This window comes from Humulus lupulus, chromosome 3 (genome assembly GCF_963169125.1).
Source record: "Humulus lupulus chromosome 3, drHumLupu1.1, whole genome shotgun sequence".
Lineage (NCBI taxonomy): Eukaryota > Viridiplantae > Streptophyta > Magnoliopsida > Rosales > Cannabaceae > Humulus > Humulus lupulus.
Window position 1 is genome coordinate 9,769,447 of NC_084795.1, and position 59,114 is coordinate 9,828,560.

The 59,114-nt window shown below is 39.1% G+C and overlaps 5 protein-coding genes across 10 annotated transcripts; all 5 read left to right on the forward strand.

The window, feature by feature from the left end:
• The first annotated feature begins 311 nt into the window (after nt 1–311).
• LOC133822038 (microtubule-associated protein 70-1) lies at nt 312–5,207 on the forward strand. The gene is made up of 11 exons (XM_062254237.1): nt 312–949; nt 1,067–1,152; nt 2,187–2,252; nt 2,362–2,532; nt 2,641–2,811; nt 2,909–3,064; nt 3,180–3,326; nt 3,439–3,510; nt 3,595–4,122; nt 4,206–4,390; nt 4,591–5,207. Exons 1-11 carry the CDS (start codon nt 691–693, stop codon nt 4,628–4,630), a joined length of 1,881 nt encoding a protein of 626 aa, XP_062110221.1. The 5' UTR covers nt 312–690; the 3' UTR covers nt 4,631–5,207.
• A 2,130-nt stretch (nt 5,208–7,337) lies between these two features.
• Nucleotides 7,338–10,174, forward strand: LOC133822039 (pentatricopeptide repeat-containing protein At2g01740). Of its 5 annotated transcripts, XM_062254242.1 has the most exons (5): nt 7,338–7,541; nt 7,641–9,212; nt 9,355–9,477; nt 9,583–9,738; nt 9,842–10,164. In XM_062254242.1, exons 1-2 carry the CDS (start codon nt 7,390–7,392, stop codon nt 8,998–9,000), a joined length of 1,512 nt encoding a protein of 503 aa, XP_062110226.1. In that variant the 5' UTR covers nt 7,338–7,389; the 3' UTR covers nt 9,001–9,212; nt 9,355–9,477; nt 9,583–9,738; nt 9,842–10,164. The 5 variants fall into 5 exon arrangements, with proteins under 5 accessions (XP_062110226.1, XP_062110224.1, XP_062110223.1 ...); XM_062254240.1 differs by having other exon boundaries at nt 7,338–9,212; nt 9,342–9,477; nt 9,842–10,174; XM_062254239.1 differs by having other exon boundaries at nt 7,338–9,226; nt 9,842–10,165.
• A 4,180-nt stretch (nt 10,175–14,354) lies between these two features.
• Nucleotides 14,355–17,399, forward strand: LOC133820923 (uncharacterized). 2 transcript variants are annotated; one of them, XM_062253487.1, is made up of 7 exons: nt 14,355–14,490; nt 14,590–15,627; nt 15,742–15,826; nt 15,962–16,066; nt 16,339–16,479; nt 16,565–16,753; nt 16,862–17,399. In XM_062253487.1, the coding sequence occupies exons 2-7, from the start codon at nt 15,485–15,487 to the stop codon at nt 16,928–16,930; spliced, it is 732 nt and encodes a 243-aa protein (XP_062109471.1). In that variant the 5' UTR covers nt 14,355–14,490; nt 14,590–15,484; the 3' UTR covers nt 16,931–17,399. The 2 variants fall into 2 exon arrangements, with proteins under 2 accessions (XP_062109471.1, XP_062109470.1); XM_062253486.1 differs by lacking the exons at nt 15,742–15,826; nt 15,962–16,066; nt 16,339–16,479; nt 16,565–16,753; nt 16,862–17,399 and having other exon boundaries at nt 14,361–14,490; nt 14,590–15,486.
• A 5,379-nt stretch (nt 17,400–22,778) lies between these two features.
• On the forward strand, nt 22,779–23,705 carry LOC133823617 (protein FAR1-RELATED SEQUENCE 5-like). Its single transcript, XM_062256479.1, has one exon. The coding sequence runs from the start codon at nt 22,779–22,781 to the stop codon at nt 23,703–23,705; it is 927 nt and encodes a 308-aa protein (XP_062112463.1).
• A 44-nt stretch (nt 23,706–23,749) lies between these two features.
• On the forward strand, nt 23,750–25,123 carry LOC133823618 (protein FAR1-RELATED SEQUENCE 5-like). Its single transcript, XM_062256480.1, has one exon. It carries the CDS (start codon nt 23,750–23,752, stop codon nt 25,121–25,123), a length of 1,374 nt encoding a protein of 457 aa, XP_062112464.1.
• Nucleotides 25,124–59,114: the final 33,991 nt, after the last annotated feature.

Consider the following 59,114-nt stretch of genomic DNA (forward strand, 5'->3'; position numbering starts at 1 on the left):
CCCATTCCCTGCTCTGCTCTATTCTTCTCTTTGCGTGAGTGTGCGCATTACGCTTATCTTTTCTTTATGAATTAATTTTTTTTTTAAAAAATCTTTAAAAAGTAAATTATTATTATTAAAAATAAAATAAAAAATAAAACAGTAGCAGTATGACTTGATTAGTTAAGTAAGTTTGTAGTATTAATATTATGAGGACTTCACAACTTTCTCTCTCTATAAATACATATTTTTAGAGAGAGAAAGAACAGAGTAAGAAGCTCACCACCAGTGTCTGCTTAACAGCAAAGCTCTACTTAAATAAATAAATAAATATTTATATATATATATAGTTCAGATAGTTAAATAATTCAAGTCATTACTATAAACTATTTTCAAACTCTATTTCTCTCTCTATAACCAGAGGCCTATACAGCCAGATTTAAATCACAATCTAGAGAGAGAAACAAACAACCAAAAGGGAACCGAACCCAAACCATTCTCTTTCTCTCTCTAAAGCTTCACCATTTCTTTTTCTCTTTAAGCTCTCATTAGAGCACACACTGTTTTTTGCTTTGTGTTTTGTGGTATTTGCTGTGGAAGGTTTTGTTTTGGATTGGATTTTTTTGGAGTTGGAAGGTCTTGGAACCCTAAGCATTTTTGGATCCCGAGGTGCATTTGGATGTGAGAGAGTGTGAATCGTTTAGATCGGAGATGGCGGAGCTTTCCGGCGAAGTGGGAGGAGGAGGTGGAGGGGAGTTTAGCGGCATTGGTGCAGCGCCGGCGACCAGTACTCCGACTCCTCCACCGTCGCTTGCGGTGTCGGGCTCGTTTAAGGAAGGGAAGAGCTCGTCGTCGCGGAGGAGAGGCGCAATGATGAGGCCGAGTCTCGACTCGGACGAGTTCATGAACCTGTTGCACGGCTCGGATCCGGTGAAGGTTGAGCTCAATCGGCTGGAGAATGAAGTCAGAGGTACGAATGCGGTTCGATCTAATGATTTCTGCGGAGATTCGGAGCTGGTTTTGCTTGATTTTCCGGTGTGATTTTTGATTTTTTTTCTGGTTTTTTTTTTTTAATTTTTTTTTTCAGATAAGGATCGTGAGTTGGAAAAAGCTCATGCGGAGATCAAGGGTCTCAGGTTTTCTGAAAGACTCAAGGAAAAGGCTGTTGAAGAGGTAATCTTTGACTATTATTCTTCTTCTCAGTAATGCATTACTAAATAGCTATTTTTGGGTATTGACATGTTGATTTGATTATTATTATTATTAATGTTGAAAAATTCTGGGTATACTTCTTATTTTATCTTCCCTTTCTTTCTTGGGCAATGTCAGTGATGTATGAGCTATATTGAACATAGATAAAAGCCTTTTGTGTTTCCTGGCGAGGACCTAAAATATATGATAAGATTACTTGGTTCCGTTTCCAGCTCTATCTTAAATAGTAGATCATGGCCAAGTAAAAGTTCTTGACGGCCAGTGACATCATTTTTTAATTTTGGGATCTTCTTCTCTTCCTCGTGTTGTTTAGAGCATCAAAAATGTTTCTTAGAAAAATTTCGAAGTCGATTATGAATTATCTTTATCTTTTCATGGAACACTGTTTTAATTCGGAAATGAATATTTTCACATGGGTTGTCCTTAGTCAGTCTTGGATTGGCTGGAGCATGTTATTCAGTAGCCCAAATGAATTTGAAAGTTATTAAGAGCCTGTCTATTTTGATGGTATTTGTCAGTTATATTTTATTGCACAACTGATTAGGGAACTGCTAGTAATTCAATTAATGAAGTTCTAATATTAAGGATTTACTTGCACATGTATTTTATATTTCCATAAATTGTGTTCTTGTATCATGTTTGTTGCATTTTATAGAAATTTTCAGCATCTTTCAATGATGTTCTTGGGGATTGTGCTCACAGTTTTTACATGTTTTTCAGTTACTTCATTGTTCTTCCTTTTATGTTGATACGTTTAGTGCTCTACAGTTTAATAAGGAAAAGGATCTTTAGCTATTGCATTGCCTTGCACCAACTTAGAAGTGATTATTGCATTTAGTAATGGGTCATTGTTTAGAATGTTGGATATTCTAATTTTGATTTAGTATATGCGATGAGGATTGTTCTACTACTCTTGTCCCATATATTATTCTAGATTTATTTTTTCTCGTCAAGATTGTTGCTGACTTTCAATTTCTATCTTTTGACTAATGCAGCTCACGGACGAACTGTCCAAGGTGGATGAGAAGCTGAAGCTAACAGAGTCACTTCTAGAAAGCAAAGTAATATTAAAGACCTCTATCAACTACTAAAAATTTGGTGCTTTATGTTTTTTAATATTTCACTCTGGAATAATTTGATTTGATTGAACTAATTAAAGACGATTTGCAGAATCTAGAGATAAAGAAAATCAATGATGAGAAGAAAGCTTCCATGGCAGCACAGTTTGCTGCTGAAGCTACTCTTCGAAGGGTTCATGCTGCTCAAAAGGATGATGATATGCCTCCAATTGAAGCCATTCTTGCACCTCTGGAAGCTGAACTCAAGCTGGCTCGACAGGAGGTACTTTATATATTCTTAAACAATAATGGTGACACAATATTGAAGGAGGAAATAGAGAAAAAAAAGCAACTAGTGGACTGAACTGTGGCCGTCCTTTGTTGCTTGCAGATTGCAAAGCTTCAAGATGATAATAAAGCTTTGGATCGTCTTACAAAATCAAAGGAAGCAGCTTTACTTGAAGCTGAGAGGACTGTTCAGGTTGCCTTGGCTAAGGCCTCTATGGTGGATGATCTCCAAAATAAAAACCAAGAGTTAATGAAACAAATAGAAATTTGTCAGGTGAGCCAAATCAAGATCACAATTCGATTTCTGCATTATTAATTAAGACAGTGTGCAAGTTGGACAGAGTTTGATGTTTTTTGCTTGTGTTTATTAGGAAGAAAATAAAATTTTAGATAAAATGCATAGACAAAAGGTGGCAGAAGTTGAAAAGCTTACACAGACTGTAAGGGAGTTGGAAGAGGCTGTTCTTGCTGGTGGTGCAGCTGCAAACGCTGTGAGGGATTATCAGCGGAAAGTGCAAGAGATGAATGTAATGCTTAAACATATTTCTAGCCCAATCTTTTATTTTAAATGATGTATTTTCTGCCTACATTTTATGCCAATAGTGATGGCTTCAATTTACAAGTTTATCTATATTTCCTCAGGAGGAACGGAAAACTCTTGACCGAGAGCTGGCTCGTGCCAGGGTAACAGCAAATAGAGTGGCTGTAGTGGTAGCAAATGAATGGAAGGATGCCAATGACAAAGTGATGCCCGTAAAACAATGGCTTGAAGAACGAAGATTCTTGCAGGTAAATATCGCTTCTAATTCATTTTCTTTCAGTGGCAGTACTTAATATTCCCTCAGCAACCATATTTTGGCTTCTGCTTCAATTCTGAAATTGCCAAACTCGATTATTGCAGGGGGAAATGCAACAACTTAGGGACAAGCTTGCTATAGCTGAGCGAGCTGCCAAGTCTGAAGCTCAATTGAAAGTAATGTTCTGGTTCATTTCTATTCGTGGTAAATTTATCTTGATTATTAAATTGACTAAAACATTGTTCTCGTTATCTTTCCAGGAAAAGTTCCATATGCGACTGAAGGTGCTTGAGGAAAGTTTGCGAGGAACTTCTAACAGTAGCAAAATTGGTTCAGCTGATGGAAGGAGTGCAAGTAATGGCTCTTCTCGCCGTCAGTCCCTTGGTGGGGCTGATAATATTTCAAAATTAACTTCTAATGGATTTTTATCCAAGAGAACGCCAAGTTTGAGATCCTTATCGTCTAGCACTTGCTCTGTGCTGAAGCATGCTAAAGGGACGTCAAAATCATTTGATGGCGGTACAAGATCATTGGACAGGGGTAAGGTCCTTTTAAATGGTGGCCCCAATTTCTCATTCAACCAGTCATGTGATGCTACCAAGGATGGTGAATCACCTAATACCTGGAAGGGAACTTCAGATGATAAGCCAACAGAGTTCTCATCAGTAGATTCTGAGGATAGTGTCCCAGGCATTTTATATGATTTGCTGCAGAAAGAGGTTGTAGCATTGAGAAAATCTGGTCACGAAAAAGATCAAAGCCTGAAAGATAAAGATGATGCTATTGAGGTTGGTATCTTGTATCTGTTAATTTTTTTGTGTCCTGTGATTCTAAGCGTCCACTTGGGTTAAATTTATTTTCTGTCATTTAGATGTTAGCTAAGAAGGTAGATACATTAACCAAAGCTATGGAGGTTGAGGCAAAGAAGATGAGACGTGAAGTCGCTGCCATGGAGAAGGAGGTAGCTGCCATGCGTGTCGAGAAAGATCATGAACATAGAGCCAAGAGATTTGGTAATCCTAAACCCTCTGTCAACAGCACGTTGCTTGCTGGAAGGTACTTAATCTCTTCCATCTTTCCTTAAACTTTATCTTATATCAATTTGTGAGTTTTCATTCTTTTGAAATAACTACAAAACTTCCATGTATACCATGTTAAGTAAGTGAAGCTTCAATGGTCATTTCATTGAACATGCTACTTGTTGCTTAGTTTTGATAATGTTCTTCCACAAGCTGACATTCTTCGTACCCATGCAGAAGTATGGGAAGAGGAGGATTAACACGCAGCACCCAATGACAACAAGTCCTACAGGCAGAGGCAGATAAGAAGTAAATCCGGATAGGCCTTGTTTCTCACTCCATTTCTGTTTCTTTACCTCTTCTTTTTGTTTCTTATGATTGATGATAAGATTGTAGCCCCGGCGTGCCGATGATCCTGCTGCATTCACCAAACTTGGGCAAAAGACCAACCAAAAAAAAAAAAACAAAAAACAAAAAAAAATGAAAAACCCAAAGGAGAGCAACATCTGAGCAAGAAAGTCGGTATGCTTCTGACTTAGAATGTTATGTTATTTTTACTCCACTTGGCTGCTGCTTTAGGGAGATCAGCAAAGAAAAGTGGTGTAAAAGAGAGAGAGAGAGAGGGAAGGAAGGTGATTGATGACTACTATTACTACTATTACTACTACTACTACGAACTTACTAACCTTTTGTCAGGTTTCTTGAGTGAAAGTGTGATTGTTGTATAGGTAGTTTTATTGGCTTTTGGTCTCCTCTTTTTTATATTTTGTAATTGCAGTTAGTGTGATTTGTTGGTGGTTCAGGGTTTGTTAATATTCTTGTAATCAGATGCAGATAAGATCTTTTTTTTTTAATGGTTGTGTTGTTAATTGATATGTATTCTTCTTATCTTTGATTATAAATTGGTACTAGAGTTATACACGCTGTAGTTTCATTATATTCTTTATGGTGATTCTCAATGTCAAGACAATAGAGAGATTTCTGAAAATAACAATGCCTTTTTATTGTCTTCTCTTTTCTGAAAATTATAAAGATTTTTATTTCTTCTGTGTTTAGATTTCAAACACTCGTAATAGACCAACCATCAATGTTTATAAATTGTTTTGATTTGGAATGTGACATATGATATGAAACAGTTGGACAAGGAAACAACTATAAGATCAAGATTGACACCCGGACATGGGTTGTAATGAGGTGAGAGGTCTACCCCACGCGAAAGCTTCAACACAAGCTATAAAAGCCTTAAAAAATAGAGCCAAATATCCAGCATTTTAGTAAAAAAAAATATTTGTAGGAAAAAGACATACTACCATATTTTGACCACAATTTTATCTATCTTGTTGACTTGATTATTATGCAAGTTTTATTTTATATTACTTTAAAATTAATTAATTTTAAAGCTAGGATATCTTTGAAATTTTTATTTTGGCATAGGGGTGAATATTTGATCCGAAAAATTTGAAAAACCCGTAACCCGAAAACCTGACCTTTTGCAAAACCCCGTTGAATTCGGGTGAAATTTGGTCCGAACTCGACATGGTTCGGGTCAAGTTCGGGTTTTGAAATTAAGGACACTCGAGTTACACCCGAACATAATTAAAAAAAAATCGAAAAAATTAATGTTTTTTTAAAAAAAAAATACCAAGACCCAATTTGTAAAAAATCAACATTACTAAACTAATAACAAAATTTTAAAAAATATGTGAAAAGTAAAGGACCCGTTTGGTAAAAATTTTGTTTTTGAATTTTTTAAACACAAAAATGGAAATATTATTTTATTTTTGTTTCTTTATTTTTAAAAAATAAAAATATATTTGGTAACTATTTTTGTTTTTTGTTTTTAAAAACAAAAAATAATAAATGTGTTTGATAACTTTTATTTTTATTTTTTGTTTAACAATATGAGGTGTTGATTTGAATAAAAGAAGAAAAAAAAGAAAAAGTGAAAAAATTCTATTTTCAAAATTTAATAAATTTTAATTAAAATTTTAAAAAATAATAAATAAAAATAGAGTTACCAAACATATTTTATATTTAATTATCAAATTTTAATTAATTAAATAAAAAATTATTTTTTTAAGTGTTACCAAACAACACCAAAATAAAATTAAAAAAGTGTAAAAAAAAGTATTTTTAATTTTTTTTTTACAAGGCCCATTTTTGGCCTAAAGCTCATTTTTAGACAAATCCCACCCGAAACCCGAAATCGGAAATCACCATAAAACCTAAAAATTTCTGACCAGATTCGGTACCACTTTCCTCCACCCGAAACCCGCAAAACCCGAACCCGAAAACTAAAAACCCTACCCGTATGCACTCATATTTCGGCATGCGCTCATGTAGATGGTAAACTTGTATCAATGGAAGACTTTCCATCATTTTTATTGAATGTATTGCACTTTATTTATTTTCAATGAAATATTCATTGTTAAAAAAAATTATATAGTGGACGTAAACTATGTGTTTTTAATATAAAAAAATGGGTAAAACTATGTGTTTTAATAAAAAAAAAAATTTATATTTTTTTGGACCTGTATTTTGTCTCATTACCTGTTTGGACTATGTATTTTGACAAATTATTTTTTGGACCCTATGTTTTGTAAAATTGTTCAAATGGAATCCTAAACCCGATTCTGGTCAAAGTTTTCTCAATTGAAATTACAAATAATCCACCAAACTAACAATTCAGAACACAAATAAAATTATTCTGCTTAAAAATTGTGTTGTTATATTCAATTTTTTCTCTATTAAAATTGAGTTTACAAGTCTATTTCAACTATTTTATAAAATATAGAGTCAAAAAATAAATTTTATAAAACACAAAGTCTAAAAAAGTAATAAAAAAAACCACGAAAAAAAGGTATACACCCTACAAAAGAAAAAGAGAAGTGGTGAAAGTTGTCCTATTTTTTTAGACCCAAATAATAGTAACACGTTAAAATCTTGAAATTAATGTCCAAATCCAAATGGGTTTTGCGGTGTAAAGGGGTTAGGAGGCTTAAACCCTTAAAACTACAGCGAATCCCTTGTAAATGCATGGTGAGAGAAACCCTCCACTCCTTCGCTCACCTGCGAAGGGCCTCAAAGTTTCCAACTCCTTTTACCTGCAACAAGCTTCTCCACCGCCTCACCAGCTCCAACTGTGGTGAACTTTCACTTAAAATCCTCTCCCACTTGCTTTCCAAAGGGTATGTTCCTCACCCATCTTCCTTCAATTCCGTTCTCTCTTTTCTCTGCAAGTTGGGTCACTTTAGTTTCGCTGAAAATGTCGTAAATTCAATGCCCAGATTCGGGTCTGTGCCGGATGTTGTCACTTACAATACATTGATTGATGGGTACTGTAAGAATTCTGATATCGAACAAGCTTGCTTCAGTGTGAATAGGATGTGTTTAGGCCAGTGTAGACCTGATTTGGTTACTTTCAATATAATGTTTAATACATTTTCTAAGCTGAAAATGGAGAAAGAATTTTTTGTGTACATGGGTTTGATGTGGAAATGTTGTTTGCCTAATGTGGTTACTTACAGTACTTGGGTTGATATGTTCTGTAAAAAAGGGGATTTTGGTATGGGTTCTAAAGTGTTTGATGAAATGGTGAGTGTTGGGGTGTCCCCTAATTTTGTTGCTTTTACTTCTTTGATTGATGGCTATTGTAAGGGTGGAAAGGTGGATGTTGCTCTTAAGCTGTTTGTGGAAATGAAAGGATTCTCAGTTCTGCCTAATGTTGTTACTTACACTGCACTAATTGATGGCCTTTGCAAACAAGGAAAGTTGGAAAAAGCAGAGTCATTGTTTTCTAAGATGTTGGAAGATGGGGTTAAGCCTAACTCAGCTGTTTACACTTCAATAATAGACGGGTATTTCACAGAAGGGAACACGGATGTTGCCATGAAGTATATAAATAAAATGCGGGGTCAATGTATTAGGCTTGATATCACCACCTATGAGGTAATAATATGGGGATTTTGTAAGAACGGTATGTTAGATAAAGTATCCGAGGTTCTGAGAACTATGGTTGAGAGTGGACTGTCTCCAGATAAGATCATGTTAACGACCATTATGGACGCACATTTCAAAGCTGGCAATTTAAAGGCTGCTTTGGAGGTGTACCAAGACTTATTGGTCAGGGGTTTTGAACCGGACACTGTAACTCTTTCAACGTTAATGGATGGGTTATGCAAGCACGGGCATCTTCAGGACGCTAGAGGGTATTTTTTCCCGGAAAAAGCCAATGAAATCTCATATACAGTGCTTATTGATGGGATGTGCAAAGAAGGGCAGCTGGGGGAAGTTGAGACAGTTGCCAGGGAGATGTTAGAGGCAGGGTTTGTTCCAGACAAGTATGTGTACACTTCTTGGATTGCTGGGCTTTGCAAACAGGGAAAATTAGTAGAGGCTTTTATGCTTAAGAATAAAATGGTCCAGGAAGGTGTTGAACCTGATTTGTTCACTTATAGCTCCTTAATTTTTGGTTTAGCGAACAAGGGGCTAATGATTGAGGCAAAACAGGTTTTTGATGATATGTTAAAACGGAAAGTCTCTCCTGACAAGGCTGTCTACGATATTCTGATTAGAGGTTATCGTAGGGAGGAAAATGAAGCTGCTGTTTTGGGTTTGTACGATGAAATGAGAAAGAAAGGACTTTGATTTCAAATAATGTGCCTTTTACCAAGAGCCGTGTGTGGATTCCATCACATACTGGTACCAAGCGGTTCTGACAAAGAATGAGTAGGCTGTGATCTGAGATAACTCTCAGACTATTGGGCTGGCAATGAATTTCAGGATGGAAATATTTTGCTTGATCAGAGATGGAATTTTTCTGCTCAAAGGACTCAACAAGTCATGGATTCCCAACAATGGTCTGTCTCTGCAGGTTCTTAACCATTGAAAGTTTTTCTTTTTTCACTCTTAGTTAAATTGATTTCATCAAAGCAATACAAAATATTTAGCAAAATCTAGACATAAAGGAAATCAATGACATGAAGAAGGCTTCTATTGCAGCTCAGCTTCCCACCGAAGCTATTACTGGAAGGGTTCATGCTGCTCAGGAGAATGATCATATGCCTCCAATTGAAGCTGTTCTTGCCCTTATGCAGGCCGTGCTTTTAGCTTGCCCGACAAGAGGTACTTTATGTGTCTATAAACAAGTAATGGTGGCTTCATATTGAAGGAGGAAGAAGAGTGAACAAGCAACTATTGGGGCTGAAACTTTGTTGTGCTTTGTTGCAGGCAGATTGCAAAGCCTTGGATTGTCTTACAAAACCAAAGGGAAGCAGCTTTACTTGAAAGCTGAGAGGTCTGTTTTGGTTGGCTTTGCAAAACCTCCATGATCAATGATCTTCAAAATAGAAACCAAGAGTGGATGAGCAAATAGAAACTTATCAGGTGAGCCAAATCAAGATCATATTTTGTTGTTGTAAAATTGAGTTGGCTTGAGTTTGATACATGGTTTGCTTCATTTCTAATATGCTGAACTTTGTTCTTGCAGTGGGGAAAATGCTGTAACTTAGGGACAAGCTAGCAATAACTGAGAGAAAACTGCCAATGAGCTCGGTTAAAAGTAATATATTGGCTTAAAAATATCATTTCTTTTTGTGATATTTGTTTTGAATGTTAGATTTGAGTAAAGCATTGATTTTCTACTCAATGAAGACTGTGTAAATTAAGTAATCACGTATGGACTATATATAATCATTTGTTTACATAAATCCAAGAAAATGTATTGTTTCGACAGGTTTACCTAAAAAGCAAACACCATCTACATGAAAATTTGAAATCTTAGCATGAATCAGCCCCTACATTGATTAAAACAATCTCTAATTCTATTTTTAGTTCAAAACTTTCCTTTTTTTTTAAGGGGACTTCTTTAATCCCTCCGTTCACATTTTCAGGACTTAGTCTAACATTGATTATTAGCCATAGGATATGTTAGTTTTTAGAGTGAATGGTTGGATTTGAATGTGTTGATTTAATGATACAAAAATACACATATACCCTTAGGAACCCCTCTTTAACTGGGTATCGATTGCCATTTACCCTTAAGCAAACAAGAAAAAAAAAAAAAAAAAACTTCTTCCTCTTCAACCGAGTATTACTGAGTAACGTCCTGGTTCTTTCTGCCATTGCTATATCGTTGGAGTGGGTTGTGGGTGGAGCGTGGTTACCGACTGTTTAAAGTGTTCGGCTACGTGAGTTTCGGCTTTTGCAGTGTCGGAGTTGGAGAAAAGAGGTGTTCTGTTACTGGTAAGTTGTTATCTCTCTCAGTGTTGTTTTGTTTTTTTGGCAAAAATCCTCTTTTTGTAATTACTAGTTAAGATATTTGCATGAAAGTTGAGTTTGGGTATTTATGAAACTTCTGATGTTTGGAATTTATTCGGGCAATTTTTTTTCTTGAAATGTAGAAATTAGTGAAATTTGCAGTGGGCATTGGTTCAATTTATGAAATTTTTTGAGTTGTAAAGTTTGAGATGCATTTTCGGAGTTCGGTAATGCTAAGATTGTAGGGCTCAATTAAGAACTTCACCACAGAAAACCAACCTCCAAGAATCACAACTAAACAACCAAGTTAAAAGTCACAATAACTCACAAACCAATCAGTAAAACAGAGGTGGAAAAACACAATGCAAAACACAATCTTTTACGTGGTTGGAATTAGAGGCAAGACAACTGTAACCTACATCCAGGGGCAGTCACTTTTATTAGAACTTGATCTTCAACTTTATTTGAGTACAGATGTCACTACTCTCTCTTCTAGTATAGAATGTCTCAAATTACAAGTTTTTTCTCTGTTGCTGGACTATACAATAAAAGCTATATATATAGTAATAGCAACTGACTATAAACTGTCAAAAAAGATTTACAAATGATAGAAGGGTGTTATAACAGAATGTTGAGTGAGCCAAATAAGTACAAATCTCCACCTTGGATCAGTAACACTTCCAGATTTAGTGACTGCACTTCAAGCCCCCTAAAGGGCTTAATCTCCTTTCAGCTGAATCAGATCCAAGTAGTGAAAGAACTTACTGCTTGGAAGAAGTTTGGTGATCATATCTGAAGGGTTATGATCAATAGAATTCTTCTGAACTATAATTGATCCACGAGCTATAACTTCCCTGACAAAGTGTAGTTTAATGTGTACCTGGTTTGTCCTTTCATGATAGACTTGGTTGTTGGACAGGTGAATGGCACTTTGGTTATCACAATAAACTGTGATGACTTGGTTTTGCAGCTTCAATTCTCTAGCAATGCCTCCTAACCATAGAGCTTCCTTAACAACTTTGGTGAGTGCCATGTGTTATGCCTCAGTGGTAGATAAGGCTACAACCTTTTGCAAGTTTGCTTTCCAGCTGATAGCAGTGCCAAAAGTAGTAAAAACATAGCTAGTGAGTGACTTCCTTGTATCAAGACAGGCAGCATAGTCCGAGTCGACAAACCCTTCAATAACAGTTGTTCTGTTCTTCTCTGTAGCTCCACCATAAAGTAAAACTCTTCCAAGTGATCCTTTGATATACCTAAGAATCCACTTTAGAGCTTGCCAATGAGAGTTTCCAGGATTTGACATAAATCTACTGACAATACTCACTGCATAAGCTATGTCTGGACGAGTACAAACCATAGCATACATTAGAGATCCCACAATATTTGCATATGGTATACTATCCATATATCCCTTATCTTCATTGGTCTTTGGTGCTTGATACACACTCAGTTTATACTGCTGAGATATTGGAGTTATTACAGGTTTGGAATTAAACATACCAAACTACTTAAGGATCTTCTTGAGATATATTTCCTGAGACAAATACAGTAGTTTCCTTTCCCTATCTCGGCTAATCTCAATTCCAGGATCTTCTTTGCAGCTCCAAGATCCTTCATCTCAAATTCCCTTCTTAGATTTTCTTTTACCTTTTCTATCTCATACTTACTATTACTTGTTATTAGAATATCATCAACATATAACAGTAATATAATAAAATCATTGTTAGAAAGTAACTTGAAATATACACAATTATCATACCTGCTTCTTTGAAACCTGATTTTGGTGATGAAGTCATCAAATCTCCTATTCCACTATCTAAGGGATTGGTTTAATCCATATAAGGACTTATTTAACTTGCATACATGATCTTCTTTTCCCCTGACCTTAAATCCTTCAGGTTGAGCCATTAAAATGTTTTCATCAAGCTCACCAAATAAGAATGCAGTTTTTACTTCCATCTGTTCCAATTGTAGATTAAATTCTGCTACCATTGCCAAAATAATTCATATTGATCTATGATTAACCACAGGTGAAAAAACATCATTAAAATCGATACCCTCTTTTTTTAGTGAAGCCACAAGCAATAAGTCTTGGTTTAAACTGAGCTGGTTCAACTCCAGGAATCCATTCCTTCCTTTTGAAAATCCACTTGCAGCTTTCTATTCTAAAGTTCGTAGGGTTTACAATCAAGTCCCAATTATGGTTGTCATGAAGGGACTTTATTTCTTCATTCATAGCCTTAAGCCATTGATGCCCCTCCTTACTAGCTAAAGCTACCTTCAAACTTCTTGATTATTCTTCTAGCACTTCACTTACAGCAATCAAAGAGAATGCAATTAAATATGCATATCCATATCTTTCAGGAGGCTTAATCTCTCTTCTGCTTCTATCACGTGCTAACCAATAGCTATCAGTTCTTTGCTGCTCTTTATCTGGTTCCTCCTCTCCAAGTAACCAACTTCTAGTTTGTTCTTCTTCAAGTTTTCCATTACGCTCCACCTCAAACTGTACACTTTCAGTACTATGAACTTTTGTATGATTTAAACTGGACTGAGTCTTACTTGTAGGATTTAAAAACATCTAGTCGTTCTTACTTGTGGGATTTCATGGAATGAAGCATTGATATAGTTGAATGACTGTATTTGTCTATATTAATCTATTACTTTTATTTTCAACCTTGTTATCTAGCGAAGTGGACTGGTTACTTGTACACTAGTCATTGTTACTTGAGAAGGACTGTGTTTGTCTGTAAGAATCTATTAGTTGATTACTTGTATATTAGTAAGTATTACGTGAGATTGAAATTAAATATTTGATTGCCATAGTTGTTATATTTTTCAATGTTTGAAATATATATACACAAGTTAATGATAACCAATTGCAGTACCTGAGTTTGAATTAATTTCCACTGTAGATCATTGGTACTTTGTGTATTTATTTTTTTTCCCCATTAATTGAAAAGAATATTGTTGCCATATATCATTGTGTTCTCTTTTATTATTTTAATGGCAGGTGAACATTTTCTTCTAAAGTGGATTTCAAAATGGCTGAACCTGATAAATTAGACTATAGATGCTCTCCTCATAGGATCTTCAGCCTTATTTCCCATATGAATGGGGGTCAAAAAGAGATGCTGAAAGAGTTGGGATTCGGGGCACTATTAGGGTTGAAAGATTGTAATTTGAGAAGAAATCTTATATTTTGGTTGTTGAGTAGGTTCAACGTAGATGATGGATGTTTGGATGTTCATGGGAAGCACTTCAAACTGGACAGTAAAGTTTTTAGTGCTACCATGGGTGTTAATGATGGTGTCGAAGATTTACAAAGACATGGTAAGCCTGTTGAACAACCTTTTTACAATAAAGGTGAGAAGAATACTGTTAGTTTGTTGGAGGAGAAATTGAGGCGTCGTGAATTGGCCGACATGTCCTTTGTTCGGCAATTTTTGTTATTTTTGGTTAGTGTTTTTTTGCTGCCTAATACGTCTCTCCATGTTGCTCGAGAGGTTGAGGGTCCTATAATGTCCTTAACTGACGTTGCCGCTATTTGTCGTGTTAATTGGGCATCAATGGCATATACGCATCTATGGAAAAGCATAAGCCGGTATCATGGCAAAGCATCCAAGTTCATTGGAGGATGCGTGTATTTTTTACAGGTACTTTTTTCTTTTTAGTTTTTTGCAATAATGTTGGCATTGGTGAATGGTGCATAATAATTTTGTATGTCTTTGCATTTTGTAGGTATTTTACTGTCACCATATTATTTGGAAGGAAGGGTACGTAGATAGGTCCCTATGCCCTATTGGTGTTTGGTGTGACGATAATACCAAGGCTTTGCTTGAGTGGGTTGAAGAGGAAGGGGGGTTTGAGTCGAATACAGTAAGCATGGGTTAAAATTTAGTCATTTTTTTCTTTGTTGTTATGATGGCGAAGTCTATAATATGTCGGAGTTAATAATATTATGTAATTTTTTTTCAGATCCCCATGTTAGAATTGCAAGAAGGGGTCGATCAATTGAAGTTACCCGCCACGATATCGTCTTTGTGTGTAATTGTTGAATCTTTGGAGAAGAAATTGTTTGCTAAGGAGAATGAAATGGATAAATTTAAAGAGGAGATGAAGATTGAACTGGAAATGGGATTGCAACGCTTACAACAAAGTTTGAGTACTCCAAATCATCACGTCATTCAAATTGACAATTTTAAAGAGGAGATGAAATTGTATTTTGACAAAGGATTTGAACGATTACATCAAAGTTTCAATATTGCGATAGGTTCAATGGTTCCCGGGAATGCTTCCCCCCATATTAGCAAGGAAAAGGCTGCTAAGTGTGTGCAGTTTGGGAAGTTGACTAAAGACCTAATCGAGCCAACCATTTACTTGCATGAGAAAACAAAGTTGAGCCAGCATAAGATGACAATTGACCCAATGCTTTTGGAGTGTGGCATAGGTCGTCGAAATGAGTTTGAAGATTCTTATAGAAAGGGTTCAATTTCTAATATCGAGAGGGAAAAAGGGGCAATAGAAAATGATTTCAATGATTATGAACAAACTGTTTTACCCTCAGACAAGTACAATGTTGATGTTGGGCCTTACAATGCTATCCAGAACGTTGATGGTGTACTATCATGTTCAGGGAATGAGAAGATAGATGTTGAGAATGAGATTGGTTTGGAAGATGATGCTTCTAAATTTCGCGTGGAAGGGAAGGAGAAGGAGAAGGAGGACTTGGGTATTTTGAGTTTTGAAGTTATACCAGAACGAAGCCAGTGTGTATGGTACCACAGACACTCCTGTTATTCACGAAATAGAGGATGATGACAACGTGAAGATCGATCCTACTATTTTAAGGAGAGACAAAGAGCTTTGCAAAATGGACAAATCATTTCAGGATATGATTCTTAAGTATAACAAAAGCAAAGGCAGGCAGATTGGTGCATTCAATTTGAAAGTAGTCCTACCACAGTCCAAGTTCGAACTTGGACTTTTCCTATTTGACTTTAGTTTGTCGTTGCGGTAGGTGATAAATTCTTATGTGAATAATTTTTTTGGCTACTGACATCACCATTTTTCCTTTGTTTCAATCATGTTAGGACACTTTTGTTCATTAATGAAGTCAATAATTTTCAGAGACGTGTTGGTCGATAATGTAATGGGACAGTTGGAGCGGTGGTACTTCAGAAGCCTTAGACCTGAAGCTGAGGTGGACATGAAGGTAAATATTGTTCTATTTAAAGTTCACCTTTGTTGAAGTAACAAAATTATGATCTTGTAGCACATTGCCCAAATCTTTTTTTCTTCAATATGAAGAAGTTGAGAAAAATATTTGACACTTCATACTGCTTTGCAGATTATTGATGCTTTTGGGTGTGTATTAAGATATAGAGACAACCCTGATGGTGTAATAGATGACGATGCTCAAACTTTGATTTTCCCAACCTATTGGCCCGGCCTGGTATGTTGTAATACAAATTTGAATTTCCTGGGTTCAATATTCCATTTTTTTGTTTTGAATTTAAAAAATTATTTCAATAAAATAACTTGAAATAGCGATGTCATAATGGTGCATATTTTTGGGACACCGGCAACATTGCCTTTCTTGGTACCAATGTGAATCTTGATATGCTACTCAAGAAAGTGCAGAAGGTAGTTATATTAGATTTATTTTACCACTTAGTGCCTTCTCAAAGTGAATTGGCTAATTGAGTTGTATTGTCTTCTTGTTAGATCCTAGTGCCAATGAAGGATGTCGAAAACAATCATTGGATACTAGCCGTTATACATTGCCAAAAAGGTTGTGCAAGCGTGTGGGACTCAGTGTCTGGTCGATATAGGACACGGGTCAGGACACATATACTAAGCGAACTGGTATGGGTGTCTCCTGAGTATACTAATAGTGTTGTGACATGTCGTTTTTCATTATATTAAATCTATTTATACTTCTTTGATATAGTTAAAGAAGCTTGACGTGTTGCTTCATACGACCATGGGTAGTGCTCGTGTTGGTGGTCCCATTTTTTCCCTTTTTAGTGTAGTGCCCTCTGGTCAAGTACCTCAGCAAGAAAATGGTCATGACTGTGGTGTTTTTGTCATGAAGTTTATGGAGTGGATTGTGGATGGGGAATCACCCCCGAAGTCCTATGTAAGTTTTTACTAGTTAATTAATATTTTTTATAAACGCTTTATTAAATAAGTCCTAAAATAGCGGTTTTAGATTTTAGTTTTTCAGCGCCTTGTTTTGATTTTGCAGAAAGTTGAGGATGCTGCTAGACTCGACATTGCAATCGATATCTTGACCTGTGAGTCCAATAGGCTTTGATTGGGAGTGAAAGATAACGCATCGACTTATTATAAAGCTTGTTTAAGTAGCGTTGAGAAATCCCCTGACTTAAAAGAACGATCTTGTTATCCTCCAAAAGCTTCAGCTGTACCTCCCATGCTATCAACAAAAAAGGCTAGAGACAAACACTGGTCCAAGTTGGGTAAGAGAAAGAGGAAGAACTGATTGAACTTAACCACCATCCGCTTGCCTAGTACAATTTTGGCACTACTTTCATTTACCATTAAATTAACTATATTTCGTAGGTGCAACCATCAAATTTAAAACTTTATTACTTTAGTATTTGTTTACAAACAATTTACTCTTTCATGCACATATTTTTCCTTCACAAATCTGGGAGGGATAATGAGCATAAAGCAGAATGTCACAATATTTGAATTGAGGTCATCAACAAAAACTAACAATATAGGTGACCTCCTTTGACTCCTACAATGCCTATAGTTGAAGAAATGGCCTAGATTGGGGTTATGTGATGATAATATGGAACTTCTTGGAAATTATAATGCCAAGGCATTCGTCTCTTTAACTTTTAATAATGGTAATGTTTGCATTTTAATTTTTGAAGTCAAAACAAACCACTTCTTTAGTTAAGGTTATATGAATGAACAATAATGAAATTTAATAAAAAACAGTTATTATTGGTTCCATCCGAAACACAAGAGTTTGTAAGATTTTATACCAAATAATATAACCAAATTGAGGGTTCAATCTCTGACTCAAAATTGATATCTTAAAATTTCTTATTTTTTAATTTTTTTGACATGGTAAACGTGTAGTATGAAGGATTTGTCCTTCAATTGTACTTCACTTTGGTGGCCCCCACAGAAGAATATGAAAATGTTAGATTTGCACCCAAATCCATTGATTTGCCAATGTATCCCACAAAATCAGGTACACCATGAAGAGTAAATATATTCCTGACATTGAGTAAAAACCCTTGTTATTTTGTGTTAGGTCCACCCACTACTACAATAGCCTCCTAATGTATTGATATGTGCTACGAATTGGAACAGTACAAGGTAAGGTGGCAAATGAACTACTCAAAAAAAAAAATTTAATTTCTAAAAAAAAATCTCATCTTCAATAAGTTATGACCTAGCCAAAATCTAATTTTTGTCTTCCTAATAAAAAATATAGCTCATTATCGTACTCTGACCACTTCAAGACCGACCTATAGTAGTCATAAAACTCCATGTTGTAGACTAATTTATAATTTACAATAACTTAGTTAGAACATCTAACTTAAAGCAAGGAGTTAACAAACAACAATAAGATTACCAAGTATTTCTAATTACCTCAATTTTAAAAAAGTAATCGTCCCGAGGTAGATAATATTTGTGGTTATCCCCTTCCATTATCCATGGACACCTCATGGCCGACAAAGTTATTTACTCTTTGCTCTAGGTATTCTTGGTATCGATTTATAGGCTCCTCCATCAGGTGGTGGATCACTTGCGAAAGTCGTTCATATACGATATTCCACTCCTCATATGAGTACACTGCATCATGGATCAATTCTTGTAGCTTGTTTGTCTTCTCACCAAGCTTTGCCTCCAACTACAATATCTTCTCTTTGACTGACTTGTTGTGTTCCTCCAATAGGTGCTTGTCCTGGTTGATTGAGAAAATCTCGTGCTCCTTCTCGTGTAATGTCTTCTTTAGATTATTAATGTATCCGATTGGGTCAGGTGGGAGGGTTGTGAGTCTGTACTCACTTGAATGTTCCAAATCCGGGAGATATGCTTCTCCCCATCGTAAGTCGGCTACCACCTTCACATTGCAGGAATTGACAGTAGAGTAAGAATCCATAAGCAATTCCTGCAACCAAAACAAAAAAATAATATTGATATTTGGTTTCGAAATTAAATTATTTTTATCAAGTGAGAAATGTTCAATAAAGGGTTTACTCCAACTACCTGCTCTATATCTTGTAATGATGAATCTGATGACACATCTCAATTATATCCATTATGTGGGCCTTTGTTTACTATTGAACTTCTTCTTATAGCACACGTAACTTGTAAAGGGGGAGAAAGATACAACACATAGAACCATATTAGTTTATTGGCTGGGTGGACCCAACTATGTCTGCCTCCATGTGGTGTTATTGAGAATTTAGTTTAATGATGGAAGAGAAGAGATTTAACCACCATTTTTATATATATTGGGTCCATAAGGGCAGCCTTTTATATAAGAAAAAAAAACTTAACAGTGTGCTAATTACTTTAACTGTACATATTAAAAGTTAAATGGCAATCAACGTTTGACTCACTCCCATAACGGGTTACGTGTTTCAGAATTTTTTTGTCAAGTAATGTCATACCTTATGGAAGTAAGTAAGACATACGAACAAGTCAATATGTTAAAATTCAAGTAACTGACTTATTACCTGTGTGTTATCACCTAATTCATATCATATGCAATCTGTAGTGCCTCGTTTACTGATAAATCAAATATCACTACCAAGTATAACTTGTACACACGTTACCATATACTAGCATGCACTACATCAACTCCGTAAGCCACAAGTTATATATATATACGTGTAGCCCTTGTGTTATGCTCACCTTTTATCTGAATCATATTACCCTCTCCTCTTTTCAATTTTAGTTTTCTATCTACCATGGATCATACACCCCGTGGAGATGGTAATGTATTTGGGTGCCCATACTTTGATGAATTACGACTTGAGCAATTGGAATACATCAACTACATATTGTTGGAGAACTTGAGGTTGGCAACCGAGCGGAGTGAGTTGGAGAATATGTACAACGCCACAAACATGCAGTACTCTACGCTAAATTCAGAGATACATGGGCTAGAAATGGCTTTAGGGATGATGCAGAAGAAGTCCATGGAAATGGCAAGTGAATGGAGAAAAGACCTCCAAGCCATGGTTGCCATGATCGAGGAGCTCCGTACCGGGTACATGGCAAAGAACACAACTATCGTCCCAAGTCAGAAGCCACCCATGCAGTAGTTACATATTTATAATTTTATACTACGTACGTTGTAGTGGTGTGTATGTGTTATATTTGATTTTGGGTCAATGGCTCGAACAACCACACTAGTAGAATGTTCTTTTTGGGTTCGCAACTCCTAGTGTTGCTGGTCTGTTTTAATGAGTTCCGAAGACTCTTTTCCTTGATGTGTAATACCATTGCAACCCTTGTCCATGGTCAATGTTTACTTCTTCCTAATATATGATGTCATGTAACTACTGTAAGTATTTAATGTGACTGTTTGTTATGAAGAATCAAGTTTTTTTTTTCATGTTTACTTACTCAAAATAGCATCTTACACAATTTATATAAATTACTTAGAATACATTTTTCAACTTATTTACTTAAATAAATGCACCCAATACATCAGCATGTCCAATTCAATGAATTATTAATGCCACATAACAGGTCACAACAAACAACAACCATCTCATTAAATGACGAAGATAAATTGTATATATAGGTGTCACATGCGTGAACTCAATCTCAAAAAACACTAGCTTAACCCATTGCTCTGATTTTGTTGATGCAGTGTGATAGGAAGCCCCATTGTTTTTTATTCTTTAGTTTTACTTGTAAGTTGTTGAAGATAAATTAAGAGGTATATGTCACCAACTTTCATCAAAAAGCATTGCTGCATAAAACACTTACTTATGTTGGCTTTGCTTTTTTTTTTCAAACCTTACACTTTCGCTAGCTCTTATACTTTTCCATTTTTTAGTTATCATATTTTTAATTTTAGCTAACTAAATGTATGATGAAAATGGCATTTTCATTGCAGTTTTTCTAAGTAAACCTATGGTTTGATCTTGAGCATATGCAAAAATGTTAAGGTACGAGGATGACGTATTCATGACACAAGTGCATTGAACTACTCTCTTAGTTTTTTATACATAAAATCACCTCCTCTCTTGTTGCAGGATGTTCTCAAACTCTATTTCCATGATTTACCGTACACCCTCCACTAAGTGTTAAGGCGCCAAATTATAGCCTCAGTTTGTAATAGTGTCACCGATATCCACATTGAAGATTGCATGGGGCCACATTGAGATACAGGTCAGAGTTTCTCTTACTGTTCCCATACTTTTATTCAATCATGACCTAGGTGACAAGTGAGGTGTCCACTTGATAATGTGCGAAACCATTACAACTTTTCATCTGTTTTGCATATAACATCTTTAAAAACAATACATTAGTAGAGTTAATTTAAGAATCGGCCATTATTAAGGGTTAATCAATTTATTCTCATTCACTGTTTCCTAGATCCATAGGTAGTGTTTTGGCGGGAATTTAGTGAACACACTGGATCTTTCACAATGCTCACTATATAAGTGTGTATATATGTATTTATAAGTTGCTTAAGTGAACCAGTGTAAGAGAAAATATACCCCCACGTACTACTATCTTCATTCCTACCATTACCAAACCATGTCACCCTCTAAGTTATGCGTGAATCTATTCCCTGGTGATGTTAAAGTGAAAACAGAGATTGAATCACCAACCAAACAATTTTCAATTTCCTTCCTTGTTAATTCCATACCCACTCCACTTCCATCCACACAAACTACTGAAATCACACCCCACCAAAATCAGTCCTCAGTAAGTCTGGGGGACACAATCTCACCAACTCATGTAGGGAAAAAAACACCAAGGGCCGGGTTTAGAGGGAAGTGCAAAAACTGCTTCAAAAAGGACTTAAAGATTGAGAAGCTAACAACTTTAAAAAATGTAGTTGCTAAGAAAGGCAACACTTTAAGGATGGATTCAATGGACATTAGTTCTTTCCTTTTTCAGCAGCGCCAAATCATAGACCATGTTGGTTCTATGGTGAAACGCCAACAGGCACTAAGTAGTGAGTTATGTGTTGAAGCTAATAATCAGTCACCAAACGACATAGACATCATCCTCTTGGACTAATCTTTTCTACATGTACTGCATTTTGTTATGTGTTAGTACCTTAGTACATTGGACTACTATGAGTCCCATCTTCATGTTGTAGTATGTTTAAGTCCATTTCCCCTTTCTTATTAATGCTTGTAAGCATTTTCACGTAAGCTTAAGTATCTATCACCTCCAGGTACTGAGATTACCATAATCAATGGTTTTCGGTAATGGAAGTACCCATTGAAGGTTTTTTGAAGTTGGTGTCTTAATTATATGGTCGTACTGATCAATGCCCTTAAAAGTTTGATGAATGTATATTTTATATTATGCATTTTGTACATGGCTCAACTATGTTATTGAACTATCTTTTTCAAACCCCTTGTTTTTATTTTACGTGACATAACTAAGAATGGGGTCCGCCTATATAGATCAACTAAATGACCACCGAAAATGGTCATTTTTATAAAAATTAGAAGGACCTTTATTTCTATTGTTTTACAATAACTTTACACTAAGGTCAAGTAAAAGATATGTTTGCCTTGTAAACATAAGGACAACTTTCCAATAAAATAAGTACACAGTATATTTACCTCATCCGCCATATTAAGTTGAATGTTAATTAATGTACACTTAAATAACTCTTTCTTTGAGGCAGTGAAATGGTAGGTCAAACCCTTAAATTATAATATTGTATATAACATGTCCCATGATGCAATTAAATAAAATAAGTTATTTGGCCAAAATATACGAAGATGAAAATAAAAATTTCGTCAGTGTATTCATTTACATATTTTTGGTTTTTTATTAATTATTAAGAAAAACAAAAGTAACCACCTAATGCAGCTTGATGCTTGTTGTATTTACCCCCCCAAAAATTCTAACTGATTACCATATCAATTAATTTTTTGAATTGCTCAGGTAGACAAATAAAAATGTAAGATATGGAGAATAAAATGGTCACAACACTTGCAGAACTTCAAATTTACAACAAGCAGCCACATGATCTATCAAAAGAAGACATCATAGGCCAACACCTCGAAAGTCTCGATAAATGGGAAGAATTTTTTTTCGAATACTCGAAATGGATGGGGTTTAGTGTTCGCAAGGAAGATGTTCGACGTGACCATGAAAACAACCCGTGGCAACGTAAATGGGTTTGCTCAAACCAAGGTTTTCGACGCGACAAGTGGACAACCCTTCTAAACCGTAAGAAAAAACCAAGACCTATCACAAGAACGGGGTGTCTCGCACTTCTACGCGTAAACTTGGACAGGACGGAAAACACTTGGGTGGCGAAAGACTTCAATCCGAAACATAATCATGAATTAGCTTCGAAAAGGGAATTGCACTTTTTGCGATCTAATCGAGCCATACCAGAGTCAATCGGAGCCCAGGTAATGTCGATGCGACGATCAGGTATACGCACTTGCCACATATTCAACCACCTAGCACAAGAAAGAGGAGGACGTGAGTATGTACCCTTCCTGAAAAAGGATCTTTACAATTGGATTGGTCGGCAAAGACTAGTTCAACACGAAGAAGAAACTGACGCTGAAGGAGCATTGGGGTACTTGGCATGTATGGGCCGCTCTGATGCTGACTTTTTTGAGACACACACAATTGATGTAGAAAATAGGTTGGCAGACCTATTTTGGGCTGATGGAATTTCTCGTCGTGATTATGCTTGTTTTGGGGACATTATGGCTTTCGACTCCACCTACAAGAAGAACTCATACAATAAGCCCCTGCTTATCTTTGTCGGGTTGAATCACCATTACAGGACAATAGTCTTTGCAGTTGCTTTGCTATATGACGAGACCGAGGAGACATATACTTGGGTTTTAGAGGAGTTTCTAGAGAGTGCATGAAAAATAAACCACCTCCTGTGGTGGTCACCGACAGTGATCATGCTATGGCGAAAGCAATACAAAAAGTTTTCCCAACTTCTATTCACCGATTGTGTGCTTGGCATCTTCAGAATAATGTAACTATTAATGCGCCTCATCCTGTATTCAAGTCCAAGTTCAATGAACTACTTTATCAATACTGTACCGAGGAAGATTTCGAGGATGCATGGAATAGAATGGTTTCAGAATTCGAATTTGAGGATAGTCGATGGGCAACAACTACCTACAATAGTAGGAGGAGTTGGGCAGAATGTTTCCTACGAGGGCATTTCTTTGGGGGACTAAGAACTACTCAAAGATCAGAGTCAATTAATTCCTACTTGTCCCACTTCCTGACGAGCAAACTCAAACTTAGAGATCTGGTTGGCCAAGTAGACAAGGCCATACAAAGTATTCGTCACACAGAACGGGAAGACGAATTCATCAGCAACCATAGTACGCCACAATTACCATCGAACATCCTCCGACAGTACTATGAACAAGTGGCTTCGATTTTGACAAGGAACATGTACAAAAAAGTTGAGGAACAGATCACGAGTGCCTTGGCTTACTCAGTGGACTCCACCAATGTATCCATTGACTTCAGGTTCTACTCACTGACGCGGTTTCCAAAGGGACTTGTACGAAGTAGGGTGCGCTACCATATTGGCGATGGTCATATAAACTGTACATGTATGTTGTTCGAGTCGGATGGAATTCCATGTCGACATATATTTGCAGTTATGAAGCACCTCAACATACTATGCATTCCTGAATCTCTTTATAAGGACCGGTGGAAGAAGGATGCGAAAAACACGATTGGGTTAAAAAATTTATCCCAGTCAACGGTGCCACCGGATGTGCTAGTTTGTACAAGATGGGGATCTTTAACTTCGCGTTTCAATGCAATGGGATACTATGCCACAAAACATAATGAAAATTTTGAAGAGGCAATGAATGAAATGTCACATATGGAACAAAAATTTAAGTCAATGTCAGTGGAGGTCCAATCTGTAGACCAAGTTTCAAATGTGGCTCCTACTAACAGCCGCGATCACCCCGCCAACAGAGGAATCCGAGACCCAACTGTGGTAAGAACGAAGGGGAGGGAAACAAACAAGTCAAAATCAAAAGAGAAGGACACAGAAAATGGGAGATCCAGGAAAAATAGGTGTCGCAACTACAACCAGTTAGGGCATAATAAGGCTACTTGCAAATCTAATCCCGCAGCTCACACAATAGAAAAAGATTACGAACCTTCTTGTAATAGTCCAACCACTGAAGCAGAACCGTGGTTACACCTCATGCCGTCTCAATTGAGCTTCACCGGAGACAAAAATCTTCAATTCCATCAGTGGTATGGTGATATTCCCACTAGTTCTAATATTGGGCCTAACTAGGATGATAGTAGTCACTTCATGTCAGCATGTGAATTAAATCATATATGAAAAAGAGTATGTTATATGTTTCAATGTTTAATAGTAACCATAACGCGATTACCCGTTGGTTGCCCATATTTTTAGACAAAGAACTCTATCACTCCTCACACACTTTCAGTGATTGAGTAATTGTTTTTTGGCACTTAACTTACATTATCGTACCACCCACTATTCATCTATGAAATCAGCTCCATTAACAGTTAATATTTAAAATTGCGCCACACGATGTTTATGTAAGTTTTCAATTAATTATGTAATTTTCAATTAATTATGTAACTTCTACAGACCTATGGACATTAGGGTCGTAATAGGTGTTCATTTACCTAAAACTAGCGATGATGTCTATTAAGCTAATCCAAGTTTATTTCGACTACAGATATTTTGTACTGAATACCAAAACTAAAAATACTACATAAAAAAAACTCATTCGTCAATATTAAGGATGTATATGCGATAACTAAAGTCTCTGGAACACATAATTAAAAATTATTAATAAGGGTAGTATCTTCAATAATTAAGTCATTAACATAGATTCCTCATTCACTTTCACTAGAAGTTGAAATGAAAAAAATAAACGAGTCCACTACCCTCGTTCTCAATCTTCAATAAAGAGTCACCAACCTAGACACTCTACAATTTCTCTCGAATAGCTTTAGCATGTTCGTCGATCCACTGGCACATCACGTCCCACTATATTCTTCACTTTCATGTGAAGATACTGTTCGTATTTAGTAACCGCTTCCTTCTTAAGCTCCTCCACTGCTCGGGACATCTGTTGATACTCGGGCGTGAGAAGACCCGACCGTAGTTCCTCTAATTTTTTTGTCTTAACTTCCACCTCTGCTTCCAATTCTGTGATCCTCTCTTCCAGGAAATTGTTTCTTTGTTCCAACATACGATTATCGAAATTTATAAAAAAAAATTCGCTTTCCCTTTGCTCCAATTTCTGATGCAGATCATTGATGTACTGTATAGGCTCTGGGGGCAGGTTTGTTACTCTGTTGTGACTGAATTCTTCCCACTCCGGCGGGTCTAGACGTTGTCGGTTGAGCTCGGGGAACACCTCAATATTACATGAGTCAATTGATGAATCATAATCCATTGCCAACGTCTGCAAAGAGAGTTGAAGGTAAATATGTTAAACTAACTGAGAAATCAATATGGAGGAGGTGAGATTTTGAAGAATGGAGTACATGATCATTTATTGTCCAATACGTAGGGTATTGAAGATGTGGGCCCGCAATATCTTCAGGGTATGGACAAGTGATACTTCAGTCTTTGGTATTTCCATAATTTTGTTGTATCTGAAGTGAAGAAATTGGTCCCCACCCATTATTTGGCTATTTGGTTGGAGTACTCACTACACTTAATAAGTTCACCCATAATAATGGGTGGAATATTCAGAATTCCATAAGAAAGTGAAAATCGAACACTGAAACAAAAATCTTTTGTTCACCTAACACTTCCCTTTAATAAACTAGTTCACTATCATATACTTGATTATAATGCGACCATATGAACTATTTAACCTTACATATATATTTTCAGTATCTATATGATGGGACGTACTCCAAACTAGTGGTTAACATAATATATATATTTAAGACTATATGGCACATCCGTTTAAATCAAAATTAAGTTGCTAAGCTAAAAATTACTTTCCAAGCACCAATAATTTGAAATGAAAAGGTGGTGGCACGTGTTTTTCCATGATTCAGAATTGTTTTTATTAACAAAGTTATTCTTTGGCGATGTACTCTATATAATGCCCAAAGAACTTGCAATCCCCACTAACTGCACGCACGCAAACAACACAAGCATCCCATTCCAATTTTCTTTCTGACTCCGAGAGGTTAATATAAGATTTTCCCATTGGAGAACGTCATGGCGAGCTCCAACAAAGATTCAACTGAGGTGAAGGATGTCAACATGTCTGAATCCGCCTCAAAGGCCGATGAACGCGTGAAATCAATCTGGGATAGTAGCAGGAATGCCTACCTTCTTCATGTTCCCGAGTCATTGAACCTTCAAGTGACTGAAGTGGCACCAGGAATGAAGTTAACTACCCTGGGTCCCTGGGAGGTTGTTCCTAAACCAGCGCACAAAGAACCAGAGAAGAAAGAAGCATTGGACGTTGATCGTTTCATTCGTGAGGAGATTCAGAAGTTTGATGAGGCTATGAAGAACGCACAATTCGTCCGTGCAAAAATTGAAAAGAAAGGATTGAACTACAAGAACATTGGTCGAATGCAGGACGCATTAGACACTATGAGTCTTTGCTTCCAAGAGTTGGAGGACATCGAGTTCTGACAACAGGGAAGAAGCCAAAGCTTAAGATGTATCACCTAGTAGTTGAATGTTGTGTATGTGGGTTATCACCTTTTCTCTTTTAGTTGACCTTAGTATGTCATTATCCAATATTTTTGGTATGTCACCTTCTGTATCCTCTCTATTTTCCCAATACTAATGCATGTGTGGTAGCACTTTATTGGAGTTGTCATTATTTGACAAATTTTCCTTGTAAACATAGCACAATGGTTTAACCGAAGCCGATTTAAATTAATCCTGCTACTAAACCATTTTTGATAGACCACCAACATCAGCAAAAGATATAGACTAAACTGCAACTACCATACTTAACGGTCAACATCCAACTCCATTCTCTGTCTAGTCGGTTGTCAGTTCATTGAGCAGTGTATGGTATAGTGATGCTTCTGCATTAGGTGGCTTGTAGACTCCTACGTTTAGTAGGCTGGTAGTAGCTACTCATTTGGTTAAAAATAAATGTATTCACATGAACCTGAGCAATGAACAAGTATAAGAATAATTACTTACACTTTCTTTAAGCAACTAAAATACAGTTTATTAAATGGCATTAAGATAAATATGTTACAATAGAGTCGATCATCAACATGGGTAGAACTAATAAGATAAATATGTTACAAAACGTAGTCAACTGAATAGATTATGATTTACAACAAGTTTTGATATAATCGGTCGCGTGAACCTGCCAACTGCATCTGAACGCACATCTAACTTGAACAAGGAAGAACCACATGTACAGGAAACAACAGAGTCCTCTCTTTAGCACGGACATCCATCCATTACCACATCACCACCCATGATTTTCTTCACTTTCAGATCCAGAAACTCTTGGTATCTGGTAATGGCTTCTGTCTTAAGTACTTCAATAGCCTGGGATATCCGTTGATAATCAGCCATGATACAACCCGACCTATGATCTTCAAATTCCTTGGTCTTCTCTTCCACCTGGGCTTCCAATTGCGATATCCTATCTTTCAATGAACGGGTCCTTTGTTCCAACCTAAAATTCTCTAAATTTATAAAGAATATTTCACTTGCCTTCACCTCCAATTTCTCATGAAGATCGTTGATGTATTGTATAGGTTCTGCTGGCAGGGTTGTTATCCTATAATGAGTGAACTCTTCCCACTCCGGCGAGTGTGGTTGGGGTTGTTGTACGTCAGGGATAACCGAGGGATTACACGAGTTTGTTGATGAATCACAATCCATTATATTGCACATGCAACAATAGATAAATAGGAATATATGAGATTTAAACAAAAATATTCATGCAAATAGCTTTGGCCGAAATTTGCAAGTACTGAACTTCATTATATGAGTATGAGGGTTTGAACTTCATTTTATGAGTATGAGGGTTTGATGAAGAGAGGTAGGATGATGGTACCAATATGTACCCTATGCGTAGGGTCTATTTAAAATAGTATATTGATGGTATAGGATGAACATGTGCATAGTTATTGAGTACAACAATAGGATAACTGAATTTTTTCAGTTGATCATGAACATTTTGCAGCTGTAATCTTTTGCTCACCTAACATCCCACATAATGTGTTGTGTTGACCAATGACCTCAACAATTAAAACAAGTGATAGGATATGATATATTTAGCCTGCCATGCTATTCTATACTTACTCACTACAAGAAAAATAATTTTTACCTACTATAGCTACCAAATATATTTGGTAGCAATTAGTTATATTTTGCTACTAATTTATGGTAGCAAAAGAATTCAGTTGCAAAATCTAAAAATAGAACACCAACTATTTTTACTACCAAAATTAGTAGCTAATGAATAATTTTAGCTATTAATTTCTTTTGGTAGCTAAATATATGGGTGCCAAAATATAAATTTTTTAACTTTATATATTAATTGCTTCAATTTTATTTTGATAGCAAAACTCAAATCTTTAGCTACTAGTTTTTTGGTAGAAAAAAATTAATTTTTTTAATTATATTTTGCTACTAATTATTTTGTAGCAATATAAGTATTTCAACCACTAATATTATTCTACTAAAATATCGATAGTTAAAAGTATAAAATATAAAAACTTAATAAATCATATTTATTTTGAACATATTAATAATTAATTTTTTATAAGATAATTATATATCCATATTTTAATCATCTAGATTTATATATAATAATACATCTTTACGTATCCATGTAAAAATTTGTATTCGTATAACATCAAATAAATTAACTATGTATAAAATAAATTAAATAATTTTAAATATATATTACTATTAATATAAATACTTTATTATGTTAATAAAACATAACTAACCATAAAACTGTCAATTACTTGCACACTCTCTCTCACACACACTTTATTTCCACTACCACTAACACTATCTAACAAACCACTTGCATATATAAATATATATGTTGGGAATTAATTATAGGATTATCACTGCATGGGCCCATAGTGTTATTGCAGGGCACGGCCCTAGATTGCATTACATGCTAGGGTGTAACCTTAATTGAATTATTATATGTTTGAATGATTATTTCGAGTTGTACTATATGTGATTATAGTAAAATGAACGGCAAAGGAGCCGAGAGCGGCGAAGGCCGAGAACGGCGAAGGTCGAGAACGGCAGCGAGGCCGGAAGTAACACTTCGCACATGGAGTGCTTATAGTCAGGGTGGGACCCAATGGATACATGGGATATCCTTACGGTGAGGACCGAGACCCCAAGCTTTGGTAATGCTTCTAGGACGGCATGGCCGTGTTTGTTTAGTCTGATGGACTACTTGTTTATCTGTGGATTATTTGATATGTTAACTATATAATATGCATATGTTATATACTGTATGAGTTTTCTTGCTGGGCTTCGGCTCACGGGTGCTCTGTGTTGCAGGTAAAGGCAAAGATAAATTCAACCAGCCATGAGTATGGAGAGCGTGGGGGCGGCGCGTACATGTTTGGCCTGCTCGACTGCTTTGGTTGGGGGCATTTTGAAAAATGGTTATATTAACCTGTGATGTTGATAGATAATCAATTATAAATCTATTTTTGAGTTGTAAATATTTTGTAAACCTTATTTTGGGATCCCAGATGTTTGATACTTGAAGTTTTCAATGAAACAAAGCATTTTCAAAGATTACAGCCTTAACTTTTGTTTAGTCACACTTTTGTTTTAAAAACCTCGTACAGCAAGTTAGTTGCACATTTTTCGTTTTAAACTCACTTAGTAACAGCTCTAAAGTAGTAGGGCGTTACATAAACTGTGTACCATCTTGTACTTTTGTATCAATAAAGCAATTTTAGTTTGAATCTTCAAAGGTGAACACGTGAGATTAAGACTTTAATCACAAATTAAACACCTATTTCCTATTTTCTCATCAACAACCATAAAGTGGACACATTAAACATATGTCTACCATACTAATAAGCTTTTGCTGATTATGAACATAAATCATACCACTGAAGTTCCAAAAAACAAAAAAATTCGCTTCGATGAAGTGTACGAGTACATTTACTAACTAAAAGTCACTAATAAATATTCACTAACGGAATGCCTGGAAATCCCTAATTAGGTCTAAGGGTCAGAGTAGTAGGCCGTGAGGGCCGTAACTGATTTATTATCTCATTTAACTATTACATGCATGTTTATGTGAAATATATTATAAGATGATGTTAAATGCATGCATGCGGGTCAAAATTTCCTCTCAGGGGTATTTTGGTAATTTGCCCCGTTGAGAGCGTAATTGTACAATTGTATTCACGTAGGTGAACTGTTGATGAGACCACATTATAATGTGGATTTTTTCAAGCTATTCGGCATGAGACGATCTTCGAATTCAAATTATCGGTTTGGTCATAACAGGGTTGAGTTCGGGGCTCAGGGTACGTGTCGTGGTGATTTGATGATTACAGAGTTACCGGGAGTAAAAGGGTAATGGATATAATTTTATTAGTATTTCAGAATAACAGGAATTTGAGAGTGTTAATTATGAATTTGAGAGTGTTAATTATGAATTTAAGACTGTTAATTATGAATTTGAGAGTGTTAATTATGATTAAGGATGAATTAAGCATGGAGGGTATTTTGGTCATTTGACCTAGCCTATTATAATATGATGTTAAATGAATGCATGTGGGTCCACATTTCTTGATAGGGGCATTTTGGTAATTTGACCTATGGAGGGCGTAATTGTGTATTTTCATGCATGTTGGTGAACTATTATTGATGCCACATCACAATGTGGATTTTTTTGAGCCATTCGACATGACACGATATTTCAATATAAATTAACGGTTTGGTCATAACAGGTTTGAATTCGGGGCTCGGGGTGGTTCGATAATTAGAGCATTTTCGGGGATTAAAGGGTAAAGGGATATAATTTTATTGGTATTTGAGAATAGTGCTACGAATTGGAGAGTGTTAACTATGATTAACGAGATAAGTGTAAAAGGACGGTCTTGCCCTTGGCGCGTGTGAAGAGGTTTTGAAATGAGTTCGAAGGGGAAAAATAGGGATTTTTGCCTGAGTTTCAAGTGGGACCGCAGATCTGTTCTGGAGCGCCACGACCCAACCTCATTGAAGAGGAAGGGAGAAGCTGCTGGGTCGTTGGGCCGCGACATGAAGAAGGACGACCGCGCCCCGTGTTGGGGAAACGGATTTGTGGCCGTCTCTGTTTAGGGAGGCGGGCCGCGGCATGGTTTTCCACCTTAACCTATTAATAAAAGCTACAACCATGTTTATAACCAAATAGCTCGATTAGCGAGTTAAGCACGATTCAAAGTTCACAGTAACGGTCCTGGAGTAACCAGGGCGTTACAATCGCCTCAAGCCGACATCACAAATGCATTCACAAAATAATCAGATCCTCAATCATTTAACACATATACTCAAATTTATACCCTCAACAAGTCAAAATTACAAACATGGCCTTATTAACAATAACAAACCCACATGCATATGTAATACACGTAAACATGCACATATCCACATATTCAACCACGTAAATCATGTATGCGACGTACTCACACATTTATTCAATTAATTCCACATAATTAATCTAATTATTCTCTCCAGCACCGTAAACAAGGCACTCAGCCTTAATACTAAATTCGGGACGTTACAGACTTACTCACTAATTCCTTTTACTAGTACGATACCCAAAGAAACTCTTACCAACACCTCACACACTCTCTTTAACGTTTATCTATCCTGAACTTGGAGCTTTTCGGATTTGGTTTGGAGCAACTTAAAGCTTCACTTACACAATTGAGGTAAGGTTATGCTCTGTTTATTTTTTTTATATGAATTACATGCAGTTGTTTAAGTTTTAGCAAAGTTTTAAACCAATGGCTGGGTTTTTATTTGGGTTATGTAGAGTCCAAGAACTTTACTTAGCTAAGATAGATAGTAGTATTATAATATTTATAGCATTATCTTTGTAACTGTGGATTTGTGGTTCAGACCGGGAATTATTTGGACACTCATAGTAGTACTTATAGATTTTCTAAGTTTAACCTATAGTTTAAGAATATTAATGTTAACCTAAGGTTTGATTATATGACTGATATTAAGAATAATATTTATTATACTATAAGGTTTAGATAAGGACCAATAGGATTTTAAGCACATGTTATGAATGGGTGATTAAAGATTAAGTATTTTGAGGATTAAATTTAATAAGGAGTAAAGTTTGAATGCTATAAGGTCAGTCAGCAGCTTTGAATACGTTGAGGGCTTAGTCAAGGTTGTTTACTCCATTCAAACTTAGCTAAAAATGTGTAATTTCGTGTTTAATTAATCAGCGTGTGCCGATATATCGCAGCACGTAGATACGGAAAACACAAGACGATGCACGACAGCCTCGGGCATACTGGCCCAGGCGATATATCACCTACAGGGGGCCATATATCGCCTCCTTCAGTATATTTCGAAAGTTTTTGAATTCTTTTTCCTTTCAGCCATTCAACCTCTTGATAAGTCTAGCACCTTTTTGAACGAGTCTTCAGCCTCTGCTAAACGATTATTCAAATTATTTTCACCTAAAAAGCTATTATTTTTATTCAAGTAAAATTAAGATCCTTTCATTCCTAAACTCTATAAATAGGACCTAGTACCCATCCATTATTCACCTTTTACTCTTAGTTCAGAGGCTGCAAGTGCTAGGAGAGTGTGAGAGTTAAACACTTGGGTGGGGAAATCATAAGCTTGATCATCATAAGCTTATCAAACACTTTGGGAAGTAAGGTTCTATAGTATTTCTGTTCGAGGTTTAGATTGGTCTACAAGTCTTCAAGGTATTTCCACACTCTAGTTCATTGGTTTTATGTTATTTTCTTTCTCATAGTCTTCTACTCAGTCTTCTAACCTCATTCTTATTTTGGTTAGGAAATCTAAGAACTTGCTCATAAGTTTTTGGTAAGTATGTTTCTCAAAGGTTTAGTCATTCCATTCCTTCCATTCTTTTCATTAACTTTTCTTCAATCTACTCACCCTGTTATACATGGTTTTAGGAGTGTTCCAAAAGTCCCAACGCTGTCCTCTTATCCCGGTAACTTTGGTAAGGAAAATAGGATAGAATCTATATGTTTTATGCTTATGTTATCTTATGTTTTATGTTATGAAATATGTTATAAAATATGTTATGAATATGTATGTTTGTAGGCTTGGGCATATGACCCATATGACTAACAAGACCCCAAATAGATTATGGGCATATGACCTACTTAGCTAGTAGGACCCCACTAATCTCATGGGCATATGACTTGTTTAGTCTGTGAGACCCCAAGTAATAATGGTCATTATAGTATGTGTAAAGTGTTATGTTAAGTTTTTATGTTTCTTATGAAATTATGTATATGAACTATGTGTTAGATTTTTCCTTGCTGGGCATTAGGCTCATTCATTTTTGTTTATATGTGCAGGAAAATAGCTATAGTGGCGGTAAGATTCATGGATGCTTGGGAGAATGTGTATCGATGGTGAATGGAGTCAAGGAGTCGAGAGTTCGATTTTCGAGGATGTAGTCTTGTTTTACCTTTTTTATGGTTTTACATGTATTTTTCCGCACTTTCTATGTAACTCCTTTTTACTTTAAATAATGTTTTGTTTTAAAGACAATGGGATCCCATATCCTACTTGATATTTTATGAGAGTAATTTTTATTTCTACAAGTTTCTAATAAATTTATGGTATTTTCACAAATGTAAGTTTTATTAATGATTTGTATGTATAGTTTCGTTAATGGTCCAAAAGTCTAGAGTAGTGGGTCATTACAGGTTAGAGATTGGGGTTGGTTTTTAAATAATTTTTTAATTAAATTTACTATAATATATGTTAATTTATTTTATTTTATCATTCATTTAGTAATATCTCTGTGGGGAACTCATTTACTAATCTATATTTTCAACAATTGAGGAAAATATATTAATTTATATATTCAATGGGACCTATGTATTTTTGTATAAAATATTATCATATAAATTTAGCGAATTATTAATTTATGACACAGTCCCCGACTCGGGGCCAGACAATAGTATAATTTAAGCGAGTTGATTAATTAATCGGGTATGAATTTGTAGATATTTTACTATATATATAAAACAATATATACATGCTAATAAATTATAATAATTGTTCATGTCGCCATTTAGAAAATTAAATTATACATTGTAATAATTGAAATCATAATCAAAATATTTAGTTTATTTAACTTCGACATTAATCCTTCTACTAATTTATGTTAAATGTTGTTCGAAGTGGTATTTTTGAAATACAAATTTTTTTTTTCGGTGTACCATATTGGGTCCATTACAAAAAAAAAAAAAATGTATATCATATTAGGCTCATTAAAGCCCCAAATCTTCCTAAGCCTCCAAACTCCAACAATGAAAGCATCGACAGTCTCTGTTTACCGAGTTTTTCGGAAACGAATACAAACAGAATAACAAAAAGATAAGAACTGTAGAAGTGCAGGAATATAATTAGACAAACAGGTTTTTTACGTGGTTCAGGCGTTAACGAGCCCTAGTCCACGAGTCGATGTTATTATACTTGTAGAGAATTATAGTAAGATGGCTGGTGTATAAGAACTTCACACACTCACAGTGTTTCTCTCGGGTTCTCTTGAAGAAGATGAAGCTAGAGAGATTTTGGTAGAGTTCTTGCTATGTAATTTATTGGCCGTCCCCTCTATCGTAAAATGAGGAGGTCTTTATAGCTAGGGTTTTGGATTAGGGTTTTTCTCTACTCCCATGAGTCTTAATTACACTAGCCATAAATAGGGGATACAATTGCCGTAGTCGCCTGGCTACCAGGCTCTATGTGGGTATATTTACGTGAAAGTATGGGGAATGCACAAAGGCAGCCGTCTTTTCCAAGTTGTCAGCGGAACAGTAGGCGAAATAGTACTTTTAGGCGTGCTGGGATGTGTGCGGCCTTGACCTGTCGGGCGTGTCAGGCGGGATCCTGTGTCAGGCGGATATCATTCCAACTATGCCTCCTCCATGACTCGACCGCTTGGTCTTGTTCCGTGCGAGGCACGGGACTGTTTCCGCGAAGGCAACCTGAAGAGCTTCTCCCGGAAGGAGCTTCCTCGAAGAATATCCCTTCGGGATTCCGGGAGAGTTGACGAGCTTCTGTGTCGCGTTTTCTTGAAAGAGTAAGCCGGACACTACACGGGAGAGGCGAAGCCTTTCTGTCCATCCGCGAGCTCTGGTCACCTTCCGTGAAAGACTTTGATAATTCTGCTTCCCCGAGGATATCCATCTAAACGCTATCCGGAAATCTGGATAACATTTACCCCCCAAGGTCACGGAGCTTTGATAGATCCGGGAGCTTGTACAGTCCTCCGGGTATTCTGGTTTCTAGATTAGGCGAGGGGTCACCTCCTGTGTTCCTGGAAGGGTTCCTTTTTCCCGCCTGAGTGTTAGTATGAAAAAGAAAGGAAATTTCTTCTGTTTGAACTCAAGTACTCAAGTGTGGCAAGGGCCACGCGTCATGCCGGGAATGGCTCTGTGATCAAGACGTGTGCGTGAGGCGACTGGCTGAGTATGCGTGCGTCAGGCATCTGAGTAATGATTTGACGGTTTTTAATGGTACACCGGGCCCGAGGTGGTATAATGATGGGAAATAAATACTTTATTCCCATCCGAGGAGTCATAAATAGGATCGTCGCTCCATCTCCAGCCGTTGGATCTGATGCACACGGAATGGGAAGATCGGGACCGTCCATTTGAGGAATTCGAAACGACTTCTTTCCTGCTATAAAAACGAGGGAACGGACCTTTCTTCCTCTTTACACTTTCAAATTCTCTATCCTTCGGATTTTCAGATTCCCAAACCTTCGAACTCTCAGGCTTCCAAGCTTCCATTCCTTCGAACTTGCCACTTCTTTTGGTAAGGAATCTAGAAACTTTTCTTTTGATTTGGTAGTGGGTTTATTCGCCGAAGTTCAGGGATTGAAACGCCGTTCGTCTTTGCAGCTTTTACTTCTCGCGATCGTGCTGTGCAGTGATCCGGTTACTCCTTCAACCTTCAACTACCCGAATACCAGTAAGTATTTCTACTTTGCTCTTTCCTCCCGAACCTTAGGTTGTTGGTAGTTGTTAGAGTTGAGTTTTCTGCCAGTATCGCCTATGTGCATGCGTGAATAGGGCTTTGATAGGCATGCGATTGATGTGAGTCGATAAGTAATCTCTTTGGCATGCTTTGACGATTTGCGTTTGGAAAGTCGTTCCTTGTCTTGCTTGCGCTGTTCTGGTTTGCTGTTTTAGGGCATAAGCATGAACGCCTTTAGGGTGTCTTTCTCTGGAAAAACACTTCTCTCGGCGGGCTTAGGCTCGGAGTCTGAGTTTGGTTCCTTGCTGTCCTTCGGGTGGCATGGTGCCAACCCCTCGGCAAGCTCGGTGGGAGCCTCTCCAAGCAGTTTTCGGGGAGGGTCTCCCCGACGCCTTTGATACCGCTAGGGTATGACAAGGGTGCTGACTGCTTAGAGTGTTTTCTTCTTTGTTTCTTTTGTTCAGTGACGAACATCTCAAAGGAACAACTCATCGCTGCGGCAGAGGCTGATTCTGCCCAGGAGAAGGGTTCCCCTGTCGCCGGCGCAAAGGGGAAAGGAAAGGCAAAAGTGGTCGCGGCTAGCCCACCGACTACCAATAGTTCAATCTGGGAGATGGACCAGAAGCCGAACCTGTTCAGGAACTACGGCATGCTGGAGCTATACTCCTCAGAGGCAGGCCTGAAGAACATCCCAGGCCTGATGTGGCATCGTCTGTCGGTGCTGGGTGAGTCGGCTAGTCAGAGCCACGAGGGTTTTGGTGCCTGGAGCTGGGCACACATAGTGTGTGGGGCGCACTTGCCCCTAAGAAGTTACTTTGCCAATTTCTGTGTGAAGGCGGGGATTGCCCCCTTCCAGTTGATTCCCCCCAGCTACAAGCTCCTAGCGGGGTGGTTCATCTTTTACAAGTCCCAGAACCTGGAGGCTCCTACCCCGGAGGAGGTGCTGTACTTCTACGGGTTGAAGTCTCAGCCCATGAGAGGTCATCCAGACAAGGTGGGATTTTACAGGCTGGAGAGGCACCCGGACGTGATGTGTCCCACCTGTCATACCGCGAGGGTTCCGGACCTCCGGGAGTACTGGTTCCTGACGACTGGCTTCCCACTGAAGAGGGTGCCAGCCCTATCTTTGGACTTCAAAGTCCCTGGTAAGTGCTCCTTCCTCTCCTTTTCAACTTTGTTCCTTTACGTTTGATTTTCCTTCCAGGAGGATCTCTAATACTCATGTTTGAATTTTGCAGAAGCCATCCCGCGGACGCCTCGCTGTGCGGAGATGATAAGGAGGTCACAATTCTACGAGGGGTTCTCGGAGGAAGAGTTGAAGGTGGAAGGACTTGTGACCACCGAATCTCTGAGAGAGTATGGGCTGCTCGCCTCCTTCCAAAATATTGGGCCAGTGAGTGGCAGGGGGCAAAGTCAAGTGTCCGCTGACATCCGGGAGCAGATTGCCCTGGAACTGTCCAAGGTGATCTGCCAGGCAGTCCAGGACGAGAATAATTTGTCCCCCAGTTGGGAGGAGAGGTTCCCCGACCCCCAGCCGGAGGCAGAAGAAATTGAGGCTCGCTACGCCGCGGCTTACCCCAATGAAGGGACTCAGGGAGCTGGCACCTCTGGGATAGGTAAGGCTAGCTTTCGATTGATTCACACCCCCAGCCTATATGAGGTTTCCCGGACCTCTCAGATGGGGTTCGATCCCCGCTTCCTTAGGCTAGATCCGCATAGGGTACCCTTTGACAGATATTGCGATAGGGTAGATGAGCTCCTCGGGTGTTTGAGTGACGGTAGTCTGCCAGAAGGTGTCATCATGGTTGACCCTTCTTCCCTCAACATGTCATTCCCGGACTTCAAGGAGTACGGGAGCTTCCTGGAGCAGGAAGCGGTGTCTTGTTTCGCTCGGGGAAGGCCATCCACGTTTCTCGTGCATGGTCGTCCCTCTCAAACGTCTCTCTTTTTTATTCCTTGTTCTCTGCTGGCGGACTTGCTTGTGCTTTTATGTTGTTGGTTGCCTTGTCTTCTGCTTATCTTCTTTCACATTGCTTGCTGGTTCGTTAACCTTGTTTCATACGTTTCTTGCAGAACATCCTGAAGCAAAAATGTTGGGGAGAGCTACCTCGCTTATTAAGAAGGCTGCCACTAGCCAATACCCGTCCAAGGGGAAAGGACGAAAGGCCAAAGCTGGTAGGGGAGGTAAAGCTGCCACTCCCAAGAAGACAAGTGGCGAAGTGCAAGTGTCTCCGGGGGAAGAGAAGTCTCCTGCTGATGGGCCTTCCGAGACCATGATGGTCTCGAGTAGCAGCAGCGATGGGGAAGGACTTGTGTTTCCCGCGAAGAAGGCCGGGGTGAGCAAACGACCTGGAGGGGAGGCTGAGGGCGACAAGAGAAAACGCCTTAGACATTCTCCACCAGGAGGTGATGGAGATCTCCGGACTGCGCGCAGTCACCACCAGACTACCCCCACTCAGCAGCAAAAACAACCCCAACAGCAACAACAACAACACAAACAACTAACACCGCCACAACAGCAGCAAAATCAACAGCAACATCAGTTGCAACAACAGACCGGGGCGGTAGTGTCTTCGCTACCGTCCCTAGTACCCCGTCTTCCTCCTCCTCCAGCCCAAAGGGAGTCCACCCTTTCGGGGTCTCCTTCTTCTCAGCAAACAAAACTCCCTCTGCCTGGCCTGAAGTTCCACTTCCCTCAGAAACCAACCCGTTTCCCCGCTGCCCTCCTGGAGGGTGTAAGACGAGCCGATAATTTTTTGAAGAGGCGGTTGGAGGCCGAGAAGGCTGTTAGTCAGGGAAGGGCAGACAACTTGTCTGCCGTGAAGAGAGCTGAGCTGGCCGAGGGGGTGAGATCCCTTCACCCGGCTGGAGCGGTTTTGGATGGCCCAGCCTTGGAGAAGAGGCTGGTGCCTAGGCTCGGACGTGCATTGGCACCGTTCGGTGCGGAGATGATGGAGGACATGGCCCTGAGCTTGTGCGAGCTCAATTCTGAGAAATGGGCCATCAGTAGCAGTAAGGATCCGCTGTTGCTGACACATGCCGTGAAGCAGCAACTGTCCGGGGTAAGCCGTCCGTTGTTGTGTTTTGGGATCATCTGTCTTAGTGCATTTGGTTCTGCTTAACTTATTCTGTTGTTTTTCCTTGCAGGCCTCTCTCATCGCGGAACGCTTGTTCCGGGAGGTGGGTGCAGTTCTGGTTCAGCTGGAGGAGAGCCAGGTGGCTCGCCAGGCCTTGGAGGCGGAGAAGCAGAAACTGACCCAACAGGTCGAGAGCCTAAGGGGGGAGGCTTCGGAGAAGACTGACCGGGCCCGGCGCACAGCTGAGGAAGAGGCGGACAAGAAATATCTTGCCAAATATCGAGAGTACCGGGCCAGCGCAGAGAATGAGTTCAAACAGCGGTCGGATGACTTGAAGGCCGAAAACTCCAAGCTCCGGGAAGAGCTATCCCAAGCCAGGGTGGAGAAGGATACCTTGGAAGCCCGCTTGCAATCGAAAAATGATCTCCTCCTTAAGCAGCAAGAGGAATATTCCACTCTTCAGAGTAAGCTGCACGAGGAGGAGCAACTTCATAAGAGGAGCAGGGATCTCGTGTCTATGCTGGAGCTGGGGCTCGCCGAGAAGGATAAAGAGATCGGAGCCTTGCAATTCACTGCCAGGGGGCATGTGACCGAGAAGCAATCCGTGCTGAACCAAAATAGGGAGCAGTGCAAGGAGATTGATTCTCTTAAGGGAGAGCGGGATGCCTCCAAGGCTGAGATGGAAAAACTGAGGGCTCAATTAGCTGTCACGGAGGCACAGCTGGCAACCTCCGAGGCGGAGCGCTTGAAGGAGAAGGAGGATGCCGAGGTGATACTGAACAGGACGATTAATATATCGCATGTGGTCCTCATGCATCAACTCTGGAAAGTGAACCCGGAGGTACTAGGCTATCTGGGAGAGGATGCCGACGCCATGAGGGAGAAGCTACAGGTGTGGGATCAAGGTCCAGAGGTGTACGTCCAAACTTACAACATTGACGAACCTGCTGGAGCCCCTGAGGCAGGGGATCCCGGAGAGGCGGGGACCTCTGAACCTTCCCGTGACGAAGTTCCGCCTTCCAATGAGCCGACTCCGCCAGCCTCAGTTGAAACCGATGTCCCCGAGGCCGCGGTCGTGGAAGCTGCAGCTACCCCCAATGCTTGAAGGGGTTTTATCATTTGTAAAAAATATTCTTTACTGATTATTATTTTTCACTTGTTTTTTCCTTTGGGGCGAGGCTCCCTGTACTCTTTTCTCATTGCAGACATATTTGCCATAATTATAGCATTCTCCTTTCTTTTCTGCCGAGTTCTTTGTTTAACTTTGCTTTTATGGTAGACTTTTACACGGTAGAAACTGCTGTAGGGGCGCATGAGGTTTTGGTTCCAACGGCCAGAACCTATGCACCTCCAACTTGAAGCTCTAACGGCTGATGTCTTTTCCCACGTAGTTTCTAGGTTACGAAGGTTTCCTGGTTCCAACGGCCAGACTCCTTTCACCGTATTTCAGCTTTCCTAAGGCAAATAGCCAATCCCGGGACTTGTAGTTATACCGTCCACTGAGATGGCTAGGGTGACCCGTTCCGTGGTGCCAGAACGGGAATTCTTTTGGTGAGCATCGCAAGACTTCGGGCTAGGTCTTCGTGAAGCAAACCTAACTGTCGTTGCAAACCCCATGGTGGCCGACTTCAGGGGCTTGGCACGAAGCCCTGCGAGGCAAGGTTCGTTACGGTCGGGGAAATGGCCACGCCAACCATGTGCGATCCCGGAGCAAGGGCTTTGCGAAGCAAGGCCTGCTGTAATCGGGGGATCGATCATATCTGCTCCTGGAGCTGAAGCTTGCGAAGCGAAGCTTGCAGTGGTCGAAGAGCTCGCCATGCATTATTTTGTGAGACCCGGAGCTGAAGCCTGCGAAGCAAAGCTTACAGCGATCGCGGATCTTGCCATCTTTACTTTGTGAAACCCGGAGCTGGAGCTTGCGAAGAAAAGCTCTACAGCGGTCGCGGATCTTGCCATCTTTATTTTGTGAGACCCGGAGCTGGGGCTTGCGAAGCAAAGCTTTACAGCGATTGCGGAATATTTTTTGAAGGACTTGCCCGGAAGTTGGGGGTGTTTCGGCTTAGCTCTCTGAATGTGCCCCAACCCCCAGTCCTGTTCATCGCCGGGCTACACAGGAGATAATTTTCATGATGCATAATGGCAGACATTTCAATGGAAATTTTCACATAAACACATAATGCATGCATGACACGTAATGCAAGTATGTTAATGGCAACAAATTAACCTAAGCTTAACAATTTAAAAATCTCAAACACAATGCTAGCACATAAGTGGTGTTCTGTGTATGTTTTGTTCGAGGGGCGTATGGCTAAGGCATAGCCATGTATACCCCCCCAAGTGAACGTGGGGTCCGGACGTCTCCGGACCGCGTGGTCACTTGTTAAAACGCAGCTTTGAACACAGGGATGAAAAATGCAGTAAAAGCGGAGTGAATCTCTCCGTGTTTCATTAAATTAGCCTGTTAGGCACGTGTTTTACAGCAGGGAGGATTATTTCCACATTTTACACTTTTGCTACGTCCACCAAGGACTTTTGACTAGATAGTCCAGGGCCTGCTGATAGTAACGGCGGAGGTGCTCCGCGTTCCAGGCGCGCGGGACTTTAGATCCGTCGAGTCTCTTTAAGTGATACGTCCCATGGCCCACTTTTTCTTGTACTTCATAGGGGCCTTCCCAGTTGGGTCCGAGGACTCCCACTCCCGGGTCCTGCGTAGCAGGAAATACTCTCCGTAGGACAAGGTCCCCAACTTCGAATGTACGGCTCTTGACTCTTGTGTTGAAGTGTCGGGCTATCTTGCCTTGGTACATTTTGAGTTGGACCTGTGACTGCTCCCGGAGATCTTCGATCATGTCCAGGGACTCCTGGAGAAGGGCGTGGTTCCGGGTAGGGTCGTAGGTGTCCTGCCTGTGAGATGGGATTATAGTTTCCACTGGGATGACGGCCTCGCAACCAAAGGTCATGGAATAAGGTGTGTGCCCCGTCGAAGTCCTCTCTGTCGTGCGATAGGCCCAAAGTACTCGCGGAAGCTCTTCCGGCCAGTGAGCCTTGCATGCCTGGAGTTTTTTCTTCAACGTGGTCTTTAAGATTTTGTTCACTGCTTCCACTTGCCCATTAGCTTGAGGTCTGGCGACTGTGGAAAAGCTTTTGATGATTCCATGCGAAGCACAGAAGTCCGTGAAATGTTCACTATCAAATTGCTTCCCGTTGTCGGACACAATTTTTCGTGGAAGCCCAAAACGACACACTATATTCCTGATGACAAAGTCCAGTGCTTTCTTAGACGTGACCGTGTTCATAGGTTCAGCTTCAGCCCATTTGGTGAAGTAGTCTACCGCGACTATGGCATACTTCACTCCACCCCTTCCAGTCGGAAGGGAACCTACTAGGTCAATGCCCCAAACGGCGAACGGCCAGGGGCTGGTCATTAAGGTAATTTCCGTAGGCGGCGCTCGCGGAACCTTGGCGTACCTCTGGCACTGCTCACATTTTCTGACATAATCCACACAATCCTTCTACATGGTGGGCCAGAAGTATCCTTGTCGAAGGATCTTTTTGGAGAGGCTCAGCCCGGAGGTATGGTCGCCACAGAAGCCTCCGTGAATCTCATGGATGATGGCGCTGATTTCGGTTCCGGAAACACACCTAAGGAAGGGTATGGACAACCCCCTGCGGTAAAGCTTTCCATCCATAACCGCGTATCGGGGAGCTTGATACTGGAGCTTTCTTGCGTCAGCTTTATCAGTGGGGAGCTCTCCAGTGATGAGAAATCTGAGGATGGGTCCTATCCAGGAATGGGAATGGTCGATGATGGCATTTACCCTCTGTGTCTCGGTACTAGGTGCTTCTAAATGCCCGATGGGCACTAGGCCGTATTGTTCAATCTCCGGGTCTGTTGCAAGCTTGGCCAGTGTGTTCGCGAGTGAGTTCTGGTCCCGGGGGACCTGGCGGATTTGGTAGCCTTTGAAATGCTGCAGGAGGCCGCGGGAGAGAGACACGTAGGCAGCCATTTTTTCGCCTTTCGTCTGGTATTCCCCGGATATTTGGTTTACCACAAGTAGGGAGTCGCTGTATACTTCGATTTTTTGGGCTCCGACTTCTCTGGCCAGTTGTAATCCAGCTAGCATGGCTTCGTGTTCTGCCTCGTTGTTGGATGCTGGGAACGCGAAACGGATGGCGCTCTGGAGCTGATGGCCTTGGGGAGAAATTAAGATGACCCCTGCTCCAGCTCCTTTTTCATTTGAGGCTCCGTCTACATAGACCTTCCATGTGGGAAGTTCCGGGACAGGATCTTCCGGGAGGTCATTCATTCCCGAGCATTCCACAATAAAGTCTGCGAGAGCTTGTCCTTTTATTGAAACACGGGGCTGGTAGTGGATGTCAAACTGGCTCAGTTCCATGGCCCATTTAAGCAATCTGCCAGAAGACTCGGGCTTCTGCAAGACTTGTCGGAGCGGGTGGTTGGTGAGTACTCTGATGGTGTGCGCCTGGAAATAGGGCCTTAGCTTCCGCGAAGCAATTAGCAAGCAGAGGGAGAGTTTCTCGATCATTGAATATCTGGACTCGGCGTCCAGTAACCTCTTGCTTACGTAATACACAGGGAGCTGGATACGACCGTCTTCCCGGACGAGTGCGGCACTAACGGCGTGTTTTGTCATAGCTAAGTACAAGAGCAACGCCTCCCCTTCGACAGGTTTGGACAGAATGGGAGCTCGGGTTAGATGTTCCTTGAGGTGCTGGAAGGCTGCTTCGCATTCGGGGGTCCACTCGAACCTCTTGTTTCCTCTCAGCACGTTGAAGAAAGGGACACATTTGTCAGTGGCCTTAGATACGAAGCGGCTGAGAGCAGCTATCCTTCCGGTAACGCTTTGGACATCCTTATGCTTCCGGGGAGAAGGCATATCTATGAACGCCTTAATTTTCTCAGGGTTGGCCTCCACTCCGCGGGAGCTGACAATGAAACCGAGGAACTTCCCAGACGAGACCCCGAAAGTACATTTCTTCGGATTCAGTTTCATTCCATACTTTCGGATTACGGCGAAAGCTTCCTCAAGGTCGTCACTGTGGTCCCCGGAGGTCTTGGATTTTACCAACATGTCATCTACGTACACCTCCATGTTCCTCCCCAACTGGTCCTTGAACATCTTGTTTACTAGACGCTGGTACGTCGCCCCAGCATTCTTCAAACCGAAAGGCATGACCACGTAACAGTAGACACCCTTGTCAGTGAGGAAGCTGGTGTGTTCCTGGTCTGCGACATGCATCTTTATCTGGTTGTACCTGGAGTACGCATCCATGAAGGATAAGAGTTCATACCCGGAAGTAGCGTCTACCATCTGATCGATTCGCGGAAGAGGGAAACAATCTTTTGGGCAAGCTTTGTTTAGGTCCGTGAAGTCAATGCACATTCTCCAGGACCCATTGGGCTTCGGGACCAGAACTGGGTTGGCCAACCACACGGGATAGTGTGACTCCTGGAGAAAGCCTATGGACATCAGCTTGTCCACTTCAGCTTTGACTGCTTCGGCCCTCACTGGGTCTAACGGCCTCCTCTATTGGCGAACTGGAGTTGCAGATGGGTCTATGTTGAGTGCGTGGCACGCAACATTAGGATTAATCCCCGTCATATCAGCGTGGCACCATGCCAGGATATCCTGATTACTCTTCACAGTGGCCACGATCTTTTCTCGATGGACGACGGAAGGTTTTTCCCCACCTGAATGACTTTGGTGGGATCTCCCGGGTTGAGGATCACCTCTTCGACTTCCTCCATCGGTTCTATCGCTCTCTCGACCCCCACTCTAGGGTCGAGTTCGTCAAAGCATGCCCCTTGAGCACCCCCAGTTTCTGGTAACTCTTCCGCCAAAGGAACGGCAGCAACCGTCTCCTGGACCGTGTAGACGGATCGGACGGAGACGTTATAACAGCTTCGTGCACTTCGTTGGTCTCCTCGGAGGGTGCCAATACGCCCATCGTCGCATGGAAACTTCAAGCATAAGTGGTGCATCGAGGTTATGGCCCCACAATCTATTAGGACCGGTCGGCCTAGGATGGCATTATACGCCGTGGGGCAGTCGACCACCACGAATGTGCAGTGCTTGAAGGCACAAGCGTCGCTTTCTCCTCTGAGGGTGACTGGAAGTTGAATTTTGCCTAATGGCATGAGTGCATCCCCATTGAACCCTTGAAGCTGGATGGGGCATGGGGTCAGGTCTGTCTCGGTTAATCCGATCGCGTGGAAGGCAGTTTTGAAGAGGATGTTTACAGAGCTTCCGTTATCGATCAAGATCCGCGAGACCTTCTTATTGGCAATCTGGGCTTCCACCACGAGGGGATCGTTGTGGGGGAAGTGCACATGTCGGGCGTCGTCTTCTGTGAAGGTGATGGGAAGGTCCATCATCCGGGGACGTTGTGCAGGTGATTGAACCAAGGCGCACATCTCCCCGGTGTGTTCTAACTCCCTCAAGTACCTTTTCTGGGAGTTGCGCGTGCTTCCGGCAAGGTGCGGTCCTCCGGAGATGGTGGCTACGTGTCCGTCAACGGGTGGCGGAGCAAGGCCGGATGGATATGGGTTGCCAGGTCCTGGAGCCAACAAGGCAATGGGTGCCGGAGAGGTTGGAGCAGGAAGCGCTGGGAACTGAGTCCCAGGAGCTTGGGGGTGACCGGCTCCAGGAGCGTTAGCGGTCCCCCTCTGTCCCGGGGAATATGCAGCCCCGTGAACTACTCCCTGTCCGGGATAAATTATGGGTATCCTCACCCATTGACCGAGGTGTCCCGCTCTTGCCAGGGACTCGATCTCATCCTTCAGCTGAAGGCATTCATTTGTGGTGTGCCCCACGTCTCCGTGGAACTCACACCTCTTATTGGAGTCTCGCGGACGCCTTCCTCCGTGAGACACTTTCGGGGGCTCCTGTAGTTGACCATATTACAGGTCGCCCGATAGACATTTTCTCGTGAGTCTATCAAACTGGTGTACTCCGTGAACTTGGGTTCATAGTTCTTCCGGGGTTTCTTTGAATGGTCCCCCCGGTTGGAGTTTCTTCCGCCTCGCTTATTCCGCGATTGGCTCAGGTTTTGTTCTGGGCCTTCCGCTTGCGGTTGCGACGGTCCGGGAGCATTACTACATCCGGTTTGTACAGCTCCGTACCCAGAGAAATGGGTTTGACTTGGCGTCTGGGCAGACGCGGAAGGCCCATACACGCTTGGAGTGAACTGGGCTCCTAGAAGCGTGAGGGCTGGTGCGGGAGCTTGCGAAGCAAAGCTCGGCGCAGTCACGGAAGGCGTCGGAGCTGGGGGAACTCCAAAGGCCTGCTGGTAGGCATCCTCAAGGTTGATGATTCCCTGAACTTTTGACATGAATTCGGACAGCGTTTCTGCCCGTCTCCTTTGCATTTCCCCCCACAGTAGGGAGCCGACGGTAAGCCCTGATTGAAGGGCGATCAGGTTCATATCATCGCTGACTTTGGTCTTAGCAGTAGCTTCCATCATTCTTTGAATGAAAGCTTTGAGGTTCTCATTGGGTTGCTGCTTGATGTTGGTTAAGGAACCAACCTCCATGTCGTGGTCGCGGGCAGCAATGAACTGCCTCCTGAATGCGGACTGTAGCTCCTTCCAACTGTGGATTGATCCGGGAGCTAATCTTTTCCACCAGTCCTCCGCGGACTTGGTAAGGGTGAGTAAGAAGCACATGCATTTGGCGTCTTCACTGACGCGCGCTACTTGCATCATTTTGTTGTATTTAGCTTGATGGGTATGCGGGTCTGTCCTCCCCTCATATAATTCTATGTGAGGCATTTTGAAGTTATCCGAAAGGAACGTTTCCGTGATCCTCCGAATACATGGTTCCGGGTCTTCCTCCTCAGAGTCTGACAGGGCCCCACTTTGCTTCCGGACCAGCTTGGTCAAGGCAGCAATCTGTTCCTCGAGCCTCTTTGTATCACTCTCCGGGAGGTCACGTCCCCGGAGCTTGTCATTAAGATGATTTCGGAGGTCATCTCCGCGAGGCCGGGCCTTGTCTCCTTTGGCCTTTTCATACTTGGCCTCCAACCTTCTTCTTAGGTCCACCGTGGACCAGCTATCTTCGGAGTGCGAGTCCGCAACCCGACCGTCCTGGTTGACGGAATCACTGGGGCGGTTGTTCCTTCCCCTAGGCCTGGGTGCCTTAGCACCGGGCCCTTTAGGCACAGAGTGCCCCCTTGGGGCTGAAGGACGTCTGGGCTTAGGAGCGCCAGAGACCTTCTGCGCGCGGGGGGGGGCAGTCGGCTTGGTGATTCACGCCTTTAGGAGGTGCAGGGGCGTCAGCGCGCACAGGCTCTCCAACTTTTTCTTTGCCCTTGTTAGGGGCGGCTTTGGATGGTCCAGCAGCGGCTGGATCCGGCATAGTGGCATCAGCACCACCTAAAACAGAGGCGTCCTCGTCCGAGTCGCCTAGATCTCCGAACTTGCTTTGGAGGCGCTCCATCATGCGCTGCATTTTTTCGGAGACGCGTTCCTGCTCAGCAAGCTTGGCTTTAGTGACCGCCAATTCTTCGGCTACTTGGACCAGTTCTGGATCCTTCTCGTAGTAGCAGCCGTCTTTGTAGTAACCGTCTTGGACATACTCTTCTTCGTCTTCTAAGTATGTCGTATCTTCAGTACTGACCCGATCCTGGCGGGATGTCGGGTCTTCACCTTGGTAGTCCGAGGGTTCGTTTTGTACCGCATCTTCCATCATAGTATCGGGGTTGACCCTAGTATTTTTGTCAACCGCGGATTTTCTCGTAGTCACCATCTTTTTAGCACGGAGTGAATACAAAAACGTACACAGAAAAAGAGCTGACTAACAACTTCCTACAGCTCTCAATGAAAGCACCAAAATGTTTACCGAGTTTTTCGGAAACGAATACAAACAGAATAACAAAAAGATAAGAACTGTAGAAGTGCAGGAATATAATTAGACAAACAGGTTTTTTACGTGGTTCAGGCGTTAACGAGCCCTAGTCCACGAGTCGATGTTATTATACTTGTAGAGAATTACAGTAAGATGGCTGGTGTATAAGAACTTCACACACTCACAGTGTTTCTCTCGGGTTCTCGTGAAGAAGATGAAGCTAGAGAGATTTTGGTAGAGTTCTTGCTATGTAATTTATTGGTCGTCCCCTCTATCGTAAAATGAGGGGGTCTTTATAGCTAGGGTTTTGGATTAGGGTTTTTCTCTACTCCCATGAGTCTTAATTACACCAGCCATAAATAGGGGATACAATTGCCGTAGTCGCCTGGCTACCAGGCTCTATGTGGGTATATTTACGTGAAAGTATGGGGAATGCACAAAGGCAGCCGTCTTTTCCAAGTTGTCAGCGGAACAGTAGGCGAAATAGTACTTTTAGGCGTGCTGGGATGTGTGCGGCCTTGACCTGTCGGGCGTGTCAGGCGGGATCCTGTGTCAGGCGGATATCATTCCAACTATGCCTCCTCCATGACTCGACCGCTTGGTCTTGTTCCGTGCGAGGCACGGGACTGTTTCCGCGAAGGCAACCTGAAGAGCTTCTCCTGGAAGGAGCTTCCTCGAAGAATATCCCTTCGGGATTCCGGGAGAGTTGACGAGCTTCTGTGTCGCGTTTGCTTGAAAGAGTAAGCCGGACACTACACGGGAGAGGCGAAGCCTTTCTGTCCATCCGCGAGCTCTGGTCACCTTCCGTGAAAGACTTTGATAATTCTGCTTCCCCGAGGATATCCATCTAAACGCTATCCGGAAATCTGGATAACAGTCTCCCATATGACTTCAACAGTCAAGATAATTTAATGCAAAAAACGTGTGTTGCAAGCAATACATTTCTTATCACATCACAGTGCCGTCACATACATTATAAAGAGGTATGTGATTCGACAGCTCCACAGAGTAGCCATAATTCCCTAGGGTCTTACATCTAAGACCAACTATTCCATTTGTAAACACCTCAGGCAATTCATTAAGTTTAGTTCAGTTACCCATTTCAAAAGGCTTCCCATTTCATATTCTCCATCTTCAGAAATAGTTATTCCGAAAAAACAAAAATATGCGCTTCAAGACCTTCGCTAACCGCCAACGAACAAATGCCGGTGAACGGCGGGAGGAGGAAGGTGAGTCGTATCCGCCTGCGTCGGTGGTCTGTGAAACGTTGGAACAAAAGAAGCCCCGTCGAAGGCCAGGAAAAAAAGTGGTTCCTCCACTACCGAAAGCTCAACCATCGGAAGGTGACTGTATGACTCAACCTTTGCCCAAGCGAGGTCAGAAGTTTATTCATTTTTTTAAAAAACCAAAAAATGTAGTTTTAGGTGTAATAAGTAGTGATTTGGTGTTTAAGTGGCCTTTTCACAGTGCTATTTAAGTCTCTTCATTTAGTCACTACTTTTTTTGTTTTAATTATTTCGATGTAATGAAGGACGACCAAGAAGAAATGAATATGTTGCATTCAAACTCTTTTGAATTCATTTCCTTTCAGCCATTCAAACTCCTTCAACAGTCCAGCATCTTTTTGAACGAGTCTTCAGCCTCTGCTGAACGATTATTCAAATTATTTTCACCTAAAAAGCCATTATTTTTATTCAAGTGAAATTAAGATCCTTTCATTCCTAAACTCTATAAATAGGACCTAGTACCCAGCCATTATTCATCTTTTGCTCTAAGGTCAGAGGCTGCAAGTGCTAAGTGAGTGTGAGAGTGTAAACACCTGGGTTGGGGAATCATAAGCTTGATCATCATAAGCTTATCAAACACTTTGGGAAGTAATGTTTTATAGTATTTTGGTTTGAGGTGTAGATTGGTCTTACAAGTCTTCAAGGTAACCCAAAACTCTAGTTCATTTCTGTACTTTTCTTTTAAGTTCTCATAGCCTTCTACTCAGCCTCTAACCTTAATTTTTATTTTGGTTAGGAAATTTAAGTTCTTGAGCAAAAAGGTTTTGGTAAGTATTTTTCTCAAGGTTTAATCCTTCCATTCCTTTCATTTCTTTTTCGTCAAATCTACTCACCCTGTCATATATGGTGTTAGGAGTGTTCCAAAAGTCCCAACTCTGTCCTCATATCCCGGTAACTTTGGTAAGGAAAATAGGATAGAATCTATATGTTTTATGCTTATGTTATCTTATGTTTTATGTTATGAAATATGTTATAAATTATGTTATGAATATGTATGTTTGTAGGCTTGGGCATATGACCCATATGACTAACAAGACCCCAAATAGATTATGGGTATATGACCTACTTAGCTAGTAGGACCCCACTAATCTCATGGGCATATGACTTGTTTAGTCTATGGGACCCCAAGTAATAATGGCCATTATAGTATGTGTAAAGTGTTATGTTAAGTTTTTATGTTTCTTATGAAATTATGTATATGAACTATGTGTTAGATTTTTCCTTACTGGGCATTAGGCTCATTCCTTTTTGTTTATATATGCAGGAAAATAGCTATAGTGGCGGTAAGATTCATGGATGCTTGGGAGAATGTGTATCGATGGTGAATGGAGTCAAGGAGTCGAGAGTTCGATTTTTGAGGATGTAGTCTTGTTTTACCTTTTTTATGGTTTTACATGTATTTTTTCCGCACTTTCTATGTTACTCCTTTTTACTTTAAATTATGTTTTGTTTTAAAGACAATGGGATCCCATATCCTACTTGATATTTTATGAGAGTAATTTTTATTTCTACAAGTTTCTAATAAATTTATGGTATTTTCGCAAATGTAAGTTTTATTAAGGATTTGTATGTATAGTTTCGTTAATGGTCCAAAAGTCTAGAGTAGTGGGTCATTACAAGTATGAACATTCCAATCTCAACAAGATTAAATAATGTCCAACGACGAAAAAAATTTCAGGACATTAAACCAATTCAATAAATTGACTGTATAAAAACAGAGAATTGCGCTTATGACCCAGAGAAGGACAAGATCCCAACACACCTATTGCGACATGTCTCACTTCCAAAGCGTCACACAGAGCCATGTTCACTGCCATTTCCAACTGCCAGATACTCAAGATTTAGAAATGCTAACGGAAGACATGCAATTTTTGTATTTGACGAAGGACAATGTGGTGTATATGCTATTGTTACAAATTCGGTAAGTTGCTAAACTCACCCCTTAATATTCAAATTATTAATTGTCATTCACATTTTCAATAACATTTTATCTAGCCATTTTTACTTTATGATAAATGCCCTTGCAGGTGAAACTTTCTGTGTTCAAAAAAAGGTTTTCAGAAGGTATTGTATGAAAAAACTCCTACCATGTGCTATATCGAATGGAGTAGCCATCACAATGACAGGATGCTCTGATCAATATGAAACTATAACTATGTACACAAATGGCTTCCACAAAATTGCTGGATTTGCAAGCTGGGAAGACCACCCATTCTCATGCCTATTCACATATGTGCACAAAAATTGTACAGATCAAAACCAACCTCAACAGGAGACGTACCACTGCCGCGCGGCCAGTCGGAACCTTTTGTTGTACGGAAACATCGAAGATAAATTCATAAAATTTATTGATCTAAGAAATGGGGATATTAAAATGCACAACGATGTTGGACTTCCCATACAACCAATCCAATTCTCAAAACCAATTGCCTGGAGTACCAATGAATGTGTTATACTACACTGTAGCCACAGATTACGATATTCATCATTACTCTCTTCGAGTTTTATATTGTTCAACTAACTTGACTTCAAATTATGTACATTGTGAAATTGTCTTTTCGGTCTTTCCAGAGTGTGAACTAATGAACAGTTTTGATGTACAAAAAATACAAATTAGATTCAGTCTGCATTCCTCTACATCAAATGATTGGACTAAAACTCTCATCATTGTATCATGTAAGGTTAAAATTTCTTGACCTACTATTTGCTCCCGAACTTTCTAAAATTGGACTTAAGCACAGTTCAACTGTCACAATAGAAAGCAGTAATAACTGCAGTTTTAGTATTTGCCAATTTTAGTGGTTCAAAACGATCTTTACACTCAAGCTAGTAAATAGACTCATCTTAGACGTCATCTTCTATTCAACATTGACAAATGTTGTTCTGGGTTCTTGTATTATGTTGGTGAGAGTTTGAAAATTAAAAACAAACTTCTTATTCAAATTATATAACTTTGTTTTCATCTAGATTTGTGCTTACTAAAGAGTGTTAGTCCCATCAATTTGATTTAGGTCATACTTGTTTGAACCAAGTAAATTTCTTATGTTGTTAACATGAGTATCATTTATCTAATTCTCATTTTGTCTAAAAATGTATTACTAGTGCACTGTTGTCAACATGAGTAATGAAGTGAATAAAGCTCTCTATGATGATCATGAGACAACTAAGGCTCATGAGGTGTGCTCATTCAATTCTAGTCATTGTTGGATATTTTTTACTCTTTTACTTTCAGCTAAAACATTATTACTCACCACTCAATTAAATATTACTTACTAGCATACAAATGTTACTTATACGCAAAAAAAAACAACAAAATTACTTCAAGGTTTTTTACTTTTTCATAAAACGTTATTATTGACCATTTCATTAAACATTACTTAGCCGCATAAAAAAATTACTTACCCAATATAATAAATAAGTTCAAACACAATACATATTTTATCTTATTGCCCTCGATTGTACAATTTTTGGACTACAAATTACTTTATTGTCCTTACTTTTCATAGTCATGCCAGCACAACTTCTTTCATCCCGTTTACATAACCAGTTCATCAAGTATAAAGTTTAAAAAAGAAAATCACCAAAATTGTTCAAAACTTGACAATTGGAAAATTAATTGGGTCCTACTATAATTTTGTAAGTTCAAAGCTTAGATTACACAACCGTGATTGGGGATGTTCTACTATAACACATATTCGTACAATCAACACATCCCAATTACTTGACCCCATCTTCCATGCAATCAATAACAAATTATTAATTTCCTCGTCAACTAAGTCGCCAATGTGGTTTGCAATTTAAACATATGTACTTCACCGTACAAGTCAAATGAAGTTACAAAAGTATAGTATGAATGATTCATCAATTGATCATCTTTTTATATTGTATGAGATTAAATTTTTAGTCTCCATTTATGATAGAAATTTTTTAATCACACTTTTTTAACGAAGTAGTGACTCCTAATCGAGCAACCATACAAATATTATAACTTAAATATGGTACGTTTAGTGGTATTATTATTATTATACTCTAATTGTGTTACACATCAGGAGATTATAAAATAACTTATGCAAATGGAAGTCTTACATACCAAATACCAAATACTATATAATGGCCAAAATTCATTCTAAATTAACTATACAACCTAAAGCTACATAATCAATGGTAATTCATTCTTCTAACCATTAAACAAGTCAAACAAAACTGAGATATTCACTAAGACAATTCATTTGTTACTCACAAAAAAACAAACAATAATTACTTTCGGTTTTTTTACTTTCAGCTATTATGTTATTACTAACCACTTTATTTAATATTACTTACTGACATCAAAATGTTACTTATATGCAGATGAGTTACTGGAAATTCATTACTTTTACATGCAACATTATTCCTGACTACTCCTTTAAAAATTACTAAGTTACTCTTAAACATTACTTTCCCAATTTCGTAAACATGTTTGAACACAATACTAACTTTACCTTATTGCCCTCTACTGTAGACTTTTTTTATCTGCAAATTACTATTTTGCCCATACTTTTCAGACCATGATTCAATTTTTTTTTACAACCAGTTTACATCACCGGCTCATCAAGTAAAATCATGTAATAATAAAAACACAAAATAATTCAATAGCTTGACACTTGGTAAATTTTTTGGGTCCCACTTGTTGGACTAAGTCCGGTGAGGGACTTAAGAACTTGCCTTTTTTTAATATATATATATATATAACTTTTTAAGAAAGAAAAATGTTTAATACCTCAATTTCTAATTCTACTTAGCAACTTAGCTATTCATGTTTAAATACCATGATTACAAAATTATATTGAAACATGATCATTTAAAGATGTAATGTATTAAACACCCTTCTCAACAAATGTTTTATAAAGTTAAAGATTTTGTTTAAAGATGAAGAACCAAGATCAACCTATTTTACAATTTCGTAATGTGACCATTTACAAATAATAACTTCAAGAATAGTCACACTCAGTCGCAAACCTTACCAATGATCCCAAAGACAAAAATAAAAGCAAGTATTCTAAACTTAAATGACTTTAATTTCTTAGTGGACTCCATTAGTTTTAATATTTTACCATTTTGTATATTAATTTTACTATTTTATGATTTTCTAAGTTTTTGTTAATAAATTTTAGTTAATATTTATTTAATTTTAGGTTTTAAAAAAATGATGAATACAATATATAATGGAAAGTGGTAAATATAATATACAATTGTAAGAATATTTAATAAGAAAATAAACAAGATATTTGACAACATGTTAAGCTGAAATAAATTTTGCCATTGAGGATTTTAAAAGAAGTTTCATATCTGCAATACCCTCTCTACCTTAACAAAAGTAATAATAAATAATTAATACATTGGAAATATTATGATCACTAACTTATAATTTTGCAAGATATTTTACGGTCTGAGTTTTTTTGACATCTTAATCATCTATAAAATAAATAAAGAAATCATTAATTTTCCAAAATAAAGTTCAAATCTTTAATTTAAAATGATTATGCTCAATTTCTCAAAAAAAAAAAAGCCAAAACTATAGAATGTGTTTGAAAATAGTTGTATAATATTAGGTCGTGTAATTACACTATTGTTGACACAATATTTCAGCAATAAGGGATTAAAAAATTCGATAATAGAGAGATTAGAGTTTTGATAAATCAAATGTATGAGAAATAACAAAAAGTAAGAACATAAAACACTCACACGATTTTAAGTGGTTCAGTGGTTAAAATCCACCTAGTCCACGAGTCACTCTTACTAATCTGTTTAGGATTCTTGGTGAAATTATTTATGACAATTTCAGCAGAGTTTTTGCATACATAAAATCGATCCCTTTTTCTGTCCATTCTCCTTATATTTATAAGAGATTCTCATGGATAGTTTTAGGTAGCCGTACATTAATATGGTAACTTACAAATTTGGGTAACTTCTCATTTACATAAATACATGATTGCCTATCAATTTGATATCTGTTATATCGGGTAATAAATGCATAATAAAATCTGGACCCTTATGAGGCGTATAAAGGATCTTCGAGTCTTTTGGGATCCTTCACTGTGCGTCATGGCCAGGATATTGCGAGCTGAACACATTCTTTGAGCTGGGTGTTGTAGGACTAATCCAAACTGACAATGGTCACGTTCAGAGTTTCATGAAGGCGATCCGAGCGATGCGTATCTCGAACTAAGTTGTTGGCGCAAGAAGCGATCTGGAGACTATCTGGTTGTGGTAAACTCTCAAGTTGACTCGCTACTCCCTCCAAAGTTAACGAGTTACTCTATAATTTTTTTTCATATGCTTGTCTGCCGGTTGTACCCCGTGCTGAGTAATTCAGCTCGTATTTTTTTGTACAACAACTATATTTTAAAATACTAGGCGTGTTTGGATATTAAATGGAAATTACATATGAATTTTTATTATTACGTTTGATAATATAGCACTTACATAGTAAAATAATGGGTTTATACTTTTTTGGACCCTGTGTTTTTTCCCATTACCTGTTTGGACCCTGTGTTTTGACAAATTACTTTTTGGACCCTATGTTTTGTAAAATGGTTAAAATAGAACCCTAAACCCGATTTTGGTCAATGTTTTTTCAACTAAAATCACAAATAATTTACCAAACTAACAATTCAAAACAAAAATAAAATCATTCTGCTTAAAAACTATGTTGTTATATTCAATATTTTATTCATCAAAATTGAGTTTAGGGTTCTATTTTAACTATTTTACAAAACATAGGGTCCAAAAAGATATAAATCCTAAAATAATATTATGTAATTATTACTATTTAAAACTGATCGTCTTTAGTAATTACACTCAATTTCTATGTGGCTATGCGAATTGAATAATATAATTGAAGTGTCCCAATTACATCCAATCAAACATGGAATTGTGTAATTACCAAATTAAATAAACACGCTAAATCTAATAATTAGTTCGAATTACACTCAATTTTAATTACAATGTGACTTTCCGAACGCACCCATAATACTCAAATGGACAAGATTCTTAAAACGAACCAACAATTATAACATAATATAACTTTACAAACACAAGTGTAATCAAGAATATGCATGTAAATGGGGCGGATCTGCCCCGCCCCGGCTTAATCGGGGCGGGTCTGCCCCGCCCCATTTGCCACATTTAACTTTTTTTTTTAGAAACATTAAATTATAATTTTAGAATTTTCCCTAAGCCTAAATATTATTCTTTTATTGTAATCTTTATATTTTACACTTCGTATCAACTACACCATCAAATATTATATTATATTATATTTTGTTTTTTTATTTATTTTAAAATTTACAAAATAAATACTAGAATAAGGATGAATTATATAAAACATATTTTTCAATATTTATAATTCTTTTTAGTCTATATAGAATTAAGGATATTTTAAACTACATATAAAATGTCAATTTTACGTACTATGTATATAAGTAGCATGAGATAATTGGGTTAGAATATAGAAAAAAAAAAAAAAAAGTTTTCGAGGCGGGGTTCCGCCCCGTTTTTATCGGGGCAAAGATGCCCCGTCGGGTCGGGGCCCTGCCCCGCCCCGCCTCGCCTCACCGCCCCATTTTGCCATGCCTAATCAAGAAGAAAAAATAACTTGGTCAAAATCCAAGCTTCAAACCTTAAAGTTTAAAAATTATAGTTTTAATTTATGAGAAATATATATAACAATAAAAAAAATCTAATATTTTCTTAAGCATTCTTTGCTCTTTTTTTTTTAAACATAATGATACAAATTTTTGTATTTATATTGATACAAAATTGAATCAACTTTGGTAGAAAATCATAAAGTAATGGAAAACATTAATGGAGATCAAATACTACCATAAATAATATATGGTATCATTATTATTTCTTTATTAAACCCAATTAACACATTAATAATGTAATGCCCCAAAATCCCTAATAAGGTTTAGGACCTTGATTAGGAGGCCGGAAGGACCATAATTGATTTATTATATTATTAAAATATTATATGTATGTTTATGTGAATTATATTATGATATGATGATAAATGCATGCATATGGGTCCATTTTTAATTATAAGGACATTTTTGTAAGTTGGCATGTTGAGGGCGTAATTGTGCATTGTCATGGATGTGGGTGAATTATGAATAATATCACATTATATGTGGATTTTTTCGAGCCATTCGGCATGAGACGATCTTTGAATGTAAGTTATCGTTCTGATCATAATGGGGTTAGTTTCGGGGATCGGGGTGAGTCTCGGAGTAATTTGGTGATTAGAACATTACCGGGAATTAAAGGGTAATAGGATGTGATTTATTAGCATTTAGGAATATTGAGAGTAATGGGAATTGGAGGACGTTAATTATGATTGGCAGGATTAAATGGAAAAGGACAATTTTGCCCTTGGGGGCTGTTAAGGAAAGAAGATAAGCCTAGGGGCATTTAGGTCTTTTCACCCTAAGGATAGATATAACTTTGAGAAGGCTGTGGAAAGTTAAGCAAAAACAGAGCATATCCTTCACCTTCTTCCTCTTCATCCGTTCATCATTTTCTTCTTATTTTCTTCTTGAATTTTGAAGCTAAGTTTGAGGATTCAAGTGTGGGAATCAAGGCTTAAGGTTCTAGGCTTGTGTTTAGCCATTGAAGAGGGTTTAATCTTGAGCTTGAGGTAAGATTCACCCATGAAATTTATGGTTTTTACTCTGTTTTGAAGTTAGTTTTGAGTTAGAACTTTTGATTATGAAATTGAGTAATTGGTGTGGTTTTTGGTGGTTCAAAGCTTGGGTTTTGTTGTGGGAATGTTGATTGTGTTGTGGGGATGCTTGGTTTTTATTTGGAGATGTTTGAGTAAGCTTTGGAAGGAT

Excerpts from the sequence above, each read along its gene's own strand:
- LOC133822038 (XM_062254237.1), top strand. The coding sequence starts at position 691 with ATGGCGGAGCTTTCCGGCGAAGTGGGAGGAGGAGGTGGAGGGGAGTTT. Across the intron at positions 3,065-3,179 it reads GGAAAGTGCAAGAGATGAAT|GAGGAACGGAAAACTCTTGA; the intron begins GTAATGCTTAAA and ends ATATTTCCTCAG. Across the intron at positions 4,123-4,205 it reads ATAAAGATGATGCTATTGAG|ATGTTAGCTAAGAAGGTAGA; the intron begins GTTGGTATCTTG and ends TCTGTCATTTAG.
- LOC133822039 (XM_062254240.1), top strand. The coding sequence starts at position 7,390 with ATGGTGAGAGAAACCCTCCACTCCTTCGCTCACCTGCGAAGGGCCTCA.
- LOC133820923 (XM_062253486.1), top strand. The coding sequence starts at position 14,596 with ATGTTAGAATTGCAAGAAGGGGTCGATCAATTGAAGTTACCCGCCACG.
- LOC133823617 (XM_062256479.1), top strand. The coding sequence starts at position 22,779 with ATGGAGAATAAAATGGTCACAACACTTGCAGAACTTCAAATTTACAAC.
- LOC133823618 (XM_062256480.1), top strand. The coding sequence starts at position 23,750 with ATGGCGAAAGCAATACAAAAAGTTTTCCCAACTTCTATTCACCGATTG.